The sequence below is a fragment of the Telmatherina bonti genome (assembly GCF_933228915.1).
Source record: "Telmatherina bonti genome assembly, chromosome: 22".
NCBI lineage: Eukaryota > Metazoa > Chordata > Actinopteri > Atheriniformes > Telmatherinidae > Telmatherina > Telmatherina bonti.
In genome coordinates, this window is record NC_136631.1 from 20,554,465 (window position 1) to 20,626,553 (window position 72,089).

At 38.7% G+C, this 72,089-nt stretch overlaps 2 protein-coding genes and 1 long non-coding RNA gene across 4 annotated transcripts in view; 2 read left to right on the forward strand and 1 right to left on the reverse strand.

Moving 5' to 3' along the window:
* The window catches only part of LOC306772872, a 7,567-nt gene extending 4,602 nt beyond the window's left edge, over nucleotides 1–2,965 (reverse strand). Inside the window, exon 1 of the long non-coding RNA XR_013771785.1 lies at nucleotides 2,794–2,965. This is a non-coding gene — a long non-coding RNA (uncharacterized lncRNA). The remainder of the gene's footprint in view (nucleotides 1–2,793) is intronic.
* A 38,481-nt stretch (nucleotides 2,966–41,446) lies between these two features.
* On the forward strand, nucleotides 41,447–47,842 carry vgll2b (vestigial-like family member 2b). Of its 2 annotated transcripts, none has more exons than XM_079262620.1 (4): nucleotides 41,447–41,548; nucleotides 43,731–44,076; nucleotides 45,834–46,295; nucleotides 46,674–47,842. In XM_079262620.1, exons 1-4 carry the CDS (start codon nucleotides 41,504–41,506, stop codon nucleotides 46,715–46,717), a joined length of 897 nt encoding a protein of 298 aa, XP_079118746.1. In that variant the 5' UTR covers nucleotides 41,447–41,503; the 3' UTR covers nucleotides 46,718–47,842. The 2 variants fall into 2 exon arrangements, with proteins under 2 accessions (XP_079118746.1, XP_079118745.1); XM_079262619.1 differs by lacking the exon at nucleotides 41,447–41,548 and adding an exon at nucleotides 42,855–43,300.
* Nucleotides 47,843–54,377: 6,535 nt separating this feature from the next.
* On the forward strand, nucleotides 54,378–56,315 carry ctsl.1 (cathepsin L.1; the record flags this gene model as incomplete). Its single annotated transcript, XM_079261819.1, has 7 exons — nucleotides 54,378–54,495; nucleotides 54,673–54,815; nucleotides 54,913–55,110; nucleotides 55,198–55,389; nucleotides 55,676–55,841; nucleotides 55,969–56,074; nucleotides 56,216–56,315. The coding sequence occupies exons 1-7, from the start codon at nucleotides 54,396–54,398 to the stop codon at nucleotides 56,313–56,315; spliced, it is 1,005 nt and encodes a 334-aa protein (XP_079117945.1). The 5' UTR covers nucleotides 54,378–54,395.
* Between the last annotated feature and the right edge of the window lie 15,774 nt (nucleotides 56,316–72,089).

Below are 72,089 nucleotides of genomic sequence, written 5' to 3' on the forward strand. Positions count from 1 at the left end.
AAAGTCATACAAAAATGATCAATGAAAATCAAATGTATCAACCCACGGAGGTCTGGATTTGGAATTATACTCAAAATGAAAGTGGAAAAACACACTACAGGCTGATCCAACTTTGATATAATGTCCTTTAAACAAGTCAAAATGAGGCTCAGTAGTGTGTGTGGCCTCCGTGTGCCTGTATGACCTCCCTACAACGCCTGGGCATGCTCCTGATGAGGCGGCAGATGTTCTCCAGAGGGATCTCCTCCCAGACCTGGACTGAAGCATCCACCAACTCCTGGACAGTCTGTGGTGCAACTTGGCGTTGGTGGATGGAGCGAGACATGATGTCCCAGATGTGCTCAACTGGATTCAGGTCTGGGGAACGGGCGGGCCAGTCCATAACATCAATGCCTTCGTGTTGCAGGAACTGCTGACACACTCCAGCCACATGAAGTCTACCATTGTCTTGCATTAGGAGGAACCCAGGGCCAATCGCACCAGCATACGGTCCCACAAGGGGTCTGAGGATCTCATCTCGGTACCTAATGGCAGTCAGGCTACCTCTGGCGAGCACACGGAAGGCTGTGCGGCGCTCAAAAGAAATGTCACCCCACACCATTACTGACCCACTGCCAAACCGGTCATGGAGGATGTTGCAGGCAGCAGAACGTTCTCCACGGTCTCTCCAGACTCTGTCACGTCTGTCACATGTGCTCAGTGTGAACCTGCTTTCATCTGTGAAGAGCACAGGGCACCAGTGGCGAATTTGCCAATCTTGATGTTCTCTGGCAAATGCCAAACGTCCTGCATGGTGTTGGGCTGTAAACACAACCCCCACCTGTGGACGTTGGGCCCTCATACCACCTCATGGAGTCTGTTTCTGACTGATTGAGCAGACACATGCACATTTGTGGCCTTCTGGAGCTCATTTTGCAGGGCTCTGGCAGTGCTCCTCCTGTTCCTCCTTGCACAAAGAAGAAGGTAGCAGTCCTGCTGCTGGGTTGTTGCCCTGCCACGGCCTCCTCCACGTCTCCTGATGTACTGGCCTGTTTCCTGGTAGCGCCTCCAGCTCTGGACACTACGCTGACAGACACAGCAAACCTTCTTGCCACAGCTCGCGTTGATGTGCCATCCTGGATGAGCTGGACCACCTGAGCCACTTGTGTGGGTTGTAGACTCCGTCTCATGCTACCACTAGAGTGAAAGCACCGCCAGCATTCAAAAGTGACCAAAACATCAGCCAGAAAGCATCGGAACTGAGAAATGGTCTGTGGTCACCACCTGCAGAACCACTCCTTTATTGGGTGTGCCTTGAATTGCCTATAATTTTTTTTTTTTTTTTTTTTTAATTACAAATGCCGCATCAGTATTATTACAGTCTTTAAAATGTTTGCTTTTTGAAACCTTTAACTATATTCAAGATCAAGATTCATCAGTTTCTTTGAAAAAAAACATTAATTAATTTCTATATTTGTTCTATTTGTGGTATTTATATTTATATATTGTTTTATCTCACTCACCAGATCAGATCCAGTATTTACTAAATATCTGTTGAATTTAACAATCAAGGTAATATCTTCTATGGTATCATTATTTGTGTTTAAAAAAAAAAAAGTAAGCAAGAGGATTAGCTCTATCATTCCCATCATTTTTAATTTCAATTTAATACTTTCCCTATACTTTCCATATATTCTTTATATTATTCTTATAATATTATTAATATAATAATTAATTAATATATTATTCTTTTTTTTTAAATATTTTTTCATCATGATCCTTTTTACTATATTTCTTATCATTTAGTCCATTTCTTTTTTTTATACCTTATATTTTAATTCTGCCTTACTGGTGCTCTTTATAAAGAAATCTTTACAGCATCCATTTTTTTTTCTTTTTACAGACATTTAAAATGTTTTTTTTCTTTACTTTGATTGTTTTATTTGCTGTAGCAAATTTTGTTGTATGCTAATAAGAAGGGTTCATTTAAAGTCATTTAAAGAGTATATATATCCTGGACACAATCAGAAGGCAGATTTCAGCCTCAAGGTGAGGTCAGTTAACCTGCCACCGAGCCAAACCAGGACTAGATTAACTGGCACGTGACAAGGTTACAGGCATTAAAGCCATATGCATTTTTTTAAGCTTCTATTTTTGCGCTTATAGAGAAGAGAAGATTAGTTAAAACTAGTACTGAAATGTCCCTGCTGTTTCCAGACAGCTGCATTTATAGGTGGTTTCCCTTGTGAACTGAGTTAAACGCTCTTTTCCAGGTGAATGTCTGATCTGTGGAAGCCAATCAGATTGTGCTAGATAAAAACCAGTATGGAAATTACTTGGAAAAAAGTGGATTAACTTCGCTTAAAATTTAGACACTCGACAAATTCGTAATTGAGATTTAGGAACAAAACTGTACAAAAACAATTATAAACTGCAGGAAAACACGTTTTTCTTTCATGCCCGAACGACGTATCGTAGCCCCAAATTTATTTTACCAACTAAAAACTACCAAAATGCCTTCCACACCTGCCCTTCGTTACAATAAAAATGTATATATTAGTTTTAAACTAGAAAAAAAAAGCGCAAACATACCCAAAGATCTATAAAAAGCTCCTGGATCCAGACGGTGATCCGGATAATTTCACCACAAAATTAAACCAGTTCTTCCTTTTTACATTTACAATAACTCCTGAAAACTTAATGAAACTCCGCCCATACCTTTTTTTGAGTTAGCATGAACAGAAACAAACAGATAAACAGATAAAAGCCGGTTAAAACAAAACTTGTATGTAATGATCGAAACAAGCTTCTTACACTTTACAACTTCATTGTTGTAAGACTGCAGAGCGGTCGGGTTGACGTTAATGTCCCAAACACGGTGGTATGGTGACGGTAGTGTCGTCTTTCTGAGGAAAACAAGAGAAAGTAGCTCCAACTTCTGCTGCCTCGATAGACCTGCAACCAATGTCCCTCCTGTCACCGCGCGCTCCCCTGACAACTAAACCGGATGTTTTGAAAGCTTCTTCTTCTACTATTAATTTAGCTGCCCGAGGTGGAATGCGTCGTGCTTGCGCCCCCTTCTGGCAGTTGGAGCCACGTTTTCTGATTGGATTTCAGGGATAGAATTTGATCATGTTTTGAAAATTGGTTGTTCACAGGGCCGGATTAAAAGTGCACAGGCCCCTGGGCCCAGAGTGTTCCAGGGGCTCCATTCCCCACCGCAACATTGTGAAAATTGTGAATGAAATGACATTTCTAACATCTCTCACCCAATGGTACCACTAGGAATACACTAGACACTGTGGTGCAACTATCTGGCTTTTATGTACATTTTGTTTCATGTCCAAACTGCTGGTGTTTACTCTCCACATTGGCCCTAAGAGGGCCCTGGGCCTGTACCCATACGGCCAACTGGATAATCCGGCCTTGGTTGTTTAAATTAGATTAATTTAAACCAATCCAATCCAAGTTTTGATCTGGATTAAGCCTTCCGTTTGTATTGCTCACAACATTTTTAGAAACTTTGTTTCAGGAAACCAGGATTGTCCTAATCCAAATAAAGGGTTGGATTTTAAGGTGGAAAGAAAATGTGATAAAACTTTTTAATTTGGTCAATAATATACTTTTTTAAATTCAGCGCATTGGCTTTTATTTATATTTTGGACTTGAATCGTTTAACCATGAATATTAAAATAGATAAAAGTTGGCATAGGGATGGAACTAATAAGCCTATCAGCATAGTAACCAGTGGTGTAGTGGGCCCTCAAGAAGTGGGTTTACTCTCAAATTTTCACCCTTGTTATAAAAATAGGAACAGTAGCCTGGAAAAATCACTGTTTCAGAAAAAGTGACATGTAAGACTACTCTATTTAGTTTAGCCCAACAATCAGTCAATAAATTTGCTCATAGTCATCTGCTCTAACTTCTCATTTATGAAATGATACACACACACACACACACACACACACACACACACACACACACACACACACACACACACATATATATATATAGTTGTTCTGCCCTGCCTCCTTGAGGAAGATCTGACCATAATCTGGTTCTTCTCACCTCCACCTACAAGTCCATCATTCAGCAGCAGCCAGTCATCACAAAGACTATCAAAATCTGGTCTGCTGAAGCTGCAGATGCTCTTAGAGGAGGCTTTGAGGCTACAGACTGGAATGTCCTCTGTGAACCTCATGGAGACGACATCAACGCTATGACTGATTGTGTGACAGATTACATAAACTTCTGTGTGGACAGCATCGTCCCAACAAGAACAGTGAGGTGCTTCCCCAATAACAAACCCTGGATCACCAGTGACCTGAAAAAGCTGCTGAACATCAAAAAGAAAGCCTTCAGGGATGGAGACAGGGAGTTATTGAGGGCAACACAAAACAACTTAAAACACAAACTAAGAAGTGCAAGGAGGACTACAGGAAGAAGTTAGAAAGTCAGCTCCAGCAGAATAACGTGAGGGATGTGTGGTCTGGAATGAAGAAGATCACCGGCTTCAAGTTAAAGGGGGACCAGCCTGATGGAGGTCTGGACAGAGCTAATGAGCTGAACATATTCTTCAACAGGTTCAGTTCACCCCTACCTCCAGCCCAACTCACCACACACCCTCCATAAGCCCACTGCTTTCCTTTCACGCCTCCAATCTGTCACCCTGCAGCTCAGTCATGGACCAGAACACAGCTTCATCTTCCTCCACATCAGGACATCATGAGACCTCCACCTTGTTTGTCTCCTGCTCAAAACAACTATGTCTGATTCTCCAGCACCTTTTCAACACCAGTCTGAGACAAAATAGAGTCCCAGTGCTGTGGAAAACCTCATGCCTTGTTCCAGTGCCTAAAAAAAACACAACCAGTTGAACCAAGTGACTACAGACCAGTTGCCCTGACATCTCACATCATGAAAGTCCTGGAGAGACTCTTACTGGCTCACCCCAACAAGCAAGTAAACACCTTTCAGGACCCATTACAGTTTGCATATCGTAATGGACTTGGGGTTGAAGATGCCATCATATACCTGCTCCAGAGAGCACACTCTCATCTGGACTCATTCGGGCAGCACTCTGAGGGTCATGTTCTTTGATTTCTCAAGTACTTTTAATACCATTCAGCCTGCTTTGTTATGTGAGAAGCTCCATAAATTCCACGTGGATACCTCCACAACCACCTGGATCTATGACTACCTCACAAACAGACCACAGTTTGTGAGACTGAAAGGTTGTGTGTCTGAGATGGAGGTCAGCAGCACTGGTGCACCACAAGGAACTGTACTCTCGCCATTCCTCTTCACTCTGTACACCTCAGACTTCCAGTACAACTCTGAGTCCTGTCATCTGCAGAAATACTCTGATGACTCTGCAGTTGTGGGGTGTATCAGGGATGGACAAGAAGCAGAGTACAGAGAACTGGTCAGTCAGTTTGTTAAATGGTGCGGTGACAATCATCTCATATTAAATACCAGCAAAACAAAAGAGATGATTGTTGACTTCAGGAGGAACAAGAATAAACAAAGCACTGTTTCCATCCTGGGAGAGGAGGTGGAGGTGGTGGAGGAATACAAGTATCTTGGAGTTCAGCTGGACAACAAACTGGACTGGAAATGCAACAGTGACTACATCTACAAGAAAGGTCAGAGCAGACTGTACTTCTTAAGGAAGCTGAGATGGTTTAACGTTTGCACCAAGATGTTGCATATCTTCTATAAGTCTGTTGTGGAGAGTGCAGTCAGCTTTGCAGCATCTGCTGGGGTAGTAGCATCAGAAACAGAGACTTGAAGAGAATCAACAAACTGATCAAGAAAGCTGGTTCTGTGCTTGGAGTAACTCTGGAGCCGCTGAAGCTGATTGTCCAAAGAAGAATGCTGCACAAGCTGATGAAGATGATGGAGGATTCTTCACACCATCTCCACAACACTGATGAAACAACAAAGTGTGTTCAGTGAGAGGCTTCTTCAGGTCTGCTTTAAGACTGAAAGATACAGAAGATCATTCCTGGCAGCAGCCATCAGCCTCCGGAACAAGACCTCCTCTAGTTAATTATCTGCAACAATATTGAATTTCCGTTTGGGGATCAATAAAGTATTTTTCATTGAATTTAACTTAATTTCAATAATATAATATAATCATATCATCATCATCACCAAGAATTACATTCTTATTCTATTATTATATTATATTGTATAATATAATAATGATTATTATATATTATATTATATTGTATAATATAATATAATATAATATATTATATTATATTATATTATATTATATTATATTATATTATATTATATTATATTATATTATATTATATTATATTATATTATATTATATTATATTATAATCTTGGATTAACTCAGTTACATGGTAATCACTAATATTTCATCAGCTTCATCTGGAACTGAAAATCCAGTATTTCACATTATGATGAGAGTAACTTTCTAAAATCTCGACGTTACATTTCCATGTGTGTGTAGTTACCCTGATCTCCCTTTTTCTATTTTCTTATGTAACCCCTGGAGTGTCTCCGAGTATCCCTGTTTGAGAAAGGGGAAAAAATACAGAAGTACCGGGTTGAAGAACTCAGTGGTGAGGCTGAGGTAGTTGTGTAAGGCGAGGAAGGTCACTCTCTGGAGACGCACCATAATAATCTGCAGCATCAAAACAAATATTAAACCATGGATGTGTGTAAAGTGCTTCGCTGCCTGCTTGCAGATCAGGACAACCTGCAGCTGTGATTTACCTGTATGACTCAGACCAGAGTTTCAGAATATTTCTCAAAAACTGACTGAAATGCCAAAGCAGGAAGGACAGTGGAGGGGACTGCAGCCCTGTCCGACACCGTTTTGTAGGGAGCTGGGTAACCCTAAAATACAGAGAATACAGTGTGTGTGTGTTTAGGGAGGACACTGTGGATTGTTAAAGGTGCTTCACAGAGCTGTTAAATAAAAAGAAAGGAAACCATGAAGAGGAAGAGACAGACCGCAGACATACAGTGATTACATCCAGGATACTGAGCAAACTGTGTGAACACTGTCTCCTGTACTTCACCGCTGCATCAGTACCATCAACCAGATGTCATTTGTGTCGGGGACCTGGCCACCAGTTCAGAAAAGTTCACAAAACTGTGACAAAACACATCACAATTCAGTCTGGAAAATATATTCAATTTACACAATACACGAGAGACCCACCAGACTTCCCAGTCTGTTTATTCAAATCCGATGGTCTACTGCAGGGATGTCAAAGTCAAATACACAGAGGGCCAAAAAAACAAATTGGCTATAAGCCGAGGGCCGGATTGGTTCAATGTTTATTAAAACCTATTGAAATGATTGCACGTAGCCTATTGAACCAAGACCTAACACAGTGTATTATTTAATGATTAAATGAATAATCGGGAAAACATTTTTCAGCAGGCACACAGACAAGAACAAACTTCCTTCAAAGAAAAATCACATGTCCTGTACATTAAATTAATAAAGTAACATTTTCTTATGGCTCTGTCAGTAAGTTAAAGAGAAAACATTTTCAACAGGCAAACAGCAAAAAAGCAATTTTCCTTCAGAAACAAAATACGTTCCTTATATCAAGATAAAATAAATGAATGATAAATGAATGAATGATAAATAAATGAAACTGCATGCAATATAAACTGAAAATGCAATATTATCCTGCTCTATTATCCTACCAATTACTGCTTCAAATAGTAAAATGAGAAAATATAGAATAAATCAAATCAGTTGTGTTATTTCTCATGGCTCTTATCTGCAATTTTCCCTGAGTCCATTAACTGAAAAACAAATATAAATAAATAAATAAAATACAATAAAATAAAATGCAAAAATATATGGCACACAGACAAAACAATACTTTCTGTGTTTCTTAGACGTTTCATGGTGCCTTCTTAGATTGTATTCTTTCATTACAGCCAAACTTTCTCCACACAGAAGACACACATGTTTGCCATTTACCTCAGTGAACATGTGAGTCTGCCTCCCACCTAGCTTGAAACCCCCTGTTCTCAGCATCCACCTTCCGTTTAGCCATTTTTTGGGGAGGAGGTAGCTGAAAGTTGACATCTGCTCTGACTGCTAATGAATGATGAAGCAGAGGTCTGCTTGCTTCGCTGCAGTGAGTTCGCGAGTTACCGTTGCATTGTGGGAAATGTAGTATTGGTGCGTGCAAAACACCAGCGGGTGGCTACAGCCTGCGGGCCGGTTCTAATACTAATCAAATATCATCCCGGGGCCATAGATAATTCATTCCTTACACAGCCTTGACAAGGGCCTTGACTTTGACATATGTGGTCTACTGTATCGTCACTATTAACGATTATTGACTAGTTTACACACAAGATAATGTTACGTAGTTACGCTGTTAGAATACAAAACGGCAAAGACATATCATTATAATACATCTTCAGTTAGCATTTTTATCAAACGTTTAATTTGCCTTGAGGTCATTTTCTGGCACATATTAACACAGTCTCCGCATATTTATTGAATCAAGAGGCGCCATTGTACTGTGTAAAGTTGTTATTATTATTATTATTATTATTATTATTATTATTATTATTATTATTATTATTATTAATAATAATAATAATAATAATAATAATGATAATAATAATAATAATAATAATAAGAAGAAGACGAGTGATTATTTGAGGATGACAAATAGAAATAATTGTTGCGACATCTTAATATTTTCCCCTGTAATTAAAAGAAGGATCTTTTAATTCATTTTCAAAAGGTTCTTAAGATCGAATCAAGAGGATGGAATCTGACGTCATCATCAAAGATAAGTTTCCTCTTTGGTCCTTTGATACGTCATGTCAAAGGCAAACGAATATGACGTCAGACCCGCCCCACTATAATAGCCAGGTCTTGTCAGATACGCCTTCAGTTCTAAAGGACAGCTTCAGAAAAGACAAGTAGTTTTAGTTTCCAGCAAATTTACAGGATTTTTTGAAAGATACGTCACAGTTTACAATGGAAAACAGTTTCAGTCAGGATTCTATCAAGGTACAAGAAGGTGAGATTGTGCAATATAAGAGTAATAGATATACTGTTGATAACTTTATTGGAAAAGGGTTTTTTGGAAAAGTAGCCAAATGCAGCGACATGGATACAAACGAGAAAGTGGCAATTAAATTTTTTAAACAAAAATTTTTCGAACTAGGAACGAGAGAAGCTTTGATCTTACACGAAATTCAAAAATTGGATCCTGACAAAACCAATTTGATGAAGTTCCACAGGCGCTTACAGTACAAGGGCATAAATTGCCTGGTTTGTGAGAAGCTGGACATTAGTTTATCTGAGTTGATCCAGCAGAAGAGGAAGCCACTGCATGTTTCTGAAATCGGAACAGTTGCAAAGCAGTTACTGGAGGCCATAAATGCGCTCAACAGTATTGGTTTGTCACATAATGATATTAAGCCCGACAATGTATTGTTAGTAAACCAGAAATCGCAGCCTTTCAAAGTGAAGCTAATTGACTTTGGACTAACTGCGAAGTCAGGTGATTTGTGTAATTATCGTACCTTTCAAGACCATTCTTACAGGCCCCCCGAGATTTTTTTGGGCCTTCCAGTCAGTGAAGCAGTTGACATGTGGTCTTTGGGATGCACACTGATGTTCTTGTATCTTGGTGACAACCTGTTTCAAGCCAAAAATAATTCTCACGTCATGAGAGCCATTTCAAAGATTGTAGGTATTCCTAATTACATACTGGATAAAGGACTGAAAACAGAAACCTTTTTTGACTCGGTGAAGACGGATGACAGTTCAGAATGGAAATGGAAAACAACGGATGAATATGAAAGACCTACAAGTGGATCAGATAATTTGACGCATATATACGATTACATCTTTAGTCTGGACGATCTGCCAACACTGCATACAGTGCCTAAAAAGTCCACAGAACCTGAAGACACGGATGGATTCATCAGTCTTCTGAAAGAGATGTTGCAGGTGGATCCAGACAAGCGGATCACCCCTGCTGATGCACTCATTCATCCTTTCATACTTCAAACTCCCTTATCTGAGGAAAGTAATCAGCCTTCTGACAACTTAAGTCAGACAAATGTGGCAGACATTCAGCCCAGTGCGATAGAAGTAGAGACCATTGTTACATCCAGTACTAAAGAAACAGCTAAATCAGACAACAGTTTAACCAGCTTCACAAGCGATGTGACCAGTGCTAACAGAGTTACTGCTGTAACTTCTGCAGAAGTCTCTCCCAGCTACAAGCCAGTTAAGGATGAATATGGCAACAAAGGCCGTGTAAGATATTTTAGAGAGAGGATGGAGGCAATTATTCAAAGGCGGGTCGAGTTTAATGAAGCATTTAATCATCAGAAAAATCAGGAACTCTATTCTGTCACCAGTAATCAGCCTTCTGAGACCTTAAGTCAGACAAATGTGGCAGACATTCAGCCCAGTGCGATAGAAGTAGAGACCATTGTTACATCCAGTACTAAAGAAACAGCTAAATCAGACAACAGTTTAACCAGCTTCACAAGCGATGTGACCAGTGCTAACAGAGTTACTGCTGTAACTTCTGCAGAAGTCTCTCGCAGCTACAAACCAGTTAAGGATGAATATGATAACAACAAAGGCCGTTTAAGATATCTTATAGAGAGGATGCAGGCAAATATTCAAAGTCAGGTCGAGTTGATTGAAGCATTTAATCATCAGAGAAATCAGGAACTCTATTCTGTCACCAGTAATCAGCCTTCTGAGACCTTAAGTCAGATAAATGTGGCAGACATTCAGCCCAGTGCGATAGAAGTAGAGACCATTGTTACATCAGTTACTAAAGAAACAACTAAATCAGTCAACGGTTTAACCAGCTTCACAAGCGATGTGACCAGTGCTAACAGAGTTACTGCTGTAACTTCTGCAGAAGTCTCTCCCAGCGACAAGCCAGTTAAGGATGAATATGTCAACAAAGGCCATGTAAGATATCTTATAGAGATGATAGAGGCAAATAATCAAAGTCAGGTCGAGTTTAATGAAGCATTTAATCATCAGAGAAATCAGGAACTCTATTCTGTCACCAGTAATCAGTCTTCTGAGACCTTAAGTCAGATAAATGTGGCAGACATTCAGCCCAGTGCGATAGAAGTAGAGACCATTGTTACATCCAGTACTAAAGAAACAACTAAATCAGTCAACGGTTTAACCAGCTTCACAAGCGATGTGACCAGTGCTAACAGAGTTACTGCTGTAACTTCTGCAGAAGTCTCTCCCAGCTACAAACCAGTTAAGGATAAATATGACAACAACAAAGGCCGTGTAAGATATCTTATAGAGAGGATGGAGGCAAATAATCAAACACAGGTCGAGTTTAATGAAGCATTTAATCATCAGAGAAATCAGGAACTCTATTCTGTCACCAGTAATCAGTCTTCTGAGACCTTAAGTCAGATAAATGTGGCAGACATTCAGCCCAGTGCGATAGAAGTAGAGACCATGGTTACATCCAGTACTAAAGAAACAACTAAATCAGTCAACGGTTTAACCAGCTTCACAAGCGATGTGACCAGTGCTAACAGAGTTACTGCTGTAACTTCTGCAGAAGTCTCTCCCAGTGACAAGCCAGTTAAGGATGAATATGTCAACAAAGGCCATGCAAGATTTCTTATAGAGATAATAGAGGCAAATAATCAAAGTCAGGTCGAGTTTAATGAAGCATTTAATCATCAGAGAAATCAGGAACTCTATTCTGTCACCAGTAATCAGTCTTCTGAGACCTTAAGTCAGATAAATGTGGCAGACATTCAGCCCAGTGCGATAGAAGTAGAGACCATTGTTACATCCAGTACTAAAGAAGCAGCTAAATCAGACAACAGTTTAACCAGCTACACAAGCGATGTGACCAGTGCTAACAGAGTTACTGCTGTAACTTCTGCAGAAGTCTCTCCCAGCGACAAGCCAGTTAAGGATGAATATGTCAACAAAGGCCGTTTAAGATATCTTATAGAGAGGATGGAGGCAAATAATCAAAGTCAGGTCGAGTTTAATGAAGCATTTAATCATCAGAGAAATCAGGAACTCTATTCTGTCACCAGTAATCAGCCTTCTTAGACCTTAAGTCAGATAAATGTGGCAGACATTCAGCCCAGTGCGATAGAAGTAGAGACCATGGTTACATCCAGTACTAAAGAAACAACTAAATCAGTCAACGGTTTAACCAACTTCACAAGCGATGTGACCAGTGCTAACAGAGTTACTGCTGTAACTTCTGCAGAAGTCTCTCCCAGCGACAAGCCAGTTAAGGATGAATATGTCAACAAAGGCCATGTAAGATATCTTATAGAGATGATAGAGGCAAATAATCAAAGTCAGGTCGAGTTTAATGAAGCATTTAATCATCAGAGAAATCAGGAACTCTATTCTGTTACCAGTAATCAGTCTTCTGAGACCTTAAGTCAGATAAATGTGGCAGACATTCAGCCCAGTGCGATAGAAGTAGAGACCATTGTTACATCCAGTACTAAAGAAACAACTAAATCAGACAACAGTTTAACCAGCTACACAAGCGATGTGACCAGTGCTAACAGAGTTACTGCTGTAACTTCTGCAGAAGTCTCTCCCAGCGACAAGCCAGTTAAGGATGAATATGTCAACAAAGGCCGTGTAAGATATTTTAGAGAGAGGATGCAGGCAAATAATCAAAGTCAGGTCGAGTTTAATGAAGCATTTAATCATCAGAGAAATCAGGAACTCTATTCTGTTACCAGTAATCAGTCTTCTGAGACCTTAAGTCAGATAAATGTGGCAGACATTCAGCCCAGTGCGATAGAAGTAGAGACCATTGTTACATCCAGTACTAAAGAAACAACTAAATCAGACAACAGTTTAACCAGCTACACAAGCGATGTGACCAGTGCTAACAGAGTTACTGCTGTAACTTCTGCAGAAGTCTCTCCCAGCGACAAGCCAGTTAAGGATGAATATGTCAACAAAGGCCGTGTAAGATATTTTAGAGAGAGGATGCAGGCAATTATTCAAAGGCGGGTCGAGTTTAATGAAGCATTTAATCATCGGATAAATCAGGAACTCTTTTCTGTCACCAGTAATCAGCCTTCTGAGACCTTAAGTCAGATAAATGTGGCAGACATTCAGCCCAGTGCGATAGAAGTAGAGACCATTGTTACATCAGTTACTAAAGAAACAACTAAATCAGACAACAGTTTAACCAGCTTCACAAGCGATGTGACCAGTGCTAACAGAGTTACTGCTGTAACTTCTGCAGAAGTCTCTCCCAGCTACAAACCAGTTAAGGATAAATATGACAACAACAAATGCCGTTTAAGATATCTTATAGAGAGGATGGAGGCAAATATTCAAAGTCAGGTCGAGTTGATTGAAGCATTTAATCATCAGAAAAATCAGGAACTCTATTCTGTCACCAGTAATCAGCCTTCTGAGACCTTAAGTCAGATAAATGTGGCAGACATTCAGCCCAGTGCGATAGAAGTAGAGACCATTGTTACATCCAGTACTAAAGAAACAACTAAATCAGACAACAGTTTAACCAGCTTCACAAGCGATGTGACCAGTGCTAACAGAGTTACTGCTGTAACTTCTGCAGAAGTCTCTCCCAGCGACAAGCCAGTTAAGGATAAATATGATCACAACAAAGGCCGTTTAAGATATCTTATAGAGAGGATGGAGGCAAATAATCAAAGTCAGGTCGAGTTGATTGAAGCATTTAATCATCAGAGAAATCAGGAACTCTATTCTGTCACCAGTAATCAGTCTTCTGAGACCTTAAGTCAGATAAATGTGGCAGACATTCAGCCCAGTGCGATAGAAGTAGAGACCATTGTTACATCCAGTACTAAAGAAACAGCTAAATCAGACAACAGTTTAACCAGCTACACAAGCGATGTGACCAGTGCTAACAGAGTTACTGCTGTAACTTCTGCAGAAGTCTCTCCCAGCGACAAGCCAGTTAAGGATGAATATGTCAACAAAGGCCGTGTAAGATATTTTAGAGAGAGGATGCAGGCAATTATTCAAAGGCGGGTCGAGTTTAATGAAGCATTTAATCATCGGATAAATCAGGAACTCTTTTCTGTCACCAGTAATCAGCCTTCTGAGACCTTAAGTCAGATAAATGTGGCAGACATTCAGCCCAGTGCGATAGAAGTAGAGACCATTGTTACATCCAGTACTAAAGAAACAACTAAATCAGACAACAGTTTAACCAGCTTCACAAGCGATGTGACCAGTGCTAACAGAGTTACTGCTGTAACTTCTGCAGAAGTCTCTCCCAGCTACAAACCAGTTAAGGATGAATATGTCAACAAAGGCCGTGTAAGATATTTTAGAGAGAGGATGGAGGCAAATATTCAAAGTCAGGTCGAGTTTAATGAAGCATTTAATCATCGGATAAATCAGGAACTCTATTCTGTCACCAGTAATCAGCCTTCTGAGACCTTAAGTCAGATAAATGTGGCAGACATTCAGCCCAGTGCGATAGAAGTAGAGACCATTGTTACATCAGTTACTAAAGAAACAGCTAAATCAGACAACAGTTTAACCAGCTTCACAAGCGATGTGACCAGTGCTAACAGAGTTACTGCTGTAACTTCTGCAGAAGTCTCTCCCAGCGACAAGCCAGTTAAGGATAAATATGACAACAACAAATGCCGTTTAAGATATCTTATAGAGAGGATGGAGGCAAATAATCAAAGTCAGGTCGAGTTGATTGAAGCATTTAATCATCAGAGAAATCAGGAACTCTATTCTGTCACCAGTAATCAGCCTTCTGAGACCTTAAGTCAGATAAATGTGGCAGACATTCAGCCCAGTGCGATAGAAGTAGAGACAATGTTATATCCAGTACTAAAGAAACAGCTAAATCAGACAACAGTTTAACCAGCTTCACAAGCGATGTGACCAGTGCTAACAGAGTTACTGCTGTAACTTCTGCAGAAGTCTCTCCCAGCTACAAACCAGTTAAGGATAAATATGATAACAACAAAGGCCGTTTAAGATATCTTATAGAGAGGATGGAGGCAAATAATCAAAGTCAGGTCGAGTTGATTGAAGCATTTAATCATCAGAGAAATCAGGAACTCTATTCTGTCACCAGTAATCAGCCTTCTGAGACCTTAAGTCAGATAAATGTGGCAGACATTCAGCCCAGTGCGATAGAAGTAGAGACAATGTTATATCCAGTACTAAAGAAACAGCTAAATCAGACAACAGTTTAACCAGCTTCACAAGCGATGTGACCAGTGCTAACAGAGTTACTGCTGTAACTTCTGCAGAAGTCTCTCCCAGCTACAAACCAGTTAAGGATAAATATGATAACAACAAAGGCCGTTTAAGATATCTTATAGAGAGGATGGAGGCAAATAATCAAAGTCAGGTCGAGTTGATTGAAGCATTTAATCATCAGAGAAATCAGGAACTCTTTTCTGTCACCAGTAATCAGTCTTCTGAGACCTTAAGTCAGATAAATGTGGCAGACATTCAGCCCAGTGCGATAGAAGTAGAGACCATTGTTACATCCAGTACGAAAGAAACAGCTAAATCAGACAACAGTTTAACCAGCTTCACAAGCGATGTGACCAGTGCTAACAGAGTTACTGCTGTAACTTCTGCAGAAGTCTCTCCCAGCGACAAATCAGTTAGATATAACGACACCCGTCCATAACATCACAAACATGAGATCCTCTGATATGTTCATCAGTAATGGTACAGAAGAGCAATCGCATGCTGCTCAGGTGAACACCTTTTTCTTTTTTTTTTTTTACAAAAGATTGGTAAGTTCGTCTCCCAGTTATGCATGTGTTGCAGAGGAGCAGAATAAATGGATACACACATTTCCATCAGCTTATTCATACACATTCAAAAAACAACCACAAGCACAGACCACAAAGCCATAGGCTTACCACACCTGATCAAAATCCCAAGGCCAAACAAATAAAAAAACAAACAAAACTAACAAAACACAAAAACCAACCAAACAAACACAAACAAAACAATAAACAACCGGAAAAAAACAAAACAAAAAAAAGCCCGACAAAAAAAAATCAACCAAAAACACAAAAACAAAAAACAAAAACCAACCAAACAAACAAAAACAAAGCAACAATAAAACAACCAAAAACACAAAACAAAAAAAAACCCCAACAAAAAACATTTATGTATACATAAATATATGTATATATATATATATATATATATATATATATATGTATATATATATATGTAAATATATATATATATATATATATATATATATGTATATATATGTATATATATATATATATATATATATATATATATATATATATGTATATATATATATATATATATATATATATATATATATATATGTATATATATATATATATATATATATATATATATGTATATATATGTATATATATATATATATACATATATCTACGTATATATATATATATGTATATGTATATATATATATCTACGTATATATATATATGTATATGTATATATATATATATACGTATATATATATATATGTATATATGTATATATATATGTATATGTATATATATATATATACGTATATATATATATATATGTATATATATATATATATATACATGTATATATATCTACGTATATATATATATATATATATATGTATATGTATATATATATATCTACGTATATATATATATATATGTATATGTATATATATATATACGTATATATATATATATGTATATATATATATGTATATGTATATATATATATATACGTATATATATATATGTATATATATATATATATATATATATATATGTATATATATATATATATATACGTATATATATATGTATATATATGTATATATATGTATATATATATATATATATATATATATATATATATATGTATATATATATATGTATATATACGTATATATATATATATATACATATATATATACATATACGTATATATATATATATATATATATGTATATATATATATATATATATGTATATATATATATATATATATATATATATATATATGTATATATATATATATATATATATATATATATATATATATATATATATATATATATATATATATATATATATATATATATATATATATATATATATATGTATATGTATATATATGTATATATATGTATGTATATGTGTGAGATCCTATCTTTGTGAAAAATAAGTATGCTGGCTGTAGGAGCCATAAATGTAGTTTATGTTGGGAATTATTACTGGTGGATGGTTGATGTTATATTGCTGTCATGGTGATATGAATTGGGGTCACGTGGATGTGGATCGGTATAGGGCCGAGGAGTTAAAAAGGCACTGTCAGCCAGTCACTCAGGTTTTTTTGCTAGAGAGGAGGGCTGGGAAGCTGTAATTTTTGTTGACCGCTCTAGATACATACTTGACGTTGCACACTGTGACATATTATTCTGGTGAAATAACATCGTACCCGATCATCAGGCAGTATATGTAACACTTCCAATAAATAAATCCTCGATATCTGCGACCTATGTGCGTCATTTATGGGAACCACCAACAGCGCATCAAACAAATAGACCGGACCCAGTCGTCGCCTCAGTAGCAACTGTGGAAGTCGCTACACTGGCCTTTTCTCTTCGTCTAAAGTCCTTGATTGATCTGCACATTTGATATGAATTAGGTCAGAGTAAGTGAACCTGAATCCACTCAAACAGCTTATTCCCCTGCATAAAAGTCAATACCTGGGATCAGTTGCCAATTCCGAGGCGGGAAAAATAGAAGACAATTTAGATGGCAAAATATTGTAACATACCTTTTTAATTTAAAAAAGAAAAAAAAAAATGTTTTAAAAGATAAGTAGACACTCAGGTCGTTTGTGAAAAATATTGTGACTCCTTTACTTAAAAAGTAGGAAAAGTATGTATACCATAAATAGTGTTGTTCTCTGTTACCACAACATTTATTCCTTAATATTATTCTTAATACTAGAAAAATTGCTGTTCTTGCAGAACAGCAGTGTGAATGCTTTCATGCTGAAATGCTTGAACTGTAATGCTAAACTGTAATGCTAATAAAAAAAAAAAAAGTCTGAACAAGGCTGAAATGAAAAGAAACTTTTTCTGTTGCTTAAATCTTTGGTTGCATTAAAGATTTTAAGACCAGTTTAACAGTTTGAACAAAATTGAATATTTCCCTTCATGCATCAGCAGTAATATTTCTTATTTCCAGCTTCTTTCAGAGTCAGTCCTCAATCAGCCCTGGTGAACTGCTTCATTTGGTTTGGTCTGCTTTCAGCCTGCACAAGTGCATCAACATGCCATGCCATGATCATGCAGTTACAGGAGCTGCTTGTTCGGGGTGAATGGAAATCTTTCCCCTTTCTCAGGATTTCTGTTTTTACTAGGTGTAAAGTTTTAGATTTCCTTTCCCAAACTGGGAGTCCCCTGTGCAAACACATTTTTATATGGAATTTATAATTTTTGTTTAAAAAAAAAAAAAAAAAAAAAAAAAAAAAAGAAGCTAATACTCATAGCATAAAAAAGATATGAATCGAGAATGATTTGGACAAGAGAAGCTGATTTTTGGCATATGGGTGATTTAGCATATAGCTGTGAATATAATCCAGTTAAAACCACCTTATCCTCCTTATTTATGAAAATTTAAAAATCTTACATGGTTGGTTCTCATATAGAGGACGGTCCCAGGAGGACCCATTTGATATGTCACTCTGTTAACCACCGATTCATCGTGGAGGGAGGGGTCGTGAACACCACTTCATGTTATCTTGACTGGTTGTGGCTGAAAAAGTTTGGGAACCCCTTTGCAAGAGAAGTGTCATCAGCTAGCTTTGAGTCACCAACCTGTCCTGTTCCCCATCATCTCCTTTTGAAGGTTGCTGACTTATTTCCATCTTCACATGGTCCTTTCCCCTTCTTTGTAAATACATTTCTTTCCAAATCACCTTCTGGTCTCTGTTTTTGGGTCCTGTCGCGAAGAAAAAGTCATAATATTTCAAAATGTTTTATCTTTCATAAGTGTTGTCTATATAAATAAATTTTTAACATGGAGAAAAAAAACCTAATATTTCACTCATGTTGTAATTATGTCTCAGCTTAAAACAACTTCTACAGACAGAAGGTTAAATTCTTGATTTTAAAGGTTATTAAGGATGCTTAAAGGTTAAAGTGTATTACTTAGAATATTTCCTACCTTTTTCTTGTTCTCATTACAAAATACAAGGTTCTTGTCTCATGTGGCACATTCATTCACAGAGTGTTTATACTATTTAAAATTGCTATATGGATTTTTGAAGACTAGATTATTACTTTTCTATGTGAATGTGTAACAAAATTTCAGATGAAATTTTTAAACTGATCACAACTTTGAACAAACCTCAAAAAACCATTGAACAAAGATTTATGAATTTTGCAAACGATGTGTTTAAGCTGCTTTATTTTAGGAACTAATTGAACTATTGCTCTGGTGATCAGAATCTCTTTATTACATGGATTCATCTTTAGTAAATACATTGTTAAGCACTGGTGTTTACATAGGATATTTACATAGAACACTTAGGATCAGCGGATTTAAAGGTAGGTAATACTAGTCTAGTCAAGTGTACTATATTACTGTATATGTGTAATATGTTACTATATATGTGTACTCTGTACTGTATATGTGTATTATGTACTGTTTATGTGTACTATGTTGCTGTATATGTGTACTATGTACTGTATATGTTTACTATGCCTCAGCTGAAACCCAGTCTGAACTATTTGTCTAAATCACCTCTATTATTGTGTTTTATCACAGCAAAGAAACACACTCTTCTGAGCTCAGACATCATTGTCTCCACTATCAAAGATCCTGATTTATCCTCACTAACAAGTCTTTCATAACAATTTCAGGAGGATGTAATCTCTTGGTTTCAGTTAAAAACCAAACCAGTAATATCCTCTTCATGACTGCCGCTTGATGAGACAGACGTCGCTCTCTTCATGCTGGTTGACGTGGTTTTTGTTCAGCTCTCACATGCGTCTGCATCACTGTGTTCACTGACGGCACAGAAATACCAGCCGTTATCTGTTTGCTTATCTTATGGTTCTTCACTGTGACTGTTCCTCTCTCAGCCTCAGTCTTGGTGGCTGAAAATTTGTCTTTGCTGAAGTCTCCAAAGTCGTGATCAGCTTTGCCCGTCATTGTGAAGACAATCAGCTTCATGGTTTCTCCTGGCCGCTGTCTGTACCAGTACATCTGGAAATAAGTTAGACCTTTTGCGTGGTTGCAGTCCATTGTTGCATCGTCTCCCTGGTTTTTCCACAGCATGGAGGTCTGTGTGACATCACTGCCATGAATCAGACCTGTGTGTGTGTATAACAGATTAAAAATAAACAGTTTAAGCTGAAGGTTTTGACCTATCATCACACATACTACTGTTACCTGAAATACTAATCCTGCAGTGAGGATCTGTGAGTTCTTATCATTATTTACCTGCAACCCAAAGCAGAAATATGCAGAAGCTGAGAAGATGATGTTTGGTGATCTTCATGTTCTTGAAGTCAGACACATTCACAATCAGCTGCATATTTATGGGGAAAGAAATACTTACAGGTGGGAGTGTCTTTCTCTGTGATGCTCTTTGATCCTGCAAACTGCTCTATCTATGATCACATGATGAATGAAAGTGTAACTGTAAGTATTTGTGGTACTTTACACCCCCTTGTGGTACACAAGTTAGAAAAGAAGAGGTTTTCTGAGAGCATCAGGCTTGTGTACAAAGGATTTTTAATTTCTGAACTCTGCTTCAAAGTCTGGCTTGGTTCTTTCACCAGTGTACAACATTTGTTTCATTTTTTTCCCCATGCACCAGTTGGTACCAGTACATCTGCTAATAGGCAAAATCCCCAGTTCACACTCAAAAATAGAGGTACCAGCTTGTACCTAAAAAGGTACAAATGCTTGTCGCTGGGGGTGTACTTTTTAGTTCTTTAGTTCTTCTTTTTAGTTTCAAACTAGCAGAACAACGGCTGCACTGTTTACGTTGGTAAGTCACGTGACACGTAGATTCTCGAGTGCAGTTTAAAATGCCGTTGGTAGCTAACCGTTATCGCATAGCTGAACAAACTCTTCGACTCATCTGAACATTACATCTACTTGTGAGTATATATTTGTCAGTTTGCAATATTTTCAGCTTTTATGAATAAAACAATAATATATATGTATATATATTCTATATATAACTTTTCCCCCCAGCCAAGCAGTCTGATTAGCTAGATTATAATATGCTAAATTGTTCTCTTGCAGACAAGAAAATGACGGAAGACGAGGGCTGGCGTAAAAGATTTATGAAAACATGTTTTCACAAAAGCAATCTGTTTACCATTGCCTGGGTTATGGGTTTCGCCCTGGGTGAGTGACGACTGGTGTATAAATGCAGTGAAATGCTGATTTAATAAATTTTTCATGCAAATTAACAGACACATTAGGCGTTGTCATGGTTCCATTTAGAAAGGTATATCTCAAGAATACTTAAAAAGGAAACCATAAAAAACAGGTATCCTATTTTACTTTAACAGCCCTAATTTCTCGGTTGATGAAATATATAACATCAATTTGATTTGTATACTCACAAAATTCTTTATTCATAAGATGATCTGGCTAAAGAAATTACCCTCCTTGTTTGTATTTGAAACTACAGATTTCCAAAGTTACATAAAAACTTTTGAACAATTAAATCAAATGAATACAAAAGTGTTAAAAACGTTACAAATTTGAGAAAAATACAAATTCATCTTAACAGACCCCTTATTTTTATTTCATTTATTTATTTTTTCTATTGATTTTTATATTTGTTATTGTGTTCTATGTATGTTAATTGAAATATACGTTGCAAAAATGTTATATGTTAAACGTGTGTTGAGTTGAAAATAAATAAGAAAAAAAAACAGGCGTTTCACGGCAACCAGGTTCAGCTGGTTAAACAGCGCCATCTTGCGGACAATTGTAATCATTGCCCCTACTTTAGTTATTTTTTTAAAGGTGAGCATCGTCAGTCTGTGTTGTCTGAAACGGTGTTTCAGCAAACATTTTAAAATGCTCCAATGAGGTTTATAATGCTAAATCATTTGCTGTCTTGTTGTATTGTCCACAATAAATTGGTGTGATAATGAGCAGTCAACTTTGTCCTGAAGCTTTTAATAATTGTTTTAAATTAGATTTTTCATGCTTATTAAGCGACAAGATTTAGATCAGTAACCACCATTTATTTATAAACATGTATATTTTAAACATACGTGTTCATAGCAGTTACATATATATATATATATATATATATATATATATATATATATATATATATATATATATATGTGTATATATATATATACATAACAGAGGTAAAATATATTCTCACTGAGTACCATCTTCATACAAGGTATAGATGGGATTTTTTAAAAAAAAAAACTGTTTCTGCCCATTCTTGTTCTCTTTTATATTTCCTGATCTCTTTATCAGATTTACATAGGATGTTGAATTTAGTTTTCAGTCTGTGAATGTCAAATGGAGCTCATTTTCATCTTGTCTCAAAGGTGTCACTATGGGCTTGTTGTTAAAGCCCCATGTTATTCTGGAGCTGTTTCAACTCACTGTGGTTCTTTTGACTGTTACAAACATCATTGTGGGTGCAGCAGTGCTGCTTTGGCTACAACAATGATCATTGGTAAGTCTATTTCCAGTTTTTTGGAAGGACAGCTCCGTGTTGCAGAGAGCATTGGATGCCGGTAGTTTTTTAAAACATTTATAAACTACACTGAAAATTAGACTCACGGATCATGATCTGTTGAGATTAACCGTCTCCCTTCAATGTGGTTCTCCTCAGGAACATGGAATAGATTTGTGAAAGGTTAATTGATTATACTGGGAGATATGTTTAATGCATACTCTGACATTTCTCTGTGGTACCTCCAGCTGTAAAAAAACCAAACCAAGCTTTTAACTACAGTGGCACAATATATCTTTTAGCATTGTCATGGCAACGTACATGTGTGCAATAGTCATATCGCAGGTCCTGCAATGTAGGAAGCAGATGCATTTAACATCCATCCGCAACCTGCAGACGTGGATGAGGAGCCCATCCATTTTCAAAACCCATCCATTTAAATAAAATATGATAAAAGGAAAATATTTATTCGGGACCTAGCACAATAAAAGCAAGCAACAAAATATAACAATAAGAATATCTTTTCAAATAAAAACATATCTCATACATTCTCACCAAAACACGTAAGATCAGTGCAGGTTACTTGTCAACAAGATCGCAGAAGTGCAGCGTAACTTAAAGTCCTAGTGTATGAAAATTATTCCCATGTAGTGGTGCACTAATTGGATACATAAAAAACTAAACCAAGCCAGATAGAGATGACAGAATCCTAAAGTTATTAGTTTTTATTTTGGCATATTTGGTGTGGGTAATGTGTGTATGTGTGTGTTTTTAAATGTGAAACTTTTTATTTTTTCTAATATTAAGCACTTTGATATGCTTTTGTATGAAAAGTGCTACACAAATAAAGTTTGAACTGAGTAGTGCTCTCTGGTGCCCTGCCATTTAGGTGCGGTATTACAATTTTTAAAGACGGGAATGCAACAAGCATGCTGGGTGCGCCGTCACCTATGTATTTCTAAATAACTCATTCTAAGCTGTGACAACACTGAGTTGGATGCGATTGTGATTAAACTTTAGTAAAATATGTATTTATGAAAGCTATACTTGATTTTTGCAAATAAAAAGCCAAATTAGTGTCATGATATTCCTTTGAAGTGCTATTCAAGCCAACTCATTAAGAAGGCAGGGTCTGTTGTTGGCTTCAAACTCGTGAGCCTGGAGGAGGTGGTGAGGGACAGGATGTTGTCAAAACTGCTGACAGTCATGGACAATCCCTCCCACCCCCTCCACAAAAACTTTGTTTACGCAAACAGTGTTGGAATGTGTTGTGTAACTTGTGATTTACAACTGTGTTTTTTTTTCTGTCATTCATCCTTGTGACAGCTATCTGTGATCCAGATGACTTGCAGCAGCCGCAAATGTCCTCTCACATTGGAAAGAGAGCCGCTTCACACTTCCTGATTCTCTTCCAGGATATTAGAAAAGTATATTGTTGTTATGTTTAAAAAACCTGCTCATTCAGTGTTGATATATTTAGCTCAGTGGGTTCATTCAGTTGTGTATATAATTTAGCCTTTAATGTTAAAGACACTGTCAGTATATTTGCATACAAGAAATATTTTTTAAAATGTTTTAAAAATCTTTATGACATAAATGTCTTTATCCATGTTTTATATATGTTAATAAAATATAATTTCAGTTCATTTGTTTTCATTTAATTTATTTTCCAGATCACCTTTGAATTGAGAGAGCAGTCAACTCAGTTTTAGCCCAAAATCCACTGAATCTCGACTTTTTCTTTCTCTATTAGAGGGTCTCCAAAAAATGTTATGCAGGAATTTATTCTTCGTAATTTCGTACGTATGTAATTTCCTAAATGATCAAATTTTATTAAAAAAAATAAAGTCAACAGTTTGTGTCAGCATAGAAGTACATACTAAGTAATATGCAATACTAAAAACAAATGTCTGGCATATCAACAGCATGAATGACAAGAAGACAATATTATAGGGAAGTATGATCCAGATTTTGGTTGAAATTGCCAAATTATTTGTAGCCCTTTATTTGTGCACATCAGTGTTTCTCTGGTATATCTTGTCCCTCTGCTCGACTGTCCAAAGAACAACAGCGCCACCTGGTGGACAAAAGCAATTGAACTATTTTGAAGCAATCAGAATTCTCAGTATAAAATATTTAAATGATGATAGAGCATAATTAACTCATTTCTTTCTTAAGTGAGTGACTGAAATGGCATAAAGAGTAAAGTAAAATGCAATAGTTTTTAACTTCAGTTCTGAGATGCTGAGTCTGGAAAATTCTTCTGAGCTGAATGCATGACATAGAAATCTACCCAAAAACTGAACAGATTTATTAAAGGACAAGTTTTTAAAGATGGACTAAGCAGACTTGGAACACTAATCCAGTTCAGGTTTGGAGACTTTAAGTCTTACAATAAAAATAAAAATGGAATTCTTTTGGGCTTTCACAAGAATAATTAAATATAAGATTGTGCAAATAATAAATCATTAGTTATGAATTAATACATATCTCCAGAAAAATAAATCAGCCTCGATTTGAGGGGTCTTTTAATCATTTATATTATTATTATATTAAACAAACAAAAAAAAAGCACTATCATACAAGAAAAAGAATTGCATATCTATCAATAAATAGAAAATATTAAATATTTATAAAAAAAATAATTAAATAAAAAAATCAAACAGACCAACACTTAAAGTAATGCTAAATTACCTTAGTCTGACACTTATCAGCAAAACATCTAAATATCACACATTATTCACACTAACAGTTTCAGTGTATCATCCTCAAAATGTCTGTTTCCTGGCTTTTTTTCATTTGCAAAGTCATCAATCCTGTCCTCATATCCTCCTGACTACCAGTAGTTCAATTTGTCCTCTGTGGAGGAACTTTGTAAACCCAAATATTTTCATCTCCCTGAATGCTACTGAACTAACACTTTTTGGTCTTTAAAGAGGACATTTAGTGCTTTTAAATGGTACCTCATTTGTGGGGGTGGGGCTTCGTGAACTTTCTTTCTCTCCAAGAAAAATGGCATCCATTGCAACAAGCATGTTTTATGGGAAGAGCAAAAGAGCATAATACTTTTCTTTGTGCTGATTTTTACTTGACATTTTGTAGTTATATTTTCATTGAATATCTTATAAACACATTAAATCGTTTCTTAGATAAATATAACTATATTTTACCACAATATTTAAAAGTTTAAGCAATGTCCTCCATAGTGGACATTTGTAGTTACACATTTTTTTCCCCTGGTAGTCAGGAGGATATGACAGCTGTCTGCCCGTCTCATGGTTGCACGTGCAATGCATTTATTTGTAAGGTGTGGGCCCAACCACAACAATAACTTCACACATTTTTACCTGATTTTTCTCCCAGTTTGGTTCGTTACAAAGGGCAGAGACATTGTTATGATACAGGTTACTGTTAAACATTTAAAATGATGTGCTTTTATGCTAAAATATTTTTATAATGCTATTTAACAAAGACACAAGGTAGCTGTTGAGGACATTTCACAATATGAATAACAAAGCCATGTTAAATAGCATGCGTATTGATGTCACAATACCACGTGTGCCTGCGTGCACCGAAATGGGTTTTTTTTTGTGGGCATGCGCAGTTGCAATAAATGGTCTGTGTGAGTTCCCAGACGAGACATGGAGATCTGTCCTTTTCTCCCGTAAGAACAAACTGCTGCAGATATGTCGAACGCTACAGTAGCTACAATCCAAATAAATGTATAAATTAATTTGATACTAACATGTTTGATTGTTTATTGACGCATTTGGATTCATCTGTCTTGTGAAATGTAATTCCACACGATCTGCTTTCAATATTTCACCGATTATTGCAACCATATGCCGAACAAAATACGGGAATAGTTGCTGGCTTTCTCTTGACTATGGTTGACTCTTTCTTTACATTTACTAGCTTATCAGTGAAGAGATACAGTTGAACAAAGTCTGAAAATAAAGCATTGTATCAAAATGTATAAATCAAAAGTTAACAAAGGAATGTGAACAAAAACAGAAAAGAAAAAAAAGAGACCCACATGAAACACTAAAACTCGCAAAAGTAAATCATAACTCATCAATTGGCAGCGTAGGGAGCAGGACGCAAACCACTGACCATCAGGCCACAGGACAAGAAGCTCTACCATCTGAGCCAGCTTCCACCCTGTATGCAACAATCTCATAATGTCATCAAAGAAACAAACAAGGCACTGCTTACAGTTTATTTTATTTAGACCAACGTTTATTTTTAGGCCTGTAAGGGGAGTCATGGACACACAAGTTAGCTGCAGATTAAAATGGACATTTTAAGTCTCCTCAGAAGAGGCTGAAGAGGCAGCTTTGGGGCCCCCTGGTGGCTTGGAGGGCTTGGACATTCGCCTAGTCCACCTATAGCAAGAAACAGTTCTGTAGCTTGTTCTAAGATGGCAAAATAAATGTTATCACCAGTGGTGTAGTGGTCCCTAAAGAAGAGGGTATACTGTCAATTTTTCATCCCTGTTTCAAAAACAGGAAAAAGTAGCCCAAAAAAAAAAAATGCTGTTTCAGAAAAAGGGACATGTAAGACTTCTCTATTCAGTTTACCCCAAAAAAATCCATCAGTATATTTACTCATATTTACTGATTGTCACCTAATTTCTGCTCTTTGGTTTCAGGGAGGAAGAGTTATAAAATGTAGAAACTGATACTGGCAAAGAGACTGGTGAGAGACAGGCTCATACACATATGTTTTTATTTTGTCTAAGCTCAGGCTCAAGTTAACGCAGCTGATGGTTAACTGCACCAGTGTAGCATGGGTAACCCTGGCTGAGCTGCTGGTCGATGCAGGTACATGTTTAGACACATTTGTAATTGTAAAAGTAGCATCATAGGGGGTTTAGAAGTGGGTATACTCAATTCTGACGGTGTGATCAGACCAAACGCGTTTTGAGCGTCGAAAACACTTGAGACGCTGAACGCTCGACGCTGGTCACTAAACTGCCACTTTTGTGTCCGACGCCCAAAACGCTCCTAATGCTCCTGTCCTGTCTGCTGCTTGTCTGGAGCGAGAAAAGAGAGGAGGGAGGCGGCGCTTTCCTTCCGGTCAGTTTGAATGATGGCGGATTCAGTAGAGATATGGCATGGTTTTATTTAATAAATAAAGCTAGAGGACATTGTCATAGGGCAATTAGTCAGTGTTAATGCAACAAGAACCGCACTCAGCTGAGAGCCGCCGCCGCCCCCAAACAAGGCGTTGCGAGGCAACGTATCATGCTACGTTGCCAAATCAGTAACATTCAGCTTTTTTAGCAAGGAATGGTTATCCAAAATATTGCACGGAGTAATGGCATCTCAGCCCCGTGTCTGGATTCACCACAGGAATCTTCCAGGAGCTGCGAGCTGATCACTCTGATTGGTAGACGCCCCGCGTCGAGCGGCCAAAGTTCAGCTTTGTCTCCGGCTTTTGACGCGTGTTCTGCGCGGAACGCCGACGCCCAAAACGCTGAAAAAGAAAGCTCGACGCCCCCTTGCCGCGCCTCCCCATAGACTTTACATGGAAACCTGCCGCTCTTGACGCTCAAAATGCGTTTGATCTGAACACACCGTGAGTATATACTCTGCATATACCCTGGATCAGCGTTTCTTAATCCTGGTCCTCGGGGCCCATTGCCCTGCATGTTTTAGTTCCTCCCAACTCCAGAAGACTTGATGCAGATTATCTTAATTGCTTGCCAAGTTCTATGAAAACTTGATAAAGAGCCATTGATTTGAGTCAGCTGTGTTTAAGTAGGGGTGCCTACAAAACGTGCAGGGCACTGGGTCCCGAGGACCAGGATTAAGAAACACTGCCCTGGACTACGCCACTGGTTGTCACAATTCATTGTTATTTTTGTGTTTTATTGGTCCGTCTTGCAAACTGGATGTTGCATCTCAATAGGTTTTTCCATTAATACATTTAAATAAACAACACAAACGCATTAATGAGAAAATGCCCCTCAAAGATGTGTTTGGTTTTTACTTGCTTTGCAGAACCCAAAAGCACCACAATGATTTAGAATTATGCTAAAAGGCTAATAAACTACCTGATTAATCATCATACTGATAAATGTTGAGATATTACATTCTTCTGGTCAATAATCAGCAAGATCTTTTGCATTGGGAATTACTGATTAAATATAGCCTACAATACAGATCTGGGTTCAGAGTTCCTCTCCCTGTTGCTGACAGAAGCTCAGGCAGTGTGAAGTCTGAACCCCGACTAAATGTCCCATGAACCCCTTTCTATAGAATGTGCAAAATTGTTGGTTGATCTCCTCCCTCCCACCACACTCTCCCTTCCTGCAGCTTGTGTACTGAACACACTCAAAAATAGAGGTACCAGCTTGTACCTAAAAAGGTACAAATGCTTGTCGCTGGGGGTGTACTCTTTTGAGAGACATTTCTGTACCCTTCAGTTCTGGTCTATTTTTGTACCTTATCAAGTTCAACCTCACCTTATCAAGTCATGTTTTTATGTTTTCACAGCATTAGGCCTGGTCCATGCAATTTAGCAATATTATCTTATCTTTAATCTAGAAATAATCTTCAAAAACTCAAAATACTGACCAGCCATACACTTAGTTTGCAGCATCTGACCTTCATTGTCTGGTGCAGTAAATGACTGTTAAGTAGTACTACTGTCATCACTCAACTCTGCTCTAGTTTGTAACATTACAGCCATTAACTTTACATTTTTCAATGCTGCAGGTACCCTTATGGTCGAAATGGTACAAATTTGTACTTTATGTCACTTTGAACCCTTTTTCGTACTCTGAAGGTGTGCTTCTGGTCTCTTAAAGACCAGTATTGTACTTTTGAGAGAACATTTCTTTAAAATGTACCTATAGGTACAGAAATGTCCTTCTCTTGTACCTCTATTTTTGAGAGTGAAGACAGAAGTATAGAAGGAGGCGAGGGAGTGGAGTGGGAGGACTGATAGAGGTGTGTAGTAGAATGAATGAAACTGTGTGTCGCAGAAACTTCACAATCTTCAGATAAAAGGGAGTGAAGCTGGTTGAGCTGAAAAATAAGTTTTTAAAAAAAATCTATTTAATGAAAAGAGATCCAGCATACCTCAATTAATACTGTACAGGAATTTACAAGCTTAACTGTGATATTTAGTATTTAGTTCACAAACACATATCACACAAAGAGAAACTTAATCAAATATCAATACAAGTAATGAATATACTGATACAAATGAGTAAATATGGATAAAACAGAGTAAATATTAATCTGTAAATACAAAGTTACATTCAGTAAACACGTTTGGAGATTCATTAGTCTCACAGAATAAAATTAGAAATCATAATTTACGCTGTAAACGTTCTGTCAGACTTTCAGATGGTTTTATGGAACAAGTGTGTTTGTGTGTGAACACCTGTGTGCTGCTTCCGAGTCAACGTTTATTATTGGCCTGGAACATTAAGTTAGAAAAGGTATTTATTTATATATAGCTACCCATATTATTTATACAACATTTATCATGTATTATTTGCATTTATTTCATTGCTTCTGTGATAGAAAAGTAAATGAAAGGAAGCTGTACTGTAAAAGGTTTATTCAAGCTTTCTCAGGACAAAGTGAGAAGCCTTGGCAAATATAAACTGCCAACAAAGACTCAGTGATGAAATAAGGCATCATGATGTAAGCTGAGCTCAGCAGAATGACTGGTGCTTCCCCACCCAGTGACCCACTGTCCGATTGATCCAGTTTCAGCTGCGTCTCCTTCTCTGATGCCACTCAATGCATCAGCCCTCCCTCTCCTTTCTCTTATATGCCACAATACCACATGGCCATTGGGCAGACTATAAACCCAACAGGACTGCAGTGAGACGCTGGGAGAATCACTCACTGTGGATGTTCACTGGACTCAGACACAAGATTATCGCTACCAAACTGTACATTTATGTGAACAGAGTTTTTAGTGTTGATGTAATGTCAGCCTCAGCCAGAGCACGTCTCTCTTGTCCTGCCTCTAACTGAGGATTTATAAGGACAGTGCAAAGTTTTGAAGGACTGGATTTTGTGCAGGACTCTTTTTTTTTATTTTTTCCAGTTTTCATGACAATCAGGTGACAGCTGTTGCTATGACAACTGAATGTTGCATGACTGTGGCTTATCAGCAGAGACAAGTTTGCCATCAACTCTTCCAGCTCGTCATCAGGTTATCTATAGAGTTTAGGTTATGTTCTTTGGTCTCATATTCAGTGAAACTAACTGAAGTTTGTGTGATTTTTTTAGTCATTATTGGAATTATTTTGGATTGTTATCTCTTGGATTATCTAAAATAGCAACTTTGATGTGTCATATGCCAAGCATGGCTTTATTTTAAACAACACAGATGCGTACGAAACAACTGAGGATGTCATCCAGATCAAACTAAACCTAATAAGGACTTGAAATGAATACTGATCTCTATGTTGTAGCGTATTATCATTAACGTTAACCTGTGATCCAATGTCGGAGCGACAGTGGGTGTTTTTAATTATTAATTCGCTGTGTCCTTAGACAAGCGTACGATCTCAGGGCACCACCCATCCCTAAATTTGTTATGCGGTCAGGTAAGGAATACCGTAATATGACAATGATATTTGTCTAATAACAGATAATCAGTCTCAGAATACGCTTACTGTAAGTTCTCGTCAGAGGGAACCAATCACTTCTCAAAGATCGATCACGCTACCATGACTTCTTAAAATATAACACACTTTATTAAAAACCACACCGGTTAAAATCATCAGGTCCAAATGAAATTAATAATGTAAACCAGAAATAACGTCAGCAAGCAATGAAATACTGAATTAGCCAAGATGAGTATGAGAGAGAGAGAGAGAGAGAGAGAGAGAGAGCCGAGCCGAGCTTCCATGTATGTAAGCAGCTTACATAACTTACACAACTAGGAAGGTTGGAAAGATGGCAAGTCTAATGAAGTTAACTTAAAATGTCAGGGTAGACTATCAGGCGGATACCGGGGGAATGGATTTAAAAAGGGCAGCTTCTGCTAAGACACCAGCTGGATCGGAGACAGTGGAATAATGGGTCGGCCTTACTTCAGCGCCTTGGTGGTCGAGAACCCGAACCTTAGGTCCAGTGGGCAAGGATTCAGTGGTCGTCCTGATACTTGTCCAAAGGGGACCTCCACAGAAGTCAGGAGCTCGCATGGAACCACCTGGTTCGACGTCTGAAGCTGGACCCAACTCCGATTAGAATCCACGGGTCCCGGGTGCCGGCAAAGTCCTGGGATCAGCTGGAGCAGTAACGTTCGGGTCGTCCGTGCGTTACTGGTCACAGTCTTTGTGGGCCGGGAGAACAGCTTCGATGGTGTGTCAGAAGCAAAAATTGTTCAGCCAGAATTGGAGGAGTTTTCTGGTGTTAAGCAGGAGCGAGCTTACTTACTTAACAAAAACAAACATGATGCCAGACGGACAAACACACGACTTAAGCAAACATCAAACGAAAACGAAAAGAAAAAATAAGAGAGAAACAAAAGAAAATGAGAGAGAAAAAACGAGAGAAGAAACAAAAGAAAAAAGGTATGAATGGAAGAGACGAGTTCCGGGAAGACCCGTACTTAAATTTGGCGCTCTGGGGCGGACTTTAGATTATCCAATCATTAAGACATTTCAAGACTTCAATACACTTCATCGATGATTTTAACTTTCCACGAACCTGGTGGGTTAAGAAATCATTTCCACACAGCAAGTTCTTACTTTGAGTCAGAGTTGGTAATAACAACAGCATATAATGTTAATCACGGTGTATTTAATCAGCCTGAAATGCATATCTCAACCTGTTCGAGGGTGTCTGCTAGATGGTGCCATTGCTCCATCCAAGGAATCACAGAAATGAACTAACTTGCTAACTTGCTAACTTTTAGAAAGGAAGAAGAGTCCATTTATCCAGGTGTGCTGAGGATACATCCAGTATTTTATACAGTTTAGAATTCATAGCTTAAAGGTCCTGCTCTGGAATTTGGTCTTTGTGTGCTGAGGATACAAAGGGACCTCCTGGGGTGATGGACAACAGGCTCTTACCAGGGTCCAACTTCAAAAGGGTGCCACAGTCTGTCTGTGTAGACATATCCTACCAGGAACAAGGTCACCAGGGTTCCTGGTTTAAAGTGGAGGTCTGTCTACCTGGATTAAGATGGATCTGATTTTTAGGGCTTTCATTTAGCTCTGTTTTGGAGATGTGTGGATGGACTTCCTTTTGAAGTAGAAAGTCCTGAGTCCTTATCTGATTTGGGGGTTAATTCGGCCTTGGGGGTTGCTACAAGCATCTCTACCAGTATGTAAAAGCCAAACTAAGTGTTATAACACTACTGTTTCAGTGTTTACACTATTAACTTCTTCTTAATAACAACTCAAACATTTGCTAAAACACATGTATTCTGTTTATGTTTTGTCATGGGCTTCTCCTGGCAGTGTTTTTTCTTCTTCTGGATTTTTAGGTGGGGGTGAGCAGGCTTCCTGGTGGCTCAGGGCGGAGTCTGGAGTGCTAATGGAACACACCTGCTGCTCATCTGGCACTAATATTTGAGCACCTGCAAGAGCTCCAGTCTCCGCCAGATTATCTCACAGTACCTTTGGTAAATCCGGCTCCTTGAGATTCTCAGTCTTCTTGAAGAGTTATTTAACCAATGTTTCTGCTCCTGCTATCTACGCAGCATCGCCTTGCCTGGATCCACTCCACCAACCCAAGAGTTATTTCCAGCTGCTCTGCTCGCCCTGCCGTCTTGTCCACCATGCCTGGGAACTTGACTATCCCCCTCCAGCCAAACAACCACCCCTGGTCACAGTAAGCTCCATCTTGGCAAAAAACTATCTCGGAGACTTCATGTCTTTTGGACTCCACTAATTATCTTCTCCTAGAAACACAACCTGGACAGAAAACACCCAAGCGATTCTACATATGTTTGCAATAAATTGTGATCCTACTCACGTGCTATCTGCATCTTGGGTCCAATCTAGTGTGGCAGATTTTCCTTGCCGTGACTTTTGCCAAAACAAACAAAAACACAAACATTTTTCTCTGGCCTTTTTATTTGTGCAGAAGTTAAAGACAAATGAATTAAAGACTAAAAATCTTAAGTGTGCAGGTGAGTAAATGAAGCAATAAAAGGGTTTTTCAAAAACAGACATCTGCTGATAATATGATCACATTCAACCACATCACCAGGTGTCTGAATACACTTTATTCTATTTTCTATTCAAAACCACACAAGATGATAACCTTTGAGCAGTTTTTGTGCCAGAGGTGATTTTTGTTGTTGTGGGTATCGTCCTGCACAGTAATACACTGCACTGTGATCCTGTTGTGCTTTTTGGGATGAGAGAACTGTTCTTAGCTGTATACCCACTCAAATCTCCAGTTATGTTAAAATCCTTTTCATATGCCTTCTCCATTGTTACATCTTTATGGTACAAATGTCCAATGAGTTTCATAGCTGTGTCTCCTGGTGAGCGCTGGTACCAGAGCATCACCCAGAAGTCAGTTTTATCATGGTTGCAATAAAAATGCTCCGTTTCACCCGACTGTGTGATTCAGTCCGAGGTAGACTGATGGACCTCCAGGCCCAGAATAACACCTGGAACAAGAGGAAAATAGAGATCTAGATCAGGATAAGGTATAACAGGTATTTGCACATTTAAAACAGAATTATGTCTTTAATGATTACCAGACAGGCAACAGAAAATAAGGCAGATCATTTTATCTAGCAACACAGATTGTGTAAATGTTTTACAGTCAATAGTGAAGAATGAACTAACCTGAAGGATTTAAAGAGCAAAGTGAAGAAGACACACCAGATCATTTTACAGGAGGGAGTGGCCTCACTACTTTTTTTCCATTTCAGAGTGACATCCTGCTGATATAAAGATCTATTGTGATGGGCTGAGCAGTGAAGCAGTCTGGCACAGGTTGAAAGTTTAAAAAAAAAAAAAAAAAAAAAGGGGTTTTATTTTGACCCAAAAAGAAAAAGTTGTTTTAACACAAATGAATCCATCAGGCCTATAAAAGAGGTCAACTTAAAACTATAATCAAAGAATTTGTAACAGAAGTAACTCAAACAAAATTAAACAAACTGACCTAACAAATGACACACGGGGAAAATTAAATAGTGGCTAATACGCCCAAACAAAAACAAAGGGGATGACACAAAAACCTGACTAAATGAACAGAAGAAAACCCTAAATTCCCCCTCCCATTTCTGCCACTGGTTCGGTCCAATTAGCTGGCTCCACGCCGTGGCCACCTGCTGGTTCACAGCCAAGGGACTGGAGCCACTGAAACTCAAGGAAAGAACAAATGAAAACCATACCATCACAACAAACTAAAATGCGCGCTTTTTCAGAATATTTGTGATGCTATATGAAGTGGATGTCTAATATTAGTCTGCAAATTAAATCCTGGTTGAACAAATAAATATGTATGTGATGTATTTTGATATTACCCCGTGTGTGGCTGTAGACACAGCCATCACACTATTCAACACGATTCCTTGTTAAACTGATCTGAAATGAACAGATATAAAACAGCTGTACTGGTTAATGAAACATCAAACCCTTATATTCCCACAGAAGCAGCTGCTGAGAGACTGTCTGAAAACCACTGAGGGTAAAAATAAAAAGAAGCTTGAGGGGAGTTTTTGTAAAGTTCTGAGGGGATTTCTGCCAATGTGCTTTGCTTACTGCACGGTAGTAAACTGCACTGTGATCAAGTCTGACATTTTGGATGTGCAGAGATCCGTTTTTAGCTCCATTTCCACCCAAATCTCCACTGATGCTGAAAAGATCTTTATATTGAGGTTCCATTGTGGAACATTCAGCACTTCTAATGTAAATGTCCTGTCAGTGTTGATGATAAATGTCATGAGTTGTAACTGCAAATTCAACCGTGTGTGCTTGATTGACTAAAAACAGTTTTCCTGCATTGGTCATGAATCCACAGCTACCTGGTAGATATGATTCATAATACTTTAATCTGTGGTTCTCTTTTAGAGCAACATGCTTTTCACATGATTAGCAGTGTAAGTTTTTTTTTTTTTTTATCAATAAACAGAACAATGCAGGAAGTTATTAATTCAGCTGGTTACACTGACCAAGAACACAGACTGTAGCTTCAACACAGTCAAATGTCCTTTTTCAAGTTAAAGATTTAGAAGATTGTCTTATTTTAATGTGTCCAGTTGTTCCCAAGGATGCTGATGAATGCTGTTTTATTTATATCCCCTATTAAAAAATATGAATTGATGTCAAGCACTTTTAATGTTTATTTTAACCCAAATTTTGGATGGCAAGCTTTTTTTTTTTTAATGGCCACTCTTTGAATGCCATTTTGCACTTTCACAAGTTTGATGGCAATTTACACTTAAAATGTTTTGTCAACTTTTTTTCTGTAAAAATAAAATATAGTAGAATATTAAAATGTTTGGTTTCTTCTCTTCTCTACAAGTTCATGCTGCATTCAATGCAAATTGAACACACAGATAATTACATGAGATGAAATGCTATTATTTATATTTACAAAAGATTACCAGTAGCTTTAAATAATATATTGGCTATTTGATTCATATGGTTATGTAATTTTAGCTTCAAATAATTTCATACAACTAGGAAGAAATCATATGAACTAATCAGTTTTTAGTAAAGATAGCTGAATGTGTTTACTAATTTATGCTTTGTACGGAGGTTCTAAGTTGACACAACGAAATGTATTTAGTTTCATCATTATGTAAAAATGAGAATGGTTTAAGGCAACAGGTTTCCACACAAATTTCTACTAAAGTCCACCAATTAGGGTTAAGAATGTATGTCTGCCTCACTGATGAAGCCTTATTTAACCACTTCATTCTTGAAATGTTGAAATGAAAATACATAATTCTGTCATGTTAAACGATTTTATCAGTTTGTGCAAAAATTATGCTTTGGAAGCTTAAACCTTTGGAGACTGAAGTTCCTTTGTTTGATGTACATGACACTACATCCTGAATAGTTTTGCAGACATGTTGCATATTCAAATTTCTACAAAAAATGTAAATGAAAGAATTAAACAACCCAGAAAATAAGAAATTTAAATTTTATGTGTTTTTGAGTAAATTATGTGTAAATTTTTTCATTTTATGTGTTTTTGTTCATGGCAGATGTATAATGAAGTATGCAGTTTTGTTATTGTTAAGCTCTACATCATTGACATAATATATTGTTCTGCATTTTGTGGCTGCAGTCAAAGTTTCTGCCAGTGTTTTTCACCATATCGACCAAATCCACGTGTTCAGCAGTCCATGTGTTGTGATGGGACTTTCGAAAGTCGTGTTCCATCTTACAACAGCAGGGGGCGCCAAAGAGCAACAAGTAGACAAATGATCAGGTGGGTCACTGAAAGCTTGATGTTTTAGGGGGGTGGGAAATGTGCATATTTGCATCTCTAAATGATCCTTAAACTTTGAACAGCCCACAAGTGCGTTGATGTACAGCAGTTATTATTATATTTCTTTATATTGCAAGTGTATGTTGGAGTGAAAAAGTAACCCCTCAGCCCCCTGTGCATGGCTTGTGACTAAATGGCACCTAGGAACACATGACACAGGGACAGGAATAACCCTATCCATGCATGCAAACTCTCTTTCACACACACACACACACACACACACACACACACACACACACACACACACACACACACACACACCCAGAGTTACACACAGATCCATCTAATCTGTGCTAAGAAGAAAATAAAGTATAACATGGGGCATATTATAAGACTTCTTTAACATGTATTTTATTCGAAACCAAAATTCACGTGTCCAATTCAATAACAAACAAAAAACCCCAGCATGCTGGCAAATGGAAGAGCAAAGAAGAAGACATTTCACCAGTAATAAAGTATGGGGTAAATCACAGGATGTACAAATGACTTAGTGTACAATCTACAAGGCACATAGGCAAAGCAGAATGGCAGATCAGTAGCAGTGACAAGACATTTGACTTGTGAAACACTCCTAGGACAGTAGCATGGCATGCATGTATCATGTTCCGCCTTTCAACTCTCAATCATTTTTGGGTGCTTGACTTTTTTCCTTTTTTTTTTCCAGGGGCTTGTTGACTGGTGTGGATTGGACAGGTGGCATAGCATGGAGAGGAGCTGGATGCTTACCAGCCAATAAAAATAGCTGTGGTCTCCATGATGTCACCGGTGAATAAATCATAGATCCTGAGGTGAGGAGAAATAAAACATTATCTTTTAAATTTCATGGTTCTTCTCGACTCTATAAAGGATACTATCCTGATTGCTCATCTCCTTGTTTTCACCACAGATCAGTACTCTTCTTGTTCTTCCAGTTTTTGCAACCCCAAAGATGTAAATGAGTCAATAAAGGGATACATTCCCCATGCACTACAAGTAACGCCCCCATCTTCAGCTGGTCACACCGGCTGCAGTTGCCAGAAAGGGTGAACAAACTAAAGCTAGAGTCTGATCTCACCACCATACCTGGCATTCTGAAGCCACAACACCATGCTGCTGATGGGGAACCTGATCAGTCGTAAATCTCTCCTGTTTGACCATGTGACATGCCAAATTTGTGAACCTGCCCTCTGTCCACCCGCCACATCTCTTTCTCTCCACCCCCGGAGCCCTTCTAACTACCTCCCTCTCTGGCACTCACAGGACTGTCAGAAAAGAAGGTGACAATCCCACATGTCCAGATCAGGGTTTCTGTGTGCATCTTTCTCATGTTTGTCTGATTTCCTTTGGCTTTATATCTGCATGTGCTTTTGTGTAAGTATCTGAAGTGCATGTCTAACTCCACTGACCCAGCAGGAGGGTGGCAGCAGAATGGTTTTGGTAATATGATATGAATGTAGTGCTTGTCAGCCTCTCCAAGGATGCAGTTAATTCACATCCTGTCCATTTCAGAAGGTTAGCTTTTAACTAACAGTGAGCTTTTACCTATAAGGAGGCTCTCTGGTTTGATGTGTAACTGGACTCTTGATCTAAAGGTGAAACACTAAAGGCAAAAACATTTTCAAGCACTGATCAGCTGTGGCCATTCTGGCTTTTTCCATTTAGGGTAAAGAAAATCACAAAACACCAAACTTTTCACTTTTACCTTTATTTTCTGAAGATTTCAACAATAGTGTTCATCATTCTGAGCTTGGTTTATGTAACATTTCATTTCTAAAAAAAAAAAAAATATGGTGATTTTTTTCTGTCTGTTGAAAACCCTTTCTGAGGTTATATTGATTTTTTTCTTTTGTAGTAAAAAAGATATTTAAAATCTCAGTCAGAATATGCCAACAAAATAGAACAAGAATTTTGAAACTCTGATTGTTGTGCTCAAAATGAGCACAGTAAGAGAACATAAATAGCTAATTTGCATAGATAAATATAACATTGCAGTCAACATAACAAACAAACAAACCAAAAATACAGAAAAGCTTGAAGAATTCACATATTAGATGTAAACCCCTCATATTTACATGTATTTGTCTTGGTGACATGGCTTTTCAATAGACCACAGTTAACATGTAAGAATCATAGAAGAAAGACCACAGAATGGCAGAACCACCTCATTTTTCATCACGTTTAATTGAATTTGATGATTGAAAGTGTAAAATCCTCTTTCAGTATAAAAGCTTGCTTCTTTTATGGCATCAGTATACATTAATGACAGCGGAATTGGCGATGTGTTAATCTAACCGCAGGTTTTAAATCAGCATATTTTCAGGCATCACAATCAGGTGTGTGTTTGCTTTGTTATATACTTTAGTATTACGGCTAATGTTTTATTTTTAAAACATATAAACAGTTTTTTTTTCTGTATTCAAACAGTTTGTGCTGCCTTTTGCATGCAAAGTACTTTATGAATTGAATTTGGTTTGATTTTATCTATATTTTACCTCGTGTGGCAAATTTTGGGCATCAGCTTGGAGACTTCAGACAAACCCTTGAGAAAGATAACCCATGACTGATTCAGTGCTAGTCAAAAGTAACAAAGTCTAAGATTTCTGTTGTCTAATGCTGTTGTTACGGACTATTTACACAATCAAACATTAGTGTTATCTTCATAGTCTATTGCATATTTTGGCCAAATTTTGATATCTACATAATTATCCTCTTTTACTCTGCTGATACACTGTGCATAAATGCCAGTGAAACCTTGAGATATGACAAATGATGTTATGAAGATAATATTCTGTACATGTACAGCAGAATCAGTGCAGCTCTTCTCTATATATCACAACATATATGTGATGAAAAAAGGGACAATATTTCAACTCTTTGATCTGAATTAAACCTTAGAAAATGCATTGAAACTTATGATTTTCTAGCTTGTGAAAATTTGAATTAATTAAAAAATTTTCTGCCAAAATAGATAATGAAGCAGTAAAGTAAAGTATGCATGCTTTATCTGACCGTCTTATGAAAGCGTAACTCTTGAAATGCTGCTACATTACTCTGACTTCTAGTCTCTAGAGATCCTGGTGGTCTGTGAAGACAATGAGTGGGTTGTTTGGCGAAGAAAATAGCTGCACACTTGCACAATCTATCAGAGAGGATTTATCACCAACATTTGTGTAGAAGGTTAAATGAGCCAGACCTGTCCATATGTGGCCCTTTGTGACTGTGTGTGTGTGTGCGTGTGTGTGTGTGCATGAGTGTCTTTCCTATGACATTTGCTGATGATTTTGAACAGCTGAGATGAGTTTGTGCGGAACTGGACAACGAGGCAGCTGTACATCGATCTCCTGGACATATACGCACACATACACATGCACACCAAGGCATATAAACAACAGTGGAATCCTAAGGTCCAACCCTCTTGGGACCAAGCCACACTGAGACCTTAATAAAGGAGTTGTTGTTTCAGGAGGTAGCTTATATGGTTTTGGGTTCATATTGCAACCAGACCTACTTTACAGACCATCACCGAAAAACTTGCTTATTTTCTCGATAAGGCCACATCTTCTTAAATTCATACCGTTTCGGACAAGTTAATTGTCAAGGCTTCATAAAGAGTTGACAGCAACACATATATGCAGTTATTCATGTATTTCTAGCAAAGAGCATAAACTATTAATGGTGCTGTTGCAATTTGAATAGTGGGCTAAATAAAACCAGGGTGGCCTGCAACATCTCAGCCAATGAGAGGCTCTCCCGGGTCAAACCTCTTTTAAGAGGGGCGGGGCCTTGATGTGCTGAAGGGTCATAAGGAATGATGTAACCTGTGTTTATTTTCAGCATATACAAGTAAATGTAGGCACCACCAAACACTCTTGCTTCCAGAAACACACACACAAAAGCAGCTGAGAGCACTTAAACATGCTATTCTTTTTATGCAAAGGTTTTTTTTATACTCTGCATAGTGTCACTGACACACACACACTGCCTTGCAATCACTGCAATGTCTCTGCAGTTTGGTTGTGTATTTTTTTTTCAGTTGGATCCTCACTGGTAAATATTGCATGCACTTCTGCACGGGCTCTCATTGGTGCATACAGGTGTGCACAATGAGGTAAACGGTAGCAAACAGAATAAATGTGTGTGTGAGTGTGTGTCACAAGCGAAAACAAGAGGGGGCAGAGACAGAGAGACAGGGTGAAATAGAGAGAGAGAGAGAGAGGGAGACAGAGACATTTTGTCATGGCCATTAATACTAATAGTGGCCTCTCTTCCCTTCCGTCAGCTGCAGCTGTTGATCACGCTGGTGTAACAGTGAGCTTTCCACCATTGCATCACTCTTTTTCTCCCTGATACCCTGCATGACTATGGATCTGGTGGCCCATATTGCACATCTTACTCCAAAGGTAATGAACTGAAGTACATTTAATGCCCCAATAATGCTACTAATTATGTCTTTAAAAAGTGGATTTGCATATTTAAAATGACTCATAATTTGTTATAGAAACTGACACTATTTATTGACATTTTGTGCAGTACAAAGCCATCTGAGAAGTGTTATTATTGCACAGGTACACTGTAAAATCAGTTAATTAAAGCAGAGATGCAACAGGTCAAAGTGAGCACTTAAGTTATGCTTGTCGGCTTCATCCAGTGCTATTTAAGAGGATGTCTGATTCATCAGCATGCCAATAACCTGCTTCCAGTTATTCATACCATGTGTGATGTATGCGTAGCAAGTTGTTGGTCATGTTCTCCCTCTGGAGAACGCAGCAGAAGGACGATGTAACTTCCCCAGGAGCTCGTCCACTAGCATACATCAGAGAAATTCCACCTCATCTGACACTCGTCCATGGAATTCTGCAAATTTTCCACACTATTCATGCAGGCATTCTGAAGTGCCTGTCAAAAAAGACTGGCATCCTCCAACCTCAAGAACATGCAAGAAGGAGGAATAGAGAACACTTTCAAGAAAATTTGTCTCACTTGTTTTCATGTTTGATGATCGTTTTTTAGTCTTTTTTCACCTTGATACATATTGACTTCAGTGTTTCTGGGGTGTTTGTGATTGTCAGTAGGTATGCTTGTGTGTGTGTGTGAAAATATCTTTTGTTTGCTCTGCTGATAGGTGATAATTTGTCATAGATTTGTGCAGAGTCCCTTTCTCCTCCATGTTGGTATGACCAGTGTATGCAACCTATAGTTGACACCTATGTGTCATTCTGGGAACACACTAAATACTTCAGATGACTTGAGGGTTTACTTGGCAACCGATGGCTGTTTTAAGACCATGGATACACTTTCAGCTTGGACGGTGCTCAAAGTTTTTAAGTATCTGGAGAAGAATAAAAAGTCACAGAACCACATGTATCATGTGCTCATTGTTTCGCGGCTGATTAGCTCAGTGACTTCTTCTAAATCTATTTGTGTACCTGGATGACATAGCCTTCTGTTTTTGGACAGCAGGAAAAGGAGTTGTGGGGCAACAATTAGAAGTTGTTTGTAGGTTTTCTCAAAAACACATTGCTCATTTAATGTAACGTGCGTTCATACAGTCAGTGTGCCTTATTCTTATTTATTCTATTGTTTCATGATCTCTATGCTCCTGGATTTAAGTTAATGAAAGATATTCATCAGTTTGCAGCATATATCAATGCATAATGTTTGACTGTAGATGAGGTGGAAGTTGGAGTGCTGATGCAGCTCGTGGAGATAATGTGGGGTGTTGAAGGCTGGTAAAGGTGGGAGGGGTTGACTCGGAGATGTACAGGACAGGACACCCTTATGCCTGCTTCATAAACCTCACTACATTTTGCCCCCGCAGCTGTTGTGGTGCACGCAAGGAGCAGAGAGGTGCGCTCTTTCTGGAGCGGTTATGTCAAGTCTGGCACGGGGTTCTTTCTTTTTTTTTTCTTTTCTTTCTTTTTTTTATTTTTTTTATTTTTTTTTTATTACGCGGATCGGCGACCAGTGAGCCCAGTTTCTCTTTGCTAAACAAGCCCGGCATGTTGTCGCACTCTTTCTCACCAAGGTCGGTTTCAGCAGAAGAGTGAAGACACCGCTCATTTACCATGAGCTGTTTGGATGTTATGTACCCAGCCTATGGACATTACGCACCGTACGCACCGACTGCTCCTGCTTTTATCAATAGCTTACAGGTAGGAAGTGAAAAATACTAACATTTTTCTTAAACAGGTTTTATTTCCAGGACAGATATGGTCATTTACATTAGGAATGAATAGTTTTCTGCAGCTTTTAAAAGCAAACAAGCTGATTTAAACAAATAGACTTGATAGGTTTGTGAATCAGTAATTAATTTGATCTAACAAGTCATTGAACAGCTAATATCTGTAATTGCAATGGCGTGTGTCTTACCAAACACAGAAGTCGCTCTGCACACTTATATTTGCTTTCCCACTCTTGTTTGCGCGCACGCATTCACGCACAGGTGCGGCCACACATCAAACATTATCATTTTAAAATATCTCATATTCAGCTCCAGATGTGTTTTATCCAACACCTGTCTTTTCTTCTCCCCCCCCCCCCCCCCCCCCCCCCCCTCTCCCCTGGCCTGCCCCCTAACAACAGGCTCCCACAGGTCTGAGCTACACTTCGCGTCACAGCCGGGATTTTATGGACACTCCCAGCGTTCCCGAAGGGATGTCTGGGGGCCCAGGCACTGGAGGATCAGCTTCCTCCTCATCTTCATCTAGCTCTTCTTCTTCCTCTTACACCCCTGCTGCTTCAAGGCCGGATGAGGGTCTCAAAGAGAAGCAAGAGACCCCCGAGGCCGAGTACCTGACTTCTCGCTGTGTGCTCTTCACTTATTACCAGGGAGACATCAGCAGTGTAGTGGATGAGCACTTCTCCAGGGCCCTTAGCTCCTACATGGATGGAGAGGGCAAAAGGCAGGCACCAGACCAACAGGGGACAGGTATATGCAGTTACTGTTCATAAGAATAAAGTTGCACACCTTTTATTTTGCATCAATAAGCTAATGTTATTTAACCAAGAACGTGATGATCTTGGATGCACTTGACTTTTCCTTAAAGAAAAAAACAGGATTTCAGAGATTTCAAAAGTTAGAAAACATTTCAATTGGTTGGATTCTATGAATCATTTGTGTGGAAATAGAAAAAAAACCCCAATTATTATAAATATTTTCTCTTTATGTGAGCCCTTTTGCATTCCTCAGCTGGCTGTGGTCTTAAAACATGTATGAGTTGGTTAAATACAGATTAGGTGGTTCCTGTGCTGGTTTTTGAGGCCACACAGGGTGAGCTACCAGTTCTGCAGAGCACAGCAGAGGGTCAGACAGGTGATGTGATCAGGTGACAGGACTGGAGTGTTGCTTGTGGGAACTGTTGTCCGTGGAGAGGTCAGGGCAATAGGTCATGTGGGTCAGGAAATGTTGGCAGTCTGAAGGGACTTCTTTGATTTCTAATTGTGCTTAAAATGTGAAGAAAGACAGAGTCGAATATGCAGAGTGTTGAGTTGTTTGCTGGTTAGGATTGGATTTAAAGGATTCCAAAGTGATAACAATCAAAATCCCAACCTAGTTAAACATATCTAAACATATCACACATATGCATGCTTTCACAGACTATATCAGATTTGTGCTTAATAGAAGCCTCAAACATAGTTTTATCATTTTTAATTCTTGATTTTTTTTCTTCTTTTAACTTTGTTTACATCAAAAATATAAGTTATACATGAAGTGGGACTTCTTTCTGCTAACAGGTTGAGGATATCCCTTAGATATCCATGTAGGGCCTGCAGCCTCCGCTTACTCCCCTCGTGCTGCTGTCACCGTAGTCTCTTTCCTTGTTCAGCCGGATGTCTTCATTTCGCCACCAACACGCGCTCCCTGCCTCACAACAGATGCTATGTTTATACTTGGCCGTAAGCGCACAGCCTCGCCGGCGTATCCCCTTCAAACGTCTCCATGGCTGCCATTCTGACTCTCGCTCCTGCTCTTTCCCCACAACGGCTGCACAGTCAGAGCTGTTCAGATTTATACATGCTGTGGCCAGCGTGACAGGGCCAGTGGGAAACACTACCTCTCAGGATGAAGCAGGGTGTCTTTTTTCAGAGGAATATCTAAATATAAAATGATACTGCTAAAATCATATAATGGCTTGCTGACATTCTGTCAAGGGCGAGGAGGGAGCGGGAGGGGGCAGAGAAAACAACAGGTGGGGGTGCAGGAGACAGAGGAGTAGGGCGGCGGGTGCTAGCGCAGAACTGCTCGCACATATGTGTGTGTGTGCATGCTTGAGTGTGTTGGTAGACTTTTAGGAGTATTGGGCTGACATGAGAGTGAGAGGTGTCACCATAACAAGTGATTTAAGACTGTGTGAGCCTCGGGCGGCCTCCAGGTTACAGTGTCTGCCTTATATAGAATTCGAGGATACAGGGACGTCTCTCCTTCTACCTTGCTCTCTCTTTCTCTCTCACTTTGTCAGCGGGAGTATGGTTGTGTTTATTTCTGTGTCTTGTTGGGGCTAGGGCTGTATGACAGTATGATCCAATAGGGAAGATATCTGGGCCAGGGGGTGTATCAGTCATGTGAGGGACTATGTTTTAGCACACGAGGCTCCTTACAGATCCATTTGCTTCGATAAATCAAGTGTTTCACGACAAAGTTGTGCAACATTAAGTATTGTTCACTCCATCTCTGCCTCCCATTAGACACCCCTTCACCGAGCAGCCGGCGAAGCTTCCCCCCATCCTTCTGGGACAGTAACTACTCCTCACCTCAGAGCCGCCCCCACTGTGAGACCGGCGCACCTTCCTATTCCATGGACCCATACACATCATCAGGGCTGCATCCAGGCTTGCCACACCCACATGCTCACCCCCACCCACATGCTCATCCTCATACTCATCCTCACCCCCACCCTCACCCACCAGAGAGCTGGGGATACCCGCAAGCACAGGCTTATGGCCCTCCTCGGCCTCTTCATGAACTTTATGCACCCTCAGCTTTGGAGCCGCACTACGGGCCCCTGCTCATGCCCACAGTGAGGCCACCTCATCTTGCGACCTTACCAAGCCACTATGAAGTGAGCAAGCTGGAGCCCCCGGCCTCCTGGCCCAGTCTGCTTCCTCCAGGAGATGTAAGCCAGACTCTGGCACTCAACATGGAAGCAGGTACCCACTCAGCAATGTTAAGCTTTTTGTAAATGTTTTCTGGAAGATAAAAGTCTATATTTATAATTTACAAACAATATTTAGACCAGATATGTCTTTTTTCCTCCCTAACTGGGAGTATTTATCATGCAAATTGATGACAAAAGTTTTAAAATGTATAAAATGCTTGTACATTTGATGTAAATATCCATGCCCCCGACAGACTCTCATGTGTTCTGACACGTGCAAACAAATGCACAATACGCCATAATCATCGCAGAAGCTCTTTCTCCTTCCTTCTAGAACAGGATGTTTGGTTAAAGTAGACTCCATGACAACCTGTGTTCTGTTGTTCGCTGTTGTCCTCCTCATTGTTTCCCTGTCTTTCTCTTTCCTCAGGCCTCCAGCAGCACAAGAAAGGCAAGGAGCTGTACTGGTTCTAACGAGACCTTCAGTCACACTGACCTGCCATTACCAGATCCAATTAGTCCCTGGACCTGCTCCGCTATTGAAGCAGCGTGTCCCTTTATTCCCCCCCACACACACACTGCCTCCCCATCTATCCACCCCCTTCTCTCTGCTCTTAGCCTCCCCTGCCAGTATCACAGCCTTGCTCCAGGTCGACGTGTGTGCACCATGGAGATAAAGCAGAGAGAGGAAAAATGGGAGAGCGACAGAGTGTATGAACTGGCTACAATCTGCGCTGCTGCTCTCTCTTTCTCATCTCACCCTCCACTCTGTCTCCTGTCGCTGCCGGTGCAGCACAAACCCTGGCAAGGTGCGAGCCATAGTGACCTGTTTGGACTGAGAAAGACAGGATCATAACAGACTTTTGCAGAGGACACAGAGATAGAAGGATGAATGGAGGGGCAGGGGGATGACTAGCAGTGAGCAGGGATTTCCTCCAACGTTCCTGGTTATCTCTGTCTCATGTTTTGTGTCGGTACAACCGTGGACATTATCCACTTATCTGCATTTCACAAATGCAACACACAGCAACATCCAAGAGTAGATATGATGGTGGTTTATGCTTCATGACTGTCAACATGAGGACTTTTCTTTTTTTCTTTTTATTCTATAATAATTCTCTCTAGAATAAACTGTTTTTATTTATTGGTGTTAATGTGCATTTCTCGGTTGGCCAGTGTTCTGAAAAGATTGTGGTTCAGTTTATTGTGTTTCCTGAGGAGGGAAGTGATACAGCTGCGATTGCCATGGAGCTTTTTAAAGGAGCTTTTCATTCAGAATTTCTTCAGAATTTTGTCAAAGCCATTTTTAAAAAAAAAACACGACCAGTCTTGTTCAGTCTGACCTCTCAGATAAGATTGTGTTTCAATTTGAAGATGTTCCATTTGAATCCTGTATCTCTATCATTCTAAGATGTTTTGAATTTGGACTTTCTGAATATTTTGAGATATTTTTGTGTGTGCGCGTGTGTGTGCGTGTCATTTCTCATTTCTCAAAAGTATTGTTATGTCAATAAATATTTTTATGGTACATTGTCAGATCTCATGCAGTTTTAGCTCAGCTCGCAATAATAAAGAGCACGATGTGTAACTGGAAAGAGACATATATTCTTATTGTCACCAAGTGCTTGGAGAAATGCAACTAGTAAGTAAAAGTATGCTTTATGAGATCAGTTTTTAATTATGCATTTTGAATATGCTGAATTTTCTGTGGCTGTTTAATCTGTGAGACATTAGCATGGCCAGATGTGATCAAGGTTACGCTGTGCGACTCTTCTTATTTAAAAGGCCTTCCATTTGAATTCCTGCTCACATTCACACTTTGTCACCTATAAAGTGGGAACTAGTGCTGAATGCCAGCAATGTGTAACCAGAGAAGACGCCAGCCATCCCAGCAATGCACCAAATGTTGCTGTGTTATTGATCCAATAATCAGATTATGTGCTAAGGTATGCCAGTCTGGGCCCGTCACAATTTAGTAGCTGTTACATTATGCGTGACCCCCCCCCCTCACACTCAGTTGAGAGCAGCCAACTATGTGATTGGCTTTAAGCTGAGGAAACATGTAGTGTAATGAAATTATAAGAGTTTACCAGGCATAGCTTTCCTCTCGGTTTCCAATTCCTGCCATCCAATTGTCTTTTCTTTCTGGATATTTCTTTTCATGCCCAACCCTCAAGGGTTTCTTCCAGTTAGTATGCACCCACAAATGTTGACACATTATACTGCTTAGCTGTCGCTAAACCTCACATAGGATTAATATTTGTCATGTCAATCATACTCTAAAGTAGTGAGACAAAAGTTATTATGTATGTTGTTACAGTACTTGGTATAGAAACTGATCAGTCTAGGATAATAAATTTGTTACCGGAGCAGTAAGACATGCGCTGCATATGTATTTAAAACATAACAAATATTTAGAGACATGGGAGATCCTTTTCTCATGCTGCACCATAACAAAGGTTTAGAAATGCTGCCATCTTGTGGCGCATTTGCAACCCTGGGAAGTGATTTTCCAGAACCTGCATATGCCACCATGTCCAGTCATGCGTTGCTGTTATTTAATGTAACACAATGCCAACATGTCCTATCAATAATCAGTCACAAGTTAATGCAAGTAGTTTATGTTCATCACAGTTACGTTATGCTGAAATGAGTTATTTACATCAGATTGTGGAAACGTGAATGGACCTGCTTGGCTACAGAGAGTGAGATAGAAAAAAATGAAGTAAAAATTACAGCTTTGACTACAATTTATGCAGTTTCAGTGAGAAGCAGTTGTACAATAAAACCTCCTGTAAAGTAAATATAAAGATGGGGAAGTGGTTTTCATTGTGGGGCATTTCCTGAGAACAGATGACCCTCTCAGCTGTTTTAGTTACAGTTTACAGTAAGATCATTCCTAATTTGGGCCAGAACATTTAAGACAAGTAGCTCATATGATCAGTCAGTGGTGGATGATACACCTACTTTAATCATATTCAAAATCAACAAAGAAATAAGGATATAGGGACACATTTATTTATTTATTTTCACTTGTCAGTCGTATGGTCATGGCTTACCCCCAGTGCAGTAAACAGACTATCACCGCTGTTATGTTAAGGTGATGGCATCAGCACAACATGTGACACGTTGCAGAGGTGGTGTTAAAATACACTTGTTATTCTGTCAAGATAGTATATTACTTAAGTTTCCCCACACATGTAATGAAATAAAAGTAAATTAAATGAAATCAAATCTTTAAAGCACTTTAATGCATAACAGTAACGCAGAGTATTTTACATAATAAAAGCAACAGTTATTGATCCTATTCAAAGCACACACATGAACACCTAGTCATATTCTCTCTCAAACACACAACTAAACATACATAGAAACCAACCTCCCACCCCTCGACCACACTCTAAAACAGTCAAACTAAGAATGACAACAGTATGTTTGCGTTTGCATTGCAGAACCAGGTGAAGTAGGAGAGGAAGCAATAATGTAGGGGTCCATCCACACCAAGAGCCAACTTGCCCACGAGCAAAGAGGTCATCACCACAGGAGCCACCCAGACCAAGGCAGACTAGGTGCCCACCACAGCCATGGTGTGGTGCAGGACCCTGACTACCCAGACAAATCAGCCTAACAATAGAAATGAGCTATAAAAGCAGATATCTGCCAAGCTGTTCATTTCAGCCCATATTGTGATTTCCTCCCAGTCCCACATTCATTTCATATGGAAACACTATTAGATTCCTATATACACTGATAATGAATCCACAGTGTTTGGGCTAAATTATGGTGTTAGTTGCATGTTTATATCTTTGTTCCTACAGTAATGAAAATTCCAAAGGTCTCCTGTTTTTTCCCCTGTAGTATTTAGAATTTTGCAGGGATCCAGATCTATCATTGATACGTTGTGAAACCTGTTCGGAACTTCTCTTGTGTGTTTTGGCAAAGCACTACGACCATTTATGGTGGAGTTAAATGCATATATACTGAAAATCGTCCTATCATGCAATGGTAAAGAGGCCTTTAAAATATTCCTGAATCCAGATGGGGATCCAAATCACTTCCAAAGTTTTATGGAATAAATCTGTCTGGTAGTTTTTGTATAAGATGCTAATTTTGATCGTATTTTTGATCCTGTTCCTTCCTTCGGTTGTCTACCTGCTGAGGTAAGTTGTTTTAAATTTTGTCTGATGGTGATGGTGACTCATATTCTCGCTCCGAGTTTTGGACATGGGTTAACCCGGGAGGTTGGAAGCAACTGCGGATTGCTGTACTGAGGCCTGAGGTTTTGCGTCTTATGCTCGCCGTGTGGGTTTGCATGCTCTGTGGCTTCCCTGTTTTGTTTAGTGATTTCTTTTCTTTTTCTCTTTTGCTTTCATATAATTTGTGTACTGTTTATGTATCTGATTTAAATATCTGTGTCTAGTCTTTTCTCTTTTACAGGGTTCTGGTTACGCAACTCAATTGTCCGGTGTTCTGGTGTTTCTATTTTCAGGGTTTTCGTTGGGCCTTGATTTGTTTGATTATCATGTGTTCTCATTTATGAGGTGGTCGTTTTTATGTTGTTTGTTCATAAAATTTCTTCTGTTTGGTGATCTGTATGAAACAGGTTTCATTATGATCAGAAGAGGGGTAAATTTTAAGTTCTCACTTAGATTTTCATATATTTAATAGTTCTAGCGTATATTAATGTCTGATTATGACTTTGTGGGCTTTCTGAAAATGTCATAATGAACCTAAGAACTTAAGCTTAGTTACAAAGTGTCTGCTTATTCCCCTTTACAGACATAGTAATGTGTAGAGGGCCTGACATGTCTGCATTCAAACATCTGGGATCTGAATAATTAGAACACTCTCCTCCTCTAAGAGGATTACAGCTAACAACAGACATTTCTTGTTTAGAACAACATATATTCAGGGCAGACAATTGACGCCCTTTTGCGAGGATAAAATGATGGTTCAGCCCGAAACTCCGTTCTAGACTTCTGCCCCGTCGGACCTCTGGACTGTCTCTCCTGATTGCAATTTGTATTACTCTGTTCTTTCTTATTTTCTGTTCAATAAACTTTGTAATCTTTTTCACTTCAGAACCAGACTCCTCGTCATTGATAGACTTTTTTGCACACACAAACAGAAAAACAGATAAACATTGGCAAAAGCCATGTTGGCAGAGATCATAAGACAATCATGAAATATGTATAAAAAATTAATGTAAACTTGGTGCTTGGATAACAAAATCAGTAATAAAAACATCATTTAAAAGAAATTGACATCAACACGTAGCAGTTTGAAAACAATGAAAAAAGTAAGCAAATAAATAAAAATGAATATATAAAATATAATAGCTTAGTAAAATAAATTAAGTTAAAAAATACAAAATTATGAATCAGTTAAATGTGAACTCAAATCATGCTAATATGAATCAGTCCATATTTAACACAGTCACACACACTGACATCTGTCATTCTTCAATTTGAAATTGCTGTCTCATGACTTGATCATATCACATGACAGTTTCTGTAAATGGTTCATAGAACTCACATAAATCACAACCTTTATCCCTATATGATGTTCAACTTAACTGCTGTTTGCCAGTCCCCCCCCCCGCCCCTCCCTCTGACAGGCCGACTCATAAAAAAAAGTCTAGTAGAGAAAATCCTCCAAACCCCTCACCCTGACTTTCTGATTTTGACTATTAAATGACATTTGAATGCTGTAATATTAGAAACACCGATAATGGCTTCAGGAGGATCAGGAACCATTTAAAAATCAGTTAAGACACATCTGCAAAAGTAAACACAAGCTATGCAGAGTTATGTGCTGCAGGAGTTCATATCTGAGCAACACTGGTCATATCTAAAATTTGCTTCTTCCACAAACTATTTCTAAAAACCAGCAGACAGCTTGAGTGCAGGGTTATCTTCTGTAAAAGCTTCTGTGAAAACTTGGTATAAAAGACGTAGCATAATGCTGGCTTCTATGGATGACGAGCTGGACACTGGACTCTCAATACACTGGCTAACTTTAAGCCCTCATGACCTTTTTTCTTACACCTTCATTAGTACCTGCTTACTATTACATACAGAGACCACCCCACACCACTTGACGTTGCGGAGATAACCTGCTTGTCTTGCCAGTTGTGCAAAAGTGGCTCAGATTCTAATGCTCTGCCAGCTCTTTCATGATGATCCCTCCTCCAGACAGCAAGCACTGCTAATTCACCTGTAAGAGGTCATGATGTTGCAGCTGACTGGGTTTAATCCATCACAGAGGTCATTTTGTGGTGGACACTCAAGCTCCAATATAATAATACAACCTGATATGTATGTTTTTAGGGGGATTTCTGACTGAGTGATGGTTATCTTGGCTTTTGTCTTGTAAAATAATAGAGGGTCAAAGTGATGTACAACTTTTGCAAACATCAAGAAAGTGTATATCTCCTAATCTAACACAAGTTCAGCTTTGTGTCCAAATTATTGTGAGCAATTTTCACTTTTCTAAAAGGAAAAAGTCAAAGATTTGGCAAAAACATAGAATGCTCATTTAGCATTTTTTTTGGAGGCCAACAACACAAAAAATGAAAAGAGGTGACACAAGAGAATAAGGTTTAATAGCATCTGTAAGGTTTTAGCTTTGCTGTGGGTTTTCTTTCATTTCACAGCATCTTTATGGTCTAAAGCATGTCATAATTCTGAAAGTCTTGTGATACAGTTTGCAACATCTTAATAAGATGGCAAAACAGTTCAAAGATCAGATATATACTTTTGTTGCCATGTTATTTTGGAATAAACAAACCTAATAAAATAAAATGACATATTAACTTCTATGTGAGCATCATATGAGCTCCAAGGTTTTGCTTACTTGTGTTTATTTTCATTTTAATCTAGTTGATATTTCCACGTTCCTGACAGCTGACATGTAAAATGTGCATGATTTAAGCTTTACAGTAAAGATGGAAAAAAAAGAGGAAGAAAAAAAACCCTCTGCTAATTGTGTGGAAACAGAGAGGAAGTCTTGAGCGACTATGAGTGGAAATAACCATGAATCATGAATCAAACCATATTAAATGCAAAGAATGTGCATCGCTTTCTGTTCAAAGCATTTCAGAGGCAAAAACAAAAATGTTTTTTTAGAGTTTGGGATTATTTTGGCTGAGTTTGTTTTTTAGCCAGTGAAGATCTTTCGGTCTGGACTTTATTTAGGAAGGACTTCAAGTACATCTTTACATTTCCTGTAAATCACTGAAACCTTCTGTATGTGGGTTTCAACTGATGTGCTACCCACGTTTACAAGGCACATAAAGCACATCTGCTATTTACAGACAGTTTTCCACTGTGGACTGCTTTTTGATTACTTGCAAGTTTTAAATAAAACAGTTGGGAGATGTTTTCACATTAAATGATTTGCTGTATTTATGTGTAGTTTTGGTTTTATTGAGTCAGAAATGAGAAGAAACACCAAGTTCTTTACTGGAATCCGAGCATTGAAATGTTAAAGTAAAACATACCTAACTGTGGTTTTCTATTTAAAAACATTAGCAAAAATGCGCAAAGTCACTCTTCATGTGACTTTATAGTTTTAAACCATCCCACAATGGTTGATCACATTCTCAGAGAAAACCCAGGACTCTAAATGAGTAATGCTGATGCTTGATTTTTTTTCTGAAGCTGAACAAGCATAACATCATGCGAACTCCTTATGTCTCATAACTCCACCTTTGTGTTTATGAGCTCCACACAGGCACCTGACAACAATACTGTAGTCATGATTTAAGTCCTATATAAGTCCTCCTTTCTCAAGCTGCTTTGTATCGCCAGCAGGTGCTTGTACCGCAGTTGTCTCCACACACCGACGTAGAAGAGGGTAAGTGGCAACAGCACTGATAATGAGACACATCAGCAGCACCACATATTTTCTGTTATACATTAACACAATTACAAAAAGAGGAGGCGTTGGAGAGAGAGAGAGAGAGAGAGAGAGAGAGAGAGAGAGATGAAACCAGGAAATAGGGCTGATGTGCGGTAGAACATCCATGACATCAAATATGTCAGGAAGCATTTGTGAAAGAATGCTGAAGTGACAGAGATCAGCTTCAATCCGTGTGGTTTCCTGCAAGTAACAAAGGATGTTTGCCTTTGTGTGCTTGTGTTTAGTCAAGATGAAGTTGCTGCTAGTTGCTGCTGCTGTTCTGGTTGTGGCCAACTGTGCCAGCATCTCTCTGGAAGATCTTGAGTTTCATGCTTGGAAGCTGAAGTTTGGTGAGACTTTTGAGAATTATCCTGTTTTCTTGAGCTCTGCTGTCTTTTTTAGCTTACAAGACATGTATTTGGAGAAAAGTTTGCTAATTTATTTACGTTTCAGTGTTTAGATAATTGATTTTTCAGTGGATTTCTCACTTCTTTTCTCTTTCTAATGACCTTTTTTCTGGTTTACAGGAAGGTCTTACAACTCTCCATCAGAGGAGGCTCATCGCAAGCAAATCTGGCTCAACAACCGAAAACTGGTGCTGGTGCACAACATGATGGCAGATGAGGGCATCAAATCTTACCGGCTTGGCATGACCTTCTTTGCCGACATGGTGTGTGCATTAAAAACATAGTTGATTGCTTTTGCCTTGACACGACTCACAAGCTATAAGAAAATTCACAAACTTGCATGTGGTGCCTCTTGACCAGGAAAACGAAGAGTACAAGCACCTGATTTCTAAGGGCTGCCTGGGTTCCTTCAATACCTCTTTGCCTCGCCGTGGCTCTGCCTTCCTTCGTCAGCTTGATGGCACAGATCTGCCCACCACTGTTGACTGGAGGGACAAGGGATATGTCACTGACATCAAGGATCAGAAGCAGTGTGGCTCCTGCTGGGCCTTCAGTGCTGTAAGCATGAGATTAACTTGATGTCTAATAGTGCTACAAACTTCAAAAAGTGTTCTACTGTTATGATTTTCCTCTCTCTTTTCCCAGACTGGCTCACTGGAGGGTCAGAACTTCAGAAAGACAGGAAAGCTTGTGTCTCTGAGTGAGCAGCAGCTTGTTGACTGCTCCGGTGACTATGGCAACATGGGCTGCATGGGTGGCCTGATGGACAATGCCTTCAGGTACATCCAAGCCAATGGAGGGATTGACACAGAGGATTCCTATCCTTATGAAGCTGAGGTAAATAAAAATTTATGTTGTTGAAAAAAGGTTTTGTGGTACCACGTCAAATGGTCCTATGCCATCAGCATTTATCAGTGAAGGAGAACTCAAGTAAAAATTTATTGTAACAACTGCATGTTACTGCCATCTTGTGGACAGGATATGTCACAGCACAGACCCAATCTATTTTTCTGTCAATCTTCCCATATTGTCACATTAAAAAAACAAACTATGTCCTCACTTTCAGCCACAGTTTAAAAATACCTGCTGAATTTTGGTCTATGTAACATTTTTTTCCCACAAGGATGGGCAGTGCCGTTACAACCCTGATAATGTTGGAGCCAAATGCACAGGCTATGTTGATGTGACAGTAGGTGATGAAGATGCTCTGAAGGAGGCTGTTGCCACTGTTGGACCAGTATCTGTTGGCATTGATGCTTCTCAGCCATCCTTCCAGCTCTACGAATCAGGTGGATACTTTTAAGCACTATTTCGTACCCAATAAGAAAATAACTGAGGCAGAAACAAGAAAAGAACATGAAATCACTTCAGAAAAAATCCACACATTGTTGTGATGCAGGTGTATGTGTGTTTTAGGTGTGTACGATGAGCCTGACTGCAGCAGCACTGAGTTGGATCATGGTGTACTGGCTGTGGGTTATGGTTCTGAGAATGGAAAAGACTACTGGCTTGTGAAGAACAGGTAAATCATACCTGTTGCTCATATTTGTACTTTATATGTTGCTGTCCTGCATACCTAGTGATCAAATGCAGTAAGGCAGGAAAATATGTTGTTTTCACAGAGCTTAAATGTGAAATGTGTTTGATTTGAATTTTTCTGTAGCTGGGGTCTTGAATGGGGATCCAAGGGATACATCATGATGTCCAGGAACAAAAGTAACCAGTGTGGAATCGTGACTGCAGCTAGTTACCCCCTGGTCTAAAACAGGTGAGACAAAAACACTATTCACACAAATGAAACTTCTCAGTATCTGCACAGAGGACTTACTCTCCGCAGTATGTTGGTCATTAATACAATGTTTCTTCTTGTTGGATTTGCAGGTGCTGGACTTTCCTCAGTATGGAGGAGAATAGTGACACATAATTTACTGTAATTTTTTTTTTCAAATAAATAAAAATCATCTGAGTACTGTGAAAAAATGTGTTTTTGTAATTGGGGTACATAATGTCTCTTTACCTTTGTGGACTTTCAGTGTTGCAGCTTTTTATGAAGACTGTAAATGAATGTGAAGAAATAAAATCTTTCATGCGCGATATGAAAATGACAGATATGTGCTTGCTTGTTTTGGTGTCACGTGGTTTATAAACAAATACAAAGACTTTTATTTGGTGTTAAAAATGGTTTGTTAGTCAACTGACATAATTCAGAAATGAGTCAGATAATGTAATAACTGATCACAAATTATATAACTTTTGTAATCAGAAATGAAGAAGTAATGTAAAATAACATATTTGGGTATTTTTTTTAAACATTAAACAATAAAAACACAGCAACATATCTTTATAAATTAGCACAATTTTTGGTCTTTTGTTAAAAGAGCACAATTTATGAATCATCTAATAATAACAAATATTGGTTTTGATATAGTTATTAAAAAAGGTAAAATAATCTGAGATGAGAAGTGTTTATCCATTTAAAGTCCTCCTGACACACACACACACACACACACACACACACACACACACACACACACACACACACGCATGAACACAGTTTTTTTCTAACTTTTTTAAATTATTTGCCATGAAACCACAGTAATATGTTTTCTTATGACAGCTAATTATTTTTCAGTTTGATAGATGTTATCTGTCAACATTTAACTATCATTTTCATTCTAGTTCTCTTATCGAAAATGTCTGCCGGCAAACACTGAGGTTGTGTCTAACTTCAGACATTAAAGTTTGGTTTGCGTGACTCAAAAGGGAGGCTGTGCAGTGCATACTCGATAAGACAAACTAAGCTGTTGTCATAGGAGAATAAATAGATTGTTTTTCTTTGGCTTATTTGACCAAGGCTGAAAGATGGCGATCAATACACCAGATAAAAAAGGAGAAAAAATAACTAGCAATGAGCCGTGATGTTAGGAATTAGAAGCACTGCAGTGGTTGTGGCTTTTGGTATAGTAACTTGCAAATATAAAGGAAGTGTCATGCACCTGTGGGAAGAAAAGCTCTTTCTTGTATTCTCAAAAGTTGCAGCAATAGTTCGACTAATTCTGACAGGAAATAAACCATTTTACATATTGCTTCTTCAAATTGTGTTTTCCAAGGATCATTTTTATTGCCATAAAGATTAAACTTGCTTTTAAAATTTTTGTCAGTAATGTCACAGTGACATGAAAGGGGTTAAAACTTAACTGAATTATAAATGTTTTTTTGTTTTTTTTTTAAAGTTAATGTATTTCTGAAATTCCATCTTCTTGTCTCGAGGCTTTATGTCATGTCTGCATTCATGAGTTTTACTGGTTTCAACTCACATAAATAATTCACTAAAAACAACTATTTCTGTTGTTCCAGCAGACAGATGCTTAGTTTCAGTCTCCGAAGCTGCTGTGGTTTTTGCCTCACAAGCATCAGACCACAGATAAAAGCTGCAGGCGAGGATTTTCAGGTGAGGAAAGTTCATTTTGATAAAGCAATATCTTGTCTTCGGTCAGGTTTTTTACTTTATTTAGCAGCGTGTGGTTTATGAAAGCTCTTCTCAGATTCAGATTATGCAGTGGGAAAAGTGAAAGGCAATCTGGCAGGCAAATGTGAACATAAATGAGAACTTGATGCTGAAAGTTTATACGTTTCTGGTTAAATCTCTTGTCAGATGTGATGAAAAGCCAAATGGATTTGTGAGAACTATCAGTGTTTGTGTTTCGACCTTTGCAGACTTCCTCTTGCTTTGAAGATCATCCTCTCTTCCTGTCATACCTCACCTCTGTGGCTCTGATCGTCCCTCTGGTGGTTATGAAATAATCTAGTCTAATGGAGTCTATGTGGGGCTGATGGTAGGATCTTCCATTGGGGTGGACATGCCCACTCCTTCCCCGTTACTTCTGGCAGCTCGTGATTAGTGATGCACTAAAGGTGTGCATCACAAGACGACATGGTTTTGTGGCTGCTGGTGACGGTGTGTCTGAGAAGAATGAGGGTAGTTGATGGTTGATGGTGATCGAGCTGATCGAGTCAGTAGCTAAACTTATTTTGCTGTGATGGACTGTTAATGCTGGCGTGAGGTTAATGTGTGTGTTTTTTTTTCTATTTGCAGCTGGCCTCTGCTGTTTAGTTTATGCTCTCAACAGTCCCTAATTCTTTTCAGTGCTGCTGTATGCAAACTTCTATTTAATTGTATTGTTTTGGGCTCATATTGCACTCAGGCCTTTTCTTGGGTTATGTGGACCATTTTATATCTTTACTAACATTTTTTGCCTTGTTTTGCTTCTAATTTTGGTTTGTTGTGTTATCTTATTTCTTTTGGGTCACAGTTAACTTGATTTAGGTCTGTCTGGAGCTTTATGGTTTTAAGAATTGTGTACTATTTTAAAAAAACTATTATGATTGAAAATTGTGGTTTGTTAAATAAAACATTTGTTTTTACTTCTACCTTAATCCTCTTCCTTCAGTTGCCACACCTATCCGCTCATGTAATTTGTGTTCGGTTTTGACTGATAGTGATTTAGGCTGGTGCACTTTATTGCATCCTCAAACCATCAGTAGATATATAACTCGGTTACATATAAATATGCACTGTAAATTTTGGCACTTTTAAAACCTGTGAAGTACTTGCATGTTGGCAGACACTGGCTCAATAAAGCCTCATTATGTCCACTTACCACATCTCTAATTACTTGTAGTTATAGTATCGGTTTGCTTTGTAATGATTTAGCTTAGTTTACATGCTCATCTCCTTGTTTATTCCTGCAGAACTAAAGAATTACATGCTGATCTATGACTGTTTGCCTTTTGACTGTGTACTCTTGAGCTTTCATTCACATCTTTCACAAACAGTGCACCTGCACAGATTCAAAACATTTTGTTCCCTCTTTTTAAATGCACTCTACCACTGCATCAGAGACGATAAATGTCAGTGAAGTAATCCCATTATGGAATCCAACCCTCTTTTTAAAGTGATTTGCTTGCGATCTAACTCCCCAGCAATGCTATAGTCATATTTTCTTAATTGAGCCCCGGACAGTGAAAACTTGCTTCACTCTCCCACAAACTGTGACATCAGCCATAGATTCATTTACAGAGCTCAAAATGATTTTTATTAATTCACCGTGGCCCAGTGATTCCACTGCATGCAGCTGAAGCCGAAGGAGTTCAACACACAAATCTGGCTTTTGCTTAGTTGTAAAAACACAGCAACAGATGATACGCCCCTCCTGTAACAGGGTAAGACATTTTATGGTCTTCTGAAAATAAAGACTTAACTATTAATCTATTGTTGAGAAATCGTTTTCCTTTGAGGAAGGTGACAGGTACTTAAACCCTTCATAATAGTGTTCTGATGTAATTAATGTAATCACATTAAGCCCCTGCGATCTGCCCATTCTAAATGTCACTTTAGGTCTGGCTTTGATAGTATTTGAATGAAGGTGGAGAAACACTGATGCAGGCACATAGCAAGACACAGAACATTTTAAGGATTTAATCAGCCTGTGTGACAAAATGTGACCTTGATGTCTTACTTTTTCCTCTCCTGGTTAAAGCAGCAGCAGCAGCAAAAAGAGCTGCAGTCTGCAAGTAGAGATACATGGACAAAGTAACTGAGTGAGATTTAAACAATCTTTTGTAAGGCAGTCTTTCTAATGGCAGAGACAGAAAAAAATATCTTTGTTGTCCTATCAGCACCTCTGTGTGACAGTATTCAACCAATTAGGCTTGAATGATTGCTATCCAGTGACATTACCATCATCATTCCTTTCATTTTTGGGAGGATGAAGGAGGGCACTAGAGAGTGGAAAAAGCAAACCATGACAAAGCTCTGAGACAGAGACAAAAGAGAGACAGAAGTAGGGTGCGTAAGAGGTGAGTCAAATTAATTGGTTTTGCTAAATCCTCCTCAAACAGCAGAAGCCAGTGTGGTTCCACAAAAGGCCATTACTGGTAATCAATTTAAATCTGTTTTACCCTTCCCAAGGAAACCAATTAGGCAATTTAATTTGGCTTTTCTGATTCACAGCATAACCACAGCACAGGACAGGACATCCAATTCACTTCCTGCAGGGAGGGACAAGTGAAAACACTGGGAGGTGTTGCTGAAACAAACAAAGCTATTGATCTGACAAGCAGAGAGATCCAAGGCGGTGGAAGAGGGAAGCACTGGAAGTATGACCGAATGAGTGAGTTTGAATATTGCTAAAGGAGAGGAAAACACAATCCTCTTCCTGCTGTGCCAATTAGAATCTGCCTGAATGACTAAAGTTCAATGCAAATGTAACTTTTAATTGCATTCAGTTTTCTATCAGTTATTGTTTGGGTTAAAGAGTTACTCCTTTGTACCGCTAGATGGCAGCACTTGACTGCTGATGATTATCTTTGCAACTTGGGGCGCTGTGGCCGGGCTCAAAATCATGCAGAGCTCAAAGTCAAATGTATTCCGTTGATTTATACAGTAACATGTCCTTGAAATGTACATGTAACGCATAGAAATATCCCTACAACACACACACTGAGAGAGATTGCATTTCCTTGCACCAGTGAACTCATCACAGCGTAACGATGCGCACACCGTACACTGAATGTCTGCTTAATCAACAATGTCACAGCACAATTTCAGTAGATTGGCTGCCGGGTCGGAGGAAAGTGTCAGTCAGCCGTGTCACCCATCATAGCGAACAAACAGTCTCTCCCATGGGGATACAGCATTTCTCCACCAATGTGTTATCCATCTCCTGTCACGCCTCTCTGTGTGAGACCATGTGCGCAGTCCCCGCCAGTGTGCGGTGTGTTTGTGTTTGTGGAAATCGAATGTCAATGGGTTTATCATAATAATGGAGAACATGTGGATCTGTGACACACAGGAGCCCCGCATGGCTGCTCGCTTTATAAGAATACACATGCAAAAACCTTACAAACGGACTCAGAGAGGGTGTTAAACTGCCCAATAGTAACCTCCCCGTTTTTATTTACTCATTTCAATCTTTCATGTCTTATTTCCATCAGTTTTTTTTTTCTCTATTTCCCAACCCTAAATCAGCCAGCTGGATTCCTTGGACAGGGCTCCTGGCTGCGGTCTAAGAAGCAAGTGGAGCTAAGTGTTTGAGAAAAACAGCCTCGGCAAGGCCAATTACACGCAGACAAAGCACTTTGCATGTTATTGTGTTAGGGATTCATGCTTGATTGACTGAATGGGTTCTAATGAGGCTGGGGAATGACGTGCAGAAGAAGAAGAAACACGCTTCGATCTCCCTGATGGATTGATTTAGCCGCACCCTCACGCAGGCTGACGCGTGCTGGTGACAGCTCGTGTTCAAAGGTGAAAATTCTCTCTTGCATGAACACAAAGAGAAACATACAGCAAAGATGCACGCAAATTAACTTTTTATTTCTACAAATTATTTCTGTAAGGTGCGTACTGTGTAGGTCTGTGAGTGTCTGAGTGTGTATATGGGGGGAGACCAGGGCCGGATTAAAAGTGCACAGGCCACTGGGACCAGTGTTCCTAGGGGCCCCCTTCCCAACTATAACATTGTGAAAATTGTGAATGATACTCTGTGAAATGACATTTCTAACATCTCTCAGCCAGTGGTGCCAGTAGCAATACACTAGACACTGTGGTGTAACTATTTATGTACATTTTGTTTTATGTCCAAACTACTGGTGTTTGCCCTACGTGGGTCCCCACATTGGCCCCATGTGGGCATGGGCCCCTTGACCTGTGCCTATAATGCCCATTGGATAATCCGGCCTTGTGGGGGATATACCTCTGTGTGTTGCCTCGGCAGATGCTCCAATATGAAAGCTTTACTCCCACCTACATCCTTTAATAGTATAATTTGACTGAAGGTGGAGTTGTATAGCAACAGATGGATTGGTAAAGCCTTCAGTAGTCATAAAGATAATGCTGGCTGGACTTGAACAACAGCTGCTAGTTTTATTTCTGCTCTGTGTTGTTTGCAGGGCCTTAACTCCACTAAGTTTTGACATGTGCTCTAACTCAGTGGAGCAAAATTTGAATTTAATATTGCTCGCCACAGGGTAATGGCAATAATAAATGGTTATGACGTATGCAAGATCGCCGTCAAATGCTTGCAAGTGAAAATGAAATTAGGGAGCACCACAGGTTCAGTCAGAGAATTAAAAAGACAAAAAACAGAATCCCCACATGAACAAAGAGGACAAGCATACATATTAAAAAAGTGCAAAAGTGCAGCCTAATGGGTTTATAAATGTTTATATCATGAATCATATATAAACTAGTCATTGACCTGGCTTGTTAATCATCTGTGCCTTATGATAATTTGATTAGATTCTCAGCCACAGTGCTGCAGTGTTGGGACACCAGAGTGTGAGGAGTAGGAGACAAATGGTGCCATGGGCACAGATTTGTAAAATGAAATGAAAATTAAACTTAATCCATTGGGGGGAAATTATTGAATGTCACTTGAGAAATGAATTCAATCACAAGAATGGAAAAAGACTTCATCGTTGTAACAGATGTAAACAATGCAATTGTGTTGTGTGTGTGTGTGTGTGTGTGTGTGTGTGTGTGTCTTGGTGATGGTTTCATAACTATTTAAATTTAATTAGTACAAAGCATTTTACATGATATTGTATTACACCGAGTCATTTTGCAAACCTGTTTTTTTTCTTTTCTTTATAAGGAATTACTTGTAGTTTCTTTTTGGTTATATTGTGTGTGTTTTTTTTTGATCTTGCTGTTGTTGTTTTGCCATTGTGACATATTTGTGATCATTGTCTCTGCTTGTAAAAAACAGTGTCAAGGTAATTTTTTCTTACAAGTACAAAATGCTTTATATGTTATAACAAAATTGTGCAAATAATGCTTATTAAGCCCAAGAAAAAAAAACAAAACACAAGAATGCCATTATGAAGTCTCGTCGAATTCAAGGTTGTCAAGTAAAAATGAGTTTTCAGCAGATTCTAAATGTGTCAACGGATTGGTCTTATTATTAGGTTGTTTTAGAGTGTGTGTGTGTGCGTGTGTGTGTGTGTGTGTGTGTGTGTGTGTGGGGGGGGGGGGGGGGGGGCTACAGAAAAGTCTGCTTGTAATTATCTTACATCTTTGTGCTTAATTCATTTTTTTTTTATAACTTTCACTCACATTTTTCTAGTTCTATTGTATCATTTGTGACAAGGTTGAGTTGATTTTATGTGTTTTTAGTCATTTAACATTTACTTTCTTTAGCTACTTTCAAGATCAGGGTGAGGGGTCAATTGCCCAGGTGTACCAATGAGCCTCTACTTGAAGGAGCCATCCTACCCCTGAGCTCTGTGGTATTTTATATCCCTTAAAAACTCTTTGCTACATTAGTCTGTCATGCCTGAACTTGCAGAAACAAATTCTTCCACATTAATGTGTTTCTGTGTGCAATTCCTGTCACAATTATATATGCACATCCAGATATTTGAGTGTCTATAGTTCTGCACAACATTCTCTTTTCCCACCCTTTTTTATTTGTTTAGCTTCCTTCTCTCCAGCTCTCTTCCTTGCCTGACCTTTTTCTCTCACTGCATTCTCCCCTCCATCAATAGCCACAGCTAATAAGGCAATTAAAGCCTAATTAAAGGAGTCTTGTGAGAGAAAGAAGGTCTCAGGTAGCTTCATAAGAGAAAGCAAGAGATGTGTTTATTTACACACTCTCTCTTCCCTTCTCATGACCACAACAGCAGTGTAGCAAAAAATGATAATGAAAGGTCAACGAAGCACAGTAAACACAATCCACTCAATCCCCGCACTATATGTGTATATAATATGTATTCAGAAATTGCTATCAGGTTAGTCATTTTGCTCAGTCACTATATTTATCCAGTCAGCTTATTCTGCATTGTTAAATTTGCCAGCACAGATCAAAGGGCTGGATGCAATGTGTCAGCCAGGTTACCTCTGCCTGGCACTCTGAATCAAAGTCATGGATTAAAAAGTGAAGCAAGAAGGGAGGAGGGGTGTGGTTCAAGGCCATGCGAGGAACGATGATCCTCTCTTTGGGAGCAGCTTGTCACAGAGGTCTGCGATGGATCTGTGATATTTTTTTTTTTTCTCATGCAGATCCCAAAGCCCCTCTTACGTTCCGATGTACGCGATCACTCTGTGCACTTGTAGTCTGAAACAAAATCTTTACCCCTGATTTAGAAGGCACTTACAATGCATTAGCCTTGTGGTAATTACTAGAAACTCAATTAGAAGAAACCGCTGAAGACCCAAACCAAACTGGAGGGCTTAAGCTGCAACGCTGGTAAATGGATTTGGAGTTAATTTAGTGAGTCAGAGGGTGAAACAGCCATCAGTGATGTTTTAAGCTGCAGCAGCAACCTGAATGCTCAGAGCTTGGTACCATGGGCTGATCTCCTCTGTAGCCTGCTCTCAGTTGGCATTCAGCTTCACTTTGAATTGAGTGTTACAATTAAAATGCCGGGGGAGTTTATTTTTCCCTGCATGCACAGGCTGTATGTCCCTGCAACTGCCACCATGATGTTAGCTAACTCTTCTGGTTTACTTTCTTTTACTCTCTTTTGAGGTTTACATCTGTACATTGTTACTGGCTATGCTTCAGATCCATTTCAGAGTGAACTTAGATATTTTATTCATGGTTATTTCTCTGTTCTTCAGCATGCCTCCGGGCATTTTATGACCTTAAACTGTGCCTGTTTCTCTACAGTGAAGATACGTTTAAACTGTTCCTTTGTTGGTTTTTCTGCCAAAAAGGAACATTTTAACATAAAAATTTCATAAACAAATGTTTTTGACATTCAAACTTTCAGTTGAGAGTGGGATTTTTTTTTTTTTTTTTTTGTGGGATGCATATAAGTTTGAAAAGATCCCTTGTGGACAAACTTTTAATAACAATGTTTTTAATATAGGAAAACAATTTCTCTGTTTCAATAACTCAGAAATAGTATTGTTAATTTATTCACAAGCTTGCCACCAGAAAAAAAGGTCATTCACTCTAATATTTGGTTGGAAGCCTTTAGCTCTGATTATGGCAACATTTAGTGTGGCATTGTTTCAATAAGCTTTTGCAGCATCACAAGGTTCATTTTGAATTTGAGTTTTAAATTTATTTATTTGACAGCGACATACGTAGCAAGACATTTACCTCAGGAAAACGTGTGTGTTGCCAGGCTTTAGCAAACTGCTAATTTCCACCTGCAATCCCTTGCTAGGTTGTTAGAACATGCACTAAAATGAACAAAAAAAAAAAAAAAAAAAAGAAAGAAAAACATGTTGCCACTAAATTTTCCACTAAAACTTCCAAACTTACATGCATACTGACAACACATGCATTCACATACATCCACACACAAAGAGAGCAACCAACTCAGTGTGTACAGGTTGGACATGAACAACATTTTGTTCAGGCGTGAAAGCATCTTTGAGTCGGTGCATGTAATTAATTCTGTCAGAAGTGTGTTCTACAGACTTGTGGCTCTGTAAAGCAGATTGGCCAAATGAGGTTTTATGTCTGGGAATATTACTTTCCTATTCCATCCGGTGTTGCATTAATTTTTCACCAAGATCTTGTATTGATGATGGGAGAGTCTGAGCACTGCGCAAAGCCTTCTGCAGCACATCCGAAAGACTTTTAATTAGGTTCAGGTCTGGATTCTGTGTTGACAAATCTGTGTGTGAAAATAATGTTTCGTGCTTCTCTGAACCACTCTTTCAGTCAGATGAATCCTGGCACTGACATCTTAGAACATGGCCGTGCCATTGGTGGAATAACATTCAATATGTTCGGGTAGTCAGATGACCTCATTCTATGGAGACATATTGTTGCTGAACCGAGACTCAAGCAACGGCAGCAACCCAGATCATTGCCCTGCCCCTACAGACTTGTACAGTAGGCACTAGATCCCAAATCATCTTTATTGCCTGTCTTCTTACACTGATATGCATCATGCTGGAACAGGATATATCTGGACTCATCCGACTACCTTTTTTTTTACTGGTCAAGAGTCAAATATTTTTCCTCCCTTTTCTCCTGTATCACTGATTAATAGTTTTTCTTTTGTACTACACAGCTGTTCAGTCCCAATTGCTCAACTTCTACTGGTGTTCTTCTTTGATTTGAGTTCACCAAGTGTTAAAAGTGACTGACAATCACCATCACTCAGGATGTTTTTTCCAACCACATCTTTCTCAAAGACGATGGTTTTCCACTCTTTCAATTTTTAATAATGCATCAAACTGTTCTTAACCCAGTTTCTTTAATCTCCTTAGATGTTTCCTGAAAGATAATTGCCCATGAAGTAATTATTCAATAGGAGGCTTGTACCTATTTGCTTAGTTGACGCCAGGCGGCGACTTCTTTTGCTGGCCAGGCCAGTTGTCTGTGTACATAAGGTGCATGTATCCACTCGGACTGTAACATACACCAAGCTGGCAACTTGAATCACATATTGGAATGCCATCTAAATCTATGGAGAGAGCAGATGGGCCGCACCTTGAAGAACGAGTGGGAGGAAAAGCCTATCTGTCCGTCTATGTGTTTTTCTGAATACCCCTAGTGGTGCCAGTATGTGTGTTGGCGTGAGTGTCCATGTTGGTGCTCCTGCAGAATCTTGGCTTTGGCCTTGTAGTGAAGTTGTGCAAGTGTGTGTTTGTGTTCTGTAGGCTGTTGAGTGGGTGTGCATCGTGAGGAAACTGCTGTGCCTCCCTCTTCTAGGGACCAGATGGTGATGGAACCAGTCGCTTCTCTCCACGGTTTTTGACATCACCACTCAAATACAAGAAGGAGGGAAGGGACAGACTGAAAATAAAGGATTTGGGAAATACAGTGTTGCTAGAATTTCTTAGGAGTTCTGAATTCCAGACTTCATGCAAAAAGGTCTCATTTAACATAAAAATGAGGAAACGTCATGCTTCACGATAAATATTTACCATAACCTGCGCAACCAAGGAATTGGTGGCACACCATCTGAAATGTAGCAATGTAACTAGCCCTATAAAGTCAAACAGATCTTATTCGATACACACAGTCTCTGAGACATTTTGCATCACTTTATGCATAAAACTTTGCTGAAATTCCTGTTGAACACAACCTGGTCTTCTGCTTCTAATAGATACCAGGAAGCAGAAGATTACTGTAATACTTTTGATATATCACATAGTAATAAATGGTAAATATTCTCCAAAAAAAAAGTAAATTTTTTGTTACATTTTCCATGTATAAAGATAAATATGCAATCAGACCAATTAGATGTAAGAGAACAACACAAGACAATCATTGAGAACGCAGTCTTACTCCACAATAACACCAATAATTCTTTAGAGCACAAATATATATCTATTATACATTTCCAAAAAGACTTCCAAGATCTGAGATTATAATATTTTTTTGCTTCCAAAATCAATTGTCGATATCTATTTTTGACTTTGAAATCAAATACCTTCATGAGGTCTAAATGTCCATTTAATGTTATGGGGGATTATTTAGTGCCATGGTATTAATGATGCTCTAGGTTGTTATATAAATTTTAACTGCACTAGTCAAAACTAAGGGGTCTGAAGATTTTGTTTATTGATTTATAGTAAGATGAACTTTAAAACAAAGAGGAATTAAAACAAAGCAAAAACACAGGTACCTGAAATGGACCCAGAAGAATATGAAACAACAGCATGGTATTTCTGTTTGCGTAGTACAGTCATTTGACAGTTTTTGCCGCTTTTCTGCTTGCCTGCCTCTGTTTATGCACATGGAATGGCAGTAAGATTTCGCTTGATATGGCTCATTTGTAAAATCTTTCCCACTACTGCCCTCTCTCTACATCAGGCTTTGCCAGCTGATAGCAGGAAGGTATCAGATCAGAACCACACTGTCAAATATGAATGATATGGTGGCATATAGGTGACAGGTTTATATAACAAAAAATCTGACTGGATTTAAAAATTAAAAAAATGTATAGAATCACTCAATTCTGATTAAAAAAAGAGTGAAATCCTTCCTGAAAATGTCCTTTTTCAAAACTAACAGTGGTGTAGTGGTCGCCCAACAAGTGGGTATACTCTGAATGTGTTACCCTTTTTTAAAAAACAGAAAAAAAGTAGCCCATAAAAGGCTGTTTCAGAAAAGTGAAAGTGTAAGACTATTCAATTTAGTTTACCCCAAAAGTCCATCAGAATATTTGCTCATTATCACATAATTTCTGCTCTTCGGTTTCAGAGAGTAAGAGTTATGAAATGACTAAACCAATACTGGCACACAGACTAATGAGAGGCAGGCTCATAGACATATATCTCTATTATGTCTATGTTCAGGCTAACTGCACCAGCGTAACCTTAGCTGAGCTGCTGAGCGATGTTGGTACGTGTGTAGGGACACGTTTGTAACTGTAAAAGCAACATCACAGGGGGTTTAGAAGTGGGTATACTCCATATACCCTCGTATACCCTGGACTACACCATTAAAAACCAACACATGCTATTCACAGTCAGCTGTGTGTTAAATTTAGACCAAGACAGAAAAATTAAGGCAACATGTCTTCAGAAACAGTGAATGCGAAGCAAAACAAATGGGGAACAAATGGATGGACATGGGAGTCAACTTCTGCAACCAAACTGTAAATGAACACATGAAGGAAATGGGATTTGCATACAGAGAAACTAAATGAGCCATCATTAACACAAACAGAAAATAACAAGTTATAATGAATGGATGATGACTGGGTGAAAGTCACACAGTGATGAATCATGAATCTCCCTTGAGTAAGCTGATGATGCTGGAATGTTCTTTGGTGCTGTTCCAATGAGATTTATAAGGACGACTGCCTGAAGAAAAACATGCAAAGTTCCACAGTCATTGATGATATGGTGGCTGCAATTCAGGTCAAAGAAGATGGCTGTCATTACAGCTTCAGTAAATGCATAGGTTCACAGTGACATTTTTACACTTTTCTTATCCTATTAATTAAAAGTCTATTTGGGGACGATGACATCGTTTTCTTTCCATAAAGCAAAAAACTGAAAGTCTTTATAAAGAAATATGTATAAAGTTAATGTCATAGGCTGCAAATAGCAAGATCTCAGTTATAAAGAAAATCTTTGTGGAAATTGAAGAAAATGGTTCATGACAAAGCACCAACCTGCAAAGCTGATCCGGGAACAGCAATCAGAGAAAGTTGGCGTCAGATTAATGAAGAGCACTGCTTGTCATTCATGAAGTCATGCTACAGAGACAACAAGCTGTTATAAAAGCCATAAGTGCAACAAAGTACTGAAATTGTGCTGTGATGCTTTTTTGTTTTTGTTTGTCATGATTTATTTTTAATCTAAACAAATCTACATGGAATAATAAGAGTTTTTGTTTTCCCTTTTTTTTTTTTGAAATATAACCTATTATTTCCCAGACAGGTGAAGCAATAAAAACATTTGAAGGAGTTGCATAAAATAGGTGATATAGTAAAGCACAGCAACAGCCAGGAGTGCTTGATCAGCATAGTATTTCACTTTTCCCTTCATTTCACCGTTCAAGTGCTCGCTGTGCAATATGATAAGGACAGTTGTGCACATTGCTCAAGGAGAGCTAATCACCAAGCACACTTCCCTGACAAGCTGACACTGCCTCTGATGCTTTGCTTCTTTTCCTCCACAGAGCATCTAATTATATGCAATACAGTGGAGGGGAAATTCTGAATAAGAACATATGTTTCAGCACCATTAATGGTCATGAATTACAAAATACTCATGTCTATTCTGTCTGCGTCCATAATAATAATTTGGAAATGGACTAAAATAACCACTTATTGGACAGGAAATGCTGCAATAATAACAGGAAAAGACAGATTTATGAGCATAAAATGCTTATAATGCTCATTATATAGTGACCATGTATGTGGTTTAAATGATACAGTAGTTTCAGTTTCTTCTCTTAAAGACTGAAGTTCTACAATATTTCCCTAATCCCTCAGGTCCACAGTTATAACCAGTGCTCTCTGGATTGAGGCTCAGCTCACATGTAAAGGTCATACGCGACTATTTATGAATATCTCTGTCTCTGGAGCTGGCTAATTGTTCAAGTATCTCTTCCCCTTCATTCCTTAGATGTATTACATGCTGACATAGACCGGAATAGACGGTTGACAAAAGTGTTTCTTTTTTCCCTCTCTCCCTCTTTCTCCCTCTCTCGCTTTTTTTCTTTTTTTTCCCCAAATGCTGCTAACTGTGATGGTGCAGCTAAATGAGGCCTGTGATGAACACCATGCCAGACAGAGGCATCCAAGCTCACGACTTCCCTTTCCCTCAGAGCCTGGTGTGCAGTGCAGTGGCCAATCAACTGCGCACACAAAGGAGGAATTAGCATATTCCCTGGCACAAAATCGCTCTCTTAATTGCAGCTGCATCGAGTCTGTGTTCTCCACACCTCTTTTCCACTCTCTCTCCCTTTCTGTTTTCTCCCCATCACCAGCCTCTCCAAATGTTTCTTTTTTCTTCTTTTTTTGCTCTTATTTTTCACATTTCACTTCGTTCCTCCTCCAATCATTCAGTCCTCATCAGACGACAATTGTGTGAGCACAGGGGGAGAACACAGACAGAGAAAGATGGGGGCTGGGAATGTGTTTGGCATGCTGTACTATAGGAACAAGGTTGTCAGTCTCAAATGATGCTCTCATAATCAACACATTGGAGCTGTGTTGCTGCACAGAATGACAATATCAGCTTGATGTTCTGCAATTCTGTGGCCTCCCTTTTGGCCTGTCAATCTTCCTCTTTTTGCAGCTTCTCTCTGCCACCTTTTCTATCCTGGAATTTCTTTCTTTGTTCCCTTCTGACTTGCTTTCGTTGCCCCATTTTCTGGCATGCTTTGGTCTTATTGTGCAAATTTCTCTCAGCTGGCGCCTTGCGTTGCCTCAGGTGTTTCATCTCCAACTTTTACACTTGTTTGCTTTCCACTCCTCACCATTTGCCTGCCTCAGTTTCCCCATTGCTTCTTAACTTTTCTGCTGTGCTTAGTGTGTTTTTCTGCTATTAACAGGGGAAAAGTGGACTTTCTTTGGCACTAGTTTTGTGTGTCCAAGTGGTTGGCGTTTACTTCATTGTGCCTGATTGTTGTCTGTCGATATGTTTCTACAGATTCACTCATCCTGAGGTGCACACTACAAGACAAACCCTAGTTATGACTTTCATTCTAGTCAAGCTTTCAAACACTGTCTCTGTCTCCATCACCAATCCTCTTTCAAAGTTTCCACACCCAGACGTACTCCTGCACTGTCATAGTCATCTGAATTGTCTCTTATGCTATAACACCTCTATATCTGCCTCCTAACTCTGTTATCATCGCTGGGCTCACACACCTATCTTTGCTAATGCTGTCACAGCTTTGTCTCCCCTGTCGTACACTGTCACACTTGTGGTGTCTCTGTCTGCCTCTGTTGTTTCTCATAGTTTGTCTCCCAGCATTGCTGTTGTGGTTACAGTGTTTATTCTGCCAGTCAAAAACAAGGCAGCAGCAGTATCACTCACCCAACTGTTGTGGGGAGAAGCTGAAAGGTAAGATAGAAGAAAAAAAAAAAAAACAGGAGGCAAA

What these genes read in the sequence shown, in the direction of transcription:
- vgll2b (XM_079262619.1), top strand. Translation starts at nt 43,214, where the DNA reads ATGAGCTGTTTGGATGTTATGTACCCAGCCTATGGACATTACGCACCG. An exon ending in CTTTTATCAATAGCTTACAG is followed by an intron (nt 43,301 to 43,730) that starts GTAGGAAGTGAA and finishes CCCTAACAACAG; the next exon opens with GCTCCCACAGGTCTGAGCTA. An exon ending in ACCAGACCAACAGGGGACAG is followed by an intron (nt 44,077 to 45,833) that starts GTATATGCAGTT and finishes GCCTCCCATTAG; the next exon opens with ACACCCCTTCACCGAGCAGC.